Below are 60948 nucleotides of genomic sequence, written 5' to 3'. Positions count from 1 at the left end.
TACCAGTAGCATTGACATGGTGATGAGATTGGGACGAGGTTGGACATGAATCTGCTGGCGATACAAAACTTGCCTTATTTTGCTCAGGAGCTCGACCCGGCGTTTATACTAGTAGTCTGCAGATGAGCTATGCGTGCATGTTTTTGCTAGGCAACACGAGTCTGGTGACTTGTCAAAATCGGCACAAAACATTGATTTATCCTCTGCCAGCCAGGTTTCGTCATAAGCGTGAAAATTATTTTCAGATTTTCTTTCGCCAAATTCAGTCCAACCACACCGCAAGTAGTCTATATGCTCCTTCTAAATCCCATTCCTTCCTATCACATTGAACGAATGCGTAACACTGGTGGACAAATGCCATGGATGGAGCCGCCCTGATGTTCTAGGATTAGAGTTCGGTCCTGATGCATGAGCGGCGATTACTCAGACTGTTAGCCGGCCAATCTTATGCAGGAAAATAAAAACACTCCTAGCCCATGTCGTTTTACTCGCTCCTGGGGGAAAAAAAGAAAGCTTTGGCTGCTGCCTGTTATTTTATCCGTATCCATATTGTCACTAGTAGCACATAGCTTCAAGTGTTGTGAAGGTGCTTTGGTTCCTGAGAGGGTTGGCCTAGAGATTTTTGAAGCCCGTCCTGGTCGCGCACATACATCCTTGAGTGATTTTTGTTGCTTTTATTTCGTGTTGATGGATGAGTGGGTAGGCGGTAGAGAGAAGCATGCCAGGTCTAGAAGCGGGGAGAAACTTGTCAGCTTATCATGTATATGACTCGGTTCTTTTATTCTTTCAAAGTTTTCTCCTTATCATTCATAGGCGATGATGAAACTATCATTATTGTTTGAAGTTACTTCCATGAGTTGTTTCGGTTTTCTCTAAGGTTTCCTTACTGACTTGTTGCATCTACCCGTGGCTGCAGCTTCTCACGCTGCCTATAGAAACCTGGGGTTTCTGGCTGGGCATCGACAATGGCGGCGGATGCACCCCTGGAGTCAGCCTTTTCCACTTGTCTCTCGTGCCCAAGTAGACCTGTGGTGACCTTGCTTGGCAGCGAATGAGGGGCGCTAATGGTGTCGCCTGAGAGGACACCGAATGAGGGGCGCTAATGTCCTGTCCTCCCGTCCTGCTCAGCATCAAATATGGCGATGAGGTAGTCCCACTCTCTTCAACCCTTCAGGTTTCCTATGCATGGTTGCTACAGATGGCGTTCTGGTGTGTATTATTGCAAAATGCAAGAAAGATGCTAGGAGAGAGCAGGATTTCCGTAAGAAAACTTTCTAGGAAAATTATGTGTCTTGAGGCCAGTGTGGATGCATGTAAATGTTCCACAGTGTTCAGGTTCTGCACATGTTTTCTCTAATTTGCAGCAGATGTGTTGACAACTAGGTGGCCTTTGTGGTGTCACATGTGCTAATTCATATTTTATTGTGATGTGATCTTTGTATAAATGTACCTTCATTCATGTAGTCTTGGGTAGAGGCTTAAGCCCCTTCATTGCGGTGCGTGTTTTGCTCTGTTTTGCAAAATGGCGAGCCTCAGCTTCGCTTCTTACTCTTCTTTTCTCGTCTTGCTGGTTCTGCGTGAAGCTGTCTTGTCTTCTTTTCTCGACTCGTTAGGCATAAATCTTTGAACCACTGTTTCTCTTGACTAAACAAAAAGAAAGAAAACGCATCATCTGGGTACATGTCCTTTTACTCCATGCCAAATAAAAAAAGAAAGCTTTGGCTGATTCCTTTTATTTTATCTGTATCCATATTGTTACTAGTAGCATATAGCTTCAAATGTTGTGAAGGTGCTTTGTTTCCCGATGAAGGTAGGCCTCGAGATTTTTGAAGTCCGCCCTGGTCGCGCACATATGTCCTTGATTGATTTTTGTTACTTTTATTTCCTGTTGATGGATGAATGGGTAGGCGGTAGAGAGAAGCATGCATGTCTACATGGGGGGAAATCTGTTTTCACTCGATTAGAAACTTGTCGCCTTACCATGTATACGAGTGGGTTTTTTCATTCTTTCAAAGTTTTCTGCTTATCAGTCATAGGCAGTGATGAATGAAACTGCAATTCTTGTTTGAAGCTACTTCCACGAGTCGTTTCGGTTTTCACTAAGGTTTCCTTACTAACTTATTGCAGCTACTCGTGGCTGCGGCTTCTCGTGCTGCCTATAGAAACCTGGGCTTTCTATCTGGGCATCGACGTTGGCGGCAGATGCACCGCTGGAGCCAGCCTTCCACTTTTCTCTCACGCCGAAGTAGACTGGTGGTGACCTTGCTTGGCAGTGGATGAGGGGCGCTGCGGGTGACGCCAGAGATGACACTGTTGTCCCGTCCTCGCATCCTGCTCAGCATCAACTATGGCGATGAGGTAGTCCATCTCTCTTCAACCCTACAGGTTTCCTATGCGTGGTTGGTGCAGATGGTGATATGCTGTGTTCTTGCCAAATGCAAGGAAGGGTCTAGGAGAGAGCAGGATTTCCGTAAGAAATATTTCTAGAAAAATTCTATGTGTTGAGGCTAGTGTGGGTGTATGTACATGTTTGCACAATGTTCAGGTTCTGCACATGTTTTCTGTAGTTTGCTGCAGCTGTGCAGACAACTAGTGGCCTTTGTGTTGTCATCTGTGCCCCTTCATATTTTATTGTTATGTGATCATCTTACAATTGTACCTTCATACATGTAGTCTTGGGTAGAGGCTTAAGCCCCTTCATTTGGGAACGTGTGGTTGCTCTCTTTTGTACAATGGTGAGCCTCTGCTTCGCTTCTTACTCCTCTTTTCGTGTCGTGGAGGACTCTTGATAGGATTTTCACTGGTTCTGTCTGAAGATTCTTACGACCAAAATCTTCTTTTCTCAACTTCCCAGGCATAAATCTTTGAACCACTTGTTTCCTTGACTAAACAAAAAGAAGGAAACCGTTTCATCTGGGTGCATGTTATGCTCTGTTTTATACAAGGGTGAGTGTATGTTCTGCAAACAGCTACCCCCTCTTCTTTTCGTATTGTGGATGATTCTTGGCAAGGTTTTCTTGGATTCCGTGTGAAGATTTTTTCTAGCAAAATCAGTCTTGTATTCTCTTATGTGGTTCATTGTGAAGATTATGTTTGGTTCAGTGCGAAGATTCTTACTACCAAAGCCTGTCTTTTCTTCTTTATTTGCCTTCTCAGGCATAAATTTGGATCACTGTTATTGTAGGATAAATAAAAATAAGGAAAAATTTTCTGGACCAGATTGTTTTATTTGTTTGTGACCAAGTGAACACCACACCTCTCCGTGTCTGTAATACACAATGCTGCGATTTATGTGCTTCATACTTACAGAGTTACAGTATATCATCGGAAGCACCAATATTAATTTATTTTAATCTGCATACTTTTTAATCAGATATATGAAACATATCTTAGTGTTCTGGTCTAGGGTAGAAGTAAATGTATAACCTTGTTCCAAGCTGGAGTAAATATTCGCATCGACCATTTTTGTATGATCCAAATACAAATATCATCACTACTTCGTACAATATACTAGTACATTGGCATAATGCATACATTATCCTTCATTTTTCTTGTAAACAAAGTTAATATTCTGGTCAAGGATTCTTTTAATATTTTTTCAAGGGAACGATAAATGGATAGCTTCGTTGTGCTCACTTGCTTTTGTATTATTAGTTAAACAAGAGCTCCCTTAATTCATGTAGTGCCTTCATTTGGGTATATGTTGTGCTCTGTTTTTTACAAGGGTGAGCTTTTTGCTTGGGTTCGTGTTGGATTCTTTGTGAAGATTTTCCCTGCTTTAGTGTGAAGACTTTTACGACTAAATTCTGTCTTTTCTTCTTTTGCCTTCCCACACATAAATCTTTGAATCTCTGTTTGTATGGAGCAAATAGGAGTATGGAAAAAATGCTCTAGACTAGGCAGTGTTATTAGTTTGTGACAAAGAGAGCACCCCACCTGCTGTTTGTGCTTTTGTTATGCGTAATGATGCATTTTATTTGTTTCATATTTGCATTATATTATTGGAAGCAACAATATTAATTTATACTAATTTGCACACTTTTTAATCTGATTTATACCAGATATCCTAACATTTTGGTCAAGGGTAAAAAAAGAATGTATAACCTTGTTTCAAGCTAGATTAAGTATTCACATATTTCATTATTATGATCAAAATACAAATATATCATCCTTAGTTGCTAAAGTATACTGCATTTGCGTAGTGCATACATTATCCTCCATCTTTCATTTAAACAAAGTAAATATATGATCCATGACTCTTGTTTGTTATTTTGAAATTAATCTTGCTTTCTGTTTTGTACTAATCTTCTTCTCTTTTACCCCTTGCATTTGCAGAGAGCTCCTTTTGTACTCTCATAATGGAACCCCATGATGGAGAGGCTGAACGGGTAGTTACCAACACGACCTCCTCTACCTCCTAGCGTGGTGCCCATCAAAGCTGTAGATGGTGCTAAGGAATCACCACCAAGCAAAAAAGCATATGAGGCTCCCAATAGCCATGACTGGATTGGGAAAGAAAGGCCAGCCCGTCCAACTCCTTGCCAATCACTTCAAAGTCTCCATGAAAAGTTCAGATGAATTTTTCCACTACTACTATGTAAGTATATGCTACCCCTTGTTCACCGACTAGTATTTAAAGGGACAAGTTCAGATGAGCTATGCTTGGATGTCTTTGCTTGGCAACACAACTATGGTGACTTGTCAAAATTGGCACGAAACACTGCCAGGTTTCGTCATAAGCATGGAAATTATTTTCAGATTTTCTTTCTCCAAATTCAGTGCAACCACACCGCAAGTAGTCTATGCTCCTTCTAAATCCTGTTCCTTCCCATCACGTTGAATGAATGCGTAACACTGGTAGACACATGCCATGGATGGAACCGCCCTGATGTTCTATGATCAGAGTTCAGCCTTGAGGTATGAGCGATCATTACTCGGATTGTTAGCCGGCCAATCTTATGCAGCAAAATAAAAACACTCCTAGCCCATGTCGTTTTACTCACTCCTGGCGAAAAAAAGAAAGCTTTGGCTGCTGCCTTTTATTTTATCTGTATCCATATTGCCACTAGTAGCACATAGCTTCAACTGCTGTGAAGGTGCTTTGGTTCCTGAGGAAGGTTGGCCTAGAGATTTTTGAAGCCCGTCCTGGTCGCGCACATATGTCCTTGATTGATTTTTGTTATTTTTATTTCCTGTTGATGGATGAGTGGGTACGCGGTAGAGAGAAGCATGCCATGTCTAGAAGCGGGGAAATCTATTTTCACTCGATACTCCTTATCATTCGTAGGCGGTAATGAAATTATCATTCTTGTTTGAATAAGATACTTCCACGAGTCGTTTCGGTTTTCTCTAAGGTTTCCTTACCAACTTGTTGTAGGTACCCGTGGCTGCAGCTTCTCATGCTGCCTATAGAAACCTGGGGTTTCTGGCTGGGCATCGACATTGGTGGCGGATGCATCCCTGAAGTCAGGCTTCCACTTGTCTCTCGTGCCGAAGTAGACCTGTGGTGATCTTGCTTGGCAGCGAATGAGGGGCGCTGATAGGCGTCGCCAGAGAGGACACCGCTGTCCTGTCCTCCCGTCCTGCTCAACATCAAATATGGCGATGAGGTAGTCACACTCTCTTCAACCCTTCATGTTTCCTATGCATGGTTGCTGCAGATGGTGATCTTGTGTGTATTCTTCCCAAATGCAAGAAAGATGCACATGTTTTCTCTAATTTGCAGCAGCTGTGTAGACAACTAGTGGCCTTTCTGGTGTCACATGTGCTAATTCATATTTTAATTTATTGTGATGCGATCGTCTTATAAATGTACCTTCATTCATGTAGTCTTGGGTAGAGGCTTAAGCCCCTTCATTCCGGTATGTGTTTTGCTCTGTTTTGTAAAATGGCGAGCCTCAGCTTCGCTTCTTACTCTTCTTTTCTCGTCGTGTTGGTTCTGCGTGAAGCTGTCTTGTCTTCTTTTCTCGACTTTCCAGGCATAAATTTTTGAACCACTGTTTTTCTTGACTAAACAAAAAGAAGGAAAACACTTCATCTCGGTACATGTCCCTTTACTCCCTGCCAAAGAAAAAAAAGAAAGCTTTGGCAGATTCCTTTTATTTTATCGGTATCCATATTGTTACTAGTAGCACATAGCTAAGTGTTTTGAAGGTGCTTTGTTTCCAGAGGAAGGTAGGCCTCGAGATTTTTGAAACCTGCCCTGGTTGAGCACATATGTCCTTGATTGATTTTTGTTACTTTTATTTCCTGTTCATGGCTGAATGGGTAGGCGGTAGAGAGAAGCATGCCATGTCTACAAGCGGGGAAATCTGTTTTCACTCGATTAGAAACTTTTCGCCTTGCCATGTATACAAATGGGTTCTTTTATTCTTTCAAAGTTTTCTGCTTATCAGTCATAGGTGTTTATGAAACTACCATTCTTGTTTGAAGCTACTTCCACGAGTCGTTTTGGATTTCACTAAGTTTCCATACTAACTTACTGCAGCTACCTGTGGCTGCAGCTTCTCGCGCTGCCTATTGAAACCTGGGCTTTCTGGCTGGGCACCGACATTGGCGGCAGATGCACCCCTGGAACCAGCCTTCCACTTATCTCTCGCTCCTAAGTAGACTGGTCGTGACCTTTGCTTGGCAGCGGATGAGAGGCGCTGCGGGTGCCGCCAGAGAGGACACACCACTATCTCGTCATCTTGTCCTGCTCAGCATCAACTATGGCGATGAGGTAGTGCATCTCTCTTCAACCCTACAGGGTTCCTATGCGTGGTTAATATTTTTCTCAAGGATTTTTTAATATTTTCTCAGGGAGAACGATAAATGGATAGTTTTGTTGTGCTCACTTACTTTAGGATTATTAGTTAAACGAGAGCTCCCTTAATTCCTGTAGTCCCTTCATTTGGGTATATGTTTTTCTCTGTTTTCTACAAGGGCGAACTTCTGCTTGGCTTCGTGTTGGATCCTTTGGGAAGATTTTCCCTGCTTTAGTGTGAAGATTTTTACTAACAAATTCTGCCCTGTCTTCTTTCGCCTTCCCACGCATAAATCTTAAAAATCTCTGTTTTTATAGCACAAATAGAAATATGGAAAAAATGCTCTAGACTAGACAGTGTTATTAGTTTGTGACAAAGTGAGCACCACAACTGCTGCCTGTTCTTTTGGTATACATGATGATGCATTTTGTTTGCTTCATACTTGCATTATATTATAGGAACAAACAGTATTAATTTATATACTAATAATTTGCACACTTTTTAATCTAATTTGTGTATTCTGAGACAACATTCTGAAAAACAGTATATATCTTTGTAGATGTCTTACTAAACTTCCAAAGCACTCCCCGTGCTTAGGCTTATATATGACTTCCATGTCACGGCTGTGGTTGATTCTCCTGACTATACACAGGTGCTTCCTTTTGGTTTGTCAGTCATCTTTCCACAACAATCTTGCTAGCTTCGTTGATTGGATGGTGGTGTGATGGGTGCTGAATATTTCACTCAAGTTTCCATGGTACACACAGTGGCCTCTTCCTGAACGTTGGTATGCATCTCACTGTATCGTATGGTATGACGCCATCTTTCAGTTTTGCAATGACTACCATCGGATTTTACATGCTCATGTCTTAACTTCTTTTAACCTGCAGATGTCTCAACTACAATGATTGCTAAACCCGGTCCTTCACCGACTTCTTCTTGCAAACCAGAAAGTTAACCGCCCTGACAGAATTGACTGGCAAAAGGTAAGTTGCATTTGTTCTTGATAATATTGCGTGAAAAGTTACGCAACCATATATTTTCTGGATCGTTCTGATTTGGATGTTTGCGTAACAGGCTAAGTGTGCTCACAAGAACTTGAGGATCAAAGCCGCTCCTGGAAATTCAGAGTTCAAGATTGTTGGTTTTAGTGTCAGAAAATGCAGTGAACAAAAGTAAGAATTCCTCATAACCCTTTTATTCATTTTAACCAGTGCTTATATTGATAATTTGGAAAGGGAGCTTTACTGTTTCTAGCTTGTTCTACAATTTGTTTTTGTTTACAGTTTGTTGCTATTTACTAAGTGCTCTCTCATTGGCATGTTTAACTAGGTTTTCATGGAGGCAGAGGAATGGTATTAACGGAGACACTTATACTGTCGAAATAACAGTCTCTGATTACTTTTTGAGGTACAAAGGCACATAGCTCCGGTATTCTGGTAATTTCACATGTATCCATGCGGGGAGGTCAAAGCGTCCGACATATTTGACTTTGGAGGTTTGTTTCAGCTACATCCTCACAGCCTCCTCTCTTCTGAAATTTCATTCATTATCTTAAGTTCTGATAAGAATTTTTGTATGACCAGCTTTGCACACTTGTTCCTCTGCAAAGATACACCAAAGCTTTGTCAACTCTGCAAATGCCCTCAATCGTCGAGAAATCTAGATTTTAGCTTGCTGCAGCAGTATATAACTTGTTAGCTTTAGTGTTTTTGGCAATTAACTGATGGTTCATGCTACCCTAAATGCATGGCAGTTTAACGTAGAAACTATGACTCGAACCCATGCTGATGGCACATGGCATTTCGATTGCACCAAAGTTTATTCAAATTAAATTGAGGGTCCTGCAAGCACCCAAGGTTAGTGAGAATCCACCAAGCGTAGTTTGGCATTCTCATGCTCGATGTTCTTCTGGATGTATCTAACTAGTAAGCTTTTTATCATGTAGCTGAGGGCCTGTAACAGTCAAGATATTTTGCCACACAATAGACGTTGGAATCTTGTGAACAAGGTTAGCACGTTTTCTCTCCTAACATGTCTTTATTACTTCTTGATCATCAATGGAGCTTCTGTTAATTTGATGATTCTTTCTTTTTTCAGAATTTCTTTCGGACCTGTTCTGTCAAGAGGTGGTCGGTTTCTTTCTGTGCACACTGTGATGTTCGGGGTCTTGTCCGAGACCTCCAAAGGCTTACATTATTTTTGCCCAGAAAAACCATCACACCAGATTCTTTCTGACTGGATCTCCAGAGAATGTTCCTCCAGGTAAACTGTATTTTGGTCCTACTTTCCTTATTGAGTGAAACACCGCCCTTGTCATGTAATTGTTGTGAAATGAGGCAAAAATAAGTGTTAATGTAATTCTGTAGGTACTGTGGTGGATAAGCAAGTCTGCCATCGCAAGAATTTTGACTTCTACATGTGTGAACATGCTGGCATGATTGTAAGCAATCTCTGCTTTCTCCTTTGTTTCTTTTTACCACATAACAATATGTTGGTGGTAGTTTGCAGGTCTCTTAAGTTACCGTGCAATTTATGTGGGGCTAATTGCTTTGTGTTTGTTGTGTGTGCCAAGGAACCTCAGGGCCAACACATTACCATGTTCTTCATGATGAGATCGGCTTCACTGCTGATCCTCTTTAGGAATTCGTGCATTCCCTTACACGTATGTGTTTCTTTTTTACCATTTGCATGATGTGAGGCTGTAGCTTCCATCTCCAACTGTTGTGTCTCTGCTACTCTACACAAGTAGAATTGAAGAAAATTACTCTAGGTGAAAGCTCGTGTCAATCATAAGACTTCAAATTTCATATAGTGGTCAGCAAAAGACCTTCGACCTTGTCCATCATGATTTTTGAGTCGCTGAGTCAAGTCAAGTCGCCATGGCTGCGGCTAGTGACTTGCTGACTTGACTCGGTGACTTGGCGTGATTAGTCGCCCCAAGTCGCCATGGCAGTAAAAAGAGCACTACCCCACATGATTCTCTCCTTTGCATAGCCAGTTGATGCGATGTGAGTAAAATTGGCATGTTAGCCAGGCCGGCCAGGCCCAACAAGGCCTATCTAGCGTCTCCCAGCCTCACCCACTCACTAAACCTAACCCTATCACCAGAATCCTCCCGTACCCAGCCTGTTTATTAAGCTTGTTTTATTTTTGTCCATCTGCTGCATTCCTTAACTGATTTCTGAAAGATCTTATGATAAGTCATTTCTGGCACATGTTGAGGCAGCCTTACCATTCACCTATACAGTAAATCATTTAAATTTCTACTTTCTTAAATCTGAAAGTGATGCTTTGCTAAGGCTGATGATTTTTGTATCAATTAACCTTAGAGTGATTTAGGGCATTTGTGTGTGTATATCTTAGTTTGCCTATTGCCTCTTCTCCCCTTTTCCCGCTTTCAGTTCCTATTAATATGATTAGTTGGCTGTGTATCTGTTTCTCCACTAACCTCATATATGAGAAAGCTAATTCAATGTAGCGAATGCAGGAAATTCAACACTGGCTAGTTGTTGTTTTAACTTTACTATTCTTTTCTCTTTGCCAATGCATTTCAGTAAAATGTAGCAGATTGAACTGTATTTGTAAATTTTGCTACGATGGTCTCATGCTGTAACTTTTTGTATATAGGCTCCAAGTCCATCTTCAAACCAAACTACTAATGCTCAGAGAAGGGTTATAGGCAAGGTAAAATGCTACTACGCATACACGTACAATCAGTTGCATAAGTATTGTATGCGACAGTGTATCATTTACAACTGTATTTGCAGGAGCAACCATGCCAGGACTCAATCACCAGATGTATTTCCACCAAGACAGTCTCAGGACAAAACTGGGAACAGTGGAGCTTTTGTTAAATCAAACGGTGAGTTAGCAAAAACTACACCTGCTGGGGAGCACCTTACGTCCGCGCTGATAAACTTTAATGATAATCACTTTTGAGGGATTTGATGCAGTAGCTGATGGTGTAAATAAGCTTTTGATGCTGGTCAGTAATGCTGATCTGACAAAAAATGTTTGTACTGGACTTAGAAGAGTTCTGCTCTCTTGTTAAGCTTGTTTTGCTTATCCATTTCATTGTTTTTTTATTATAACCACTGCCCTGTACCAAAGCTATGACCTGTAGTGAACGTCCAGCACCTTCAGATGGTATTTGGATTGTTAGGTTATTTATTCAGAGAATTTCCAACACTACTGCTTATCGAACTTGCATTTGTTAATTAGCTGAAGTAGTACAACTGTTTCTTGAACAAAAAGCATAAGTGTCCCTGGTTTTTCTTGTCTTGCATTATTTGTTTATCATGAGCTAGCTAGTTTGTTTATCACTGCAGCTATTTATTTGTTTATCTCTTTGCTTTAAGAAACTTGCTTGTGTATGGCAGGGATAACCAAATCAGTTCTCGTTCTACTATTTGGCACGGTGGATCGGCTGGGGGTGTTGGCGTCTGCCTTTGCCCTTGTCAGCGGAGAAGATGGAGCAAGATGAGGTGATTGAGGATGTGCCGAACAGAGCCACCATGTTTTTGGTGACATAAACATACAGGTCTGTCATCGAACTTTTCGGATTTGCCAGCCTACCTACTTATTTGCACTTGGTTGCATCAGGTGTCACTCCATGAGATTGAGGTTAGAAGAACCCAAATCATCCTATGTCCATTTTGTTTTGGTCACTCAATACATAGGGATATGTGCCCAAGTCAGCAGCCCATCACTGTTCATAATTTGGATCAAATGAATGTCAGGAAGCAGGTTACATTCAAAGTTGGCTTAGACTCATTACTAGCAACCTGGCCAAATCCAGCGCTTGAACTGGTGTGGTCTGGAATTAAACAAGTACTGACACTTTCTTGGTATTGTTACTCTTTTTTGTAAAATTGCAAGGTATTTGCTACTGATGTAACTGGGGATAACTAAACAAACATCTAGATTGCTCTGTTCTATGCTTTGGCTGCACCTAGAACGTCCTTACATTGTCTATATACGGTACTTGAACTGGAAAATGAATAATCTGCTATCCACAAGTGCTAAAATTTATTCCAGGAATGAGTAGTGACCAATACGGGAGATTTGGCTTCTTGGATATTATTTGTATGATACAAGTTATATGCAGTCGTCCCTGAAATTATGGCTAATTGTCAAGAAAGAAATGGGTTTTCCTTTTTTTTGTCTAATATTTTTGAACTGGAACTTAGATTGCGCTCAGTTTGAATGCTTTGTGTTCTCTGATCTGGCACTTGCCCTGTTTAAACACATGCTCTTTTGATTGTGTGGGGGCCTGTAGACGTCCTGGTGCTGCCGTGTGGTTTGGATATAATTTGCAACCGTCCTCTGAATTTGTTGTTGCTGACCTTGCTTTTTAAATCAGAGTTCAGTTAAAATCATATCAGTTCTTCAACTGTGTAATCTATTATCTACTTGTGCAGGAAGGAGTGCAGTTGCATGTTCTGGCTACCGTCTTCGACTACCTCGTTTACTGCCTCTTTGACTCCTGCTGCTACGACCCAACAGGGGCAGCTGTGGCCTTCTTCTCCGCCTCCATGTTTTCGGTGAGTTTCTTGATACTCTCCTTTCTCCTCTTTAGGTAGTAGAGAACCGTGATGGTTACTTTACACATGGGTGCTGTTTTTTGTGAAAACAAATCTGCTAGCCTGTCGTAGATATACGCGGGTGCTGCGGCATCTCATATGGGTCAAGTCTCCTACGAATTTATTCTTGCAATATCTCATCTGGAACTGATATAATATGTGTTATTCTTGTGTATGGATGTCGGGTAGGAGTAGATGATGGCACCTGCAGCTGGATGCATCTCGCAGCCCGATGAGGTCATTGGGTCCGACACCATGCTCAGCTGGACCATGACATCCAGTCTGGACCAGAAGGTACCTTGCCTCCATGTCCACTCCAAGATGGCTTTTTTTTTCTTGTTTCTGGTGTGCTCTAGCCTCTGCAAAGTTGTAAACTAGCTTGTTCCAGTAACAAACTAGCTTGAACCTTTGATTTACTATCTTGCATTAGCATGTTAATGGTCAAATAAAACTTCAAATCAGAGATGCATTTATTTGTGGAACCAGACCATTGTTGATATTGATAATTTATCCAATCTTTTATCCTGTAATTTTTGGTAGCACTGGAAATTAGTGATCTTCCTGTAGCTTTGTGGATTTGTTTTGGGAAGAACATAGGAAGCTTGTAATGTTGAACACATCACATCCTCCTTTTGAGTTACAGTGCTGAGAACATGGTTTCTGTTCAGAACTACAAATTTATTTGCCACACAGCGGCGCAGCCATGCGTGATGCCAGCGGCACTGGTTGCAGCGTTATTGGACTTTGCCACTCCATCTGTCATTCTGTTTCCATTAGAAAGATCATTTTATTTTCTGATTAATTGATATAACAATTTCCCTTTCTATCCCCGTGCTTATTATCTACTGAAGGGATTCCCTTCTGTTCTTCAGCTCGAACTGAACCCACGCAGAGAGAAAATGCCCCGACCACCGCACAGCCCTCCCACTCCCAGCGGCGACCACCGCGTTCCCTAAGCCCCTGTGGAGGATCTCCTCCATGGCACGCCTCCATCCCAACCAAATCTGGTTCCCATGAGCACGGAACGAAGGGGCCCGGCCGCCCGAAACCCCAGAACAAGCGGTCTGTGAGCTCGCTGACGCGTCTGGCCGCCGCCGTCTCACTTCGTCCGGTATTACTGCCGTGGCGTCATCTGTAAAGATTCATATGTCCGTGACACAACCCGATGCCGAGCCCGCGACGCCTGGCCTCCCATGCTCCTTCCCTTGCTCGTCCCCAAAGCACAGAAGCTGCGATTGTTGCGAGGAGTTCCTTATTTCTGTTCTCTGTTCCATTTGTTTGTAGCTGGTACAGGACTGAACCCAAAAGAGAGTTACAGATTCTTGTCAATGCCTAATTCGTGTCATGTTGAGCTGTTGTTGTATGTGATATATGCCTAAGTGATGTCCAATGTTTTCATGAAAAGGGTAACCATATGGTCATCACTAACGGAGACTTCACAGAAGTGGTAAAAATCAAAACACCTACAACCTTTCGATGGTACATACTTAAAGGTGGATCTTTTGATGTTATAAACCTAAAGACTGGATCTTTTAATGGTACAGACCCAATTTTCCCTATTCTAATAGATTTGTAACTTTTTTGTGGATATTAAGTTTGGTAGTTCAACTGTAGCTTTCTTTCTCTGCTACTGTCCGCTTGGAGTTTCTTATTCTGATTGTGTATGTATCTTCCATTTTTATGTATGAGCAAAGACTAGGTCTGTACATTGACACTGGTTCTCCTCTCAGCATGATCTCAATTCTTTTTGTGCTTTCTTGATTTCTTCGTTTCCGTAATCTCAATTTTCTGAACCTTTGACATGCGTTTTTATGTGCCTTATGTTTTATTTTCGGATCGATGTAGAAACTGCATGAGGAGAATGAGAAGCTCCTCGACAGACGTATTCTAATGTTGGCCCTGTTTATTAAGCTTGTGTTTTATTTTTTATTTTTGCCCATCTGCTGCACTCCTTTATTGATTGTGAAAAGATCTTATGACAAGTCATTTCTGGCACATGTTGAAGCAGCCTTACCGTTCACCTATACTAAGTAAAGCATTTAAACTTCTACTTCCTTAAATCTGAAAGTGATGCTTTGCTAAGGCTGATGATTTTTCTATCAATTAACCTATGAGTGATTTAGGTAATTTGTGTGTATATTTTGGTTTACATATTCCCTCTTCTCCCTTCCACCCTTTCAGTTCCAATTATTGACTGTGTATCTGTTTCCCCACTAGGCTCTGTATGAGAAAGCTTGTTCTATGTAGCAAATGAAGAAATTCAACACTGGCAAGATGAGGTGATGACTGCGTTTGCCCTTGTCGGCGGAGAGGATGGAGCAAGATGAGGTGATTAAGGATGTGCCGAGCAGCGGACCATGTTTTCGATGACAAGCATACATGTCTGTCATCAAACTTTGCGATTTACCAGCCTTTGCACTTGGTTGTGTGAGATGTCACTCCATGACATTGAGGTTAGAAGAACCCAAATCATCCAATCTCATATTCTGTTTTGGGCACTCAATATATAGGGATATGTGCCCAAGTTAGCAGCCCATCAATGTCTGGAAGCAAGCAGGTAACATTCAAATTTGGCTTAGACTCATTTACTGGAAACCTAGCCACCGCTGGAACTGGTGTGGTCTGGAATTAAAACAAATACTGGTACTTGCTTGGCGTTCATGCAACCTTTTGTGAAAATGCAAGAAATGTTTGCTACTGAGCTGGGCATACTAAACGAACATCTATAATGCTATGTTCTATACTTTGGTTGCACCTACAACGTCTTTATACATTACTTATATATGGTATTTAACTGGAAACCAGTAATCTGCCTATGTCTAGTATCCATAAGTACTAAACTTTATCCCAGGAATGAGTAGTGACAATACCTGGTATTTGGCTTCTTGGATATTATTTGTACGGTACAAGTTATGCACTTGTCGTACCTGGAAATATGGATAGGTGCCAAGAAAGAAACGGGTTTCCCTTTTTTGTCTACTATTTTTTAACTGGAACTTAGATTGTGGTCAGTTTAACTTGCCTTGTTTAAATGCATGCTCTTTTTGATTGTGTGGTGTGGGTTTAAGTTGAAACCATCCTCTGAATTTATTGTTCCTAAAACTGGTCTGCTGACCATGTTTTTGTTTTTGTCCAGATATTATGGAGGACTAGATGGCTGATACCGGCTATGCATCCGGAAAGGTGTCTTGCTCCTGCGGTGGTGATGCGGCTGCCATGCTGTCAACATGTGGCCCATGCATGATTTTTGTTTTTGAAGTAACATGTGAAACAGCTAAATAACCTTTGGTGTCTCGAAGAATCACAGAAGCTAGGCATTTAGATTTGTAAGCAAGCCTATGTATGCATGCTGATTCGTTGCAGTAGCTGGTGCTGCATGGTCTCTTGTATTTATATCCATGTACTTGCTAGTTGTGTTTGTAAACTCCGATATTAAACCTTAATGTTAAGGTTGTGGTTGAAAGCATTCTATTGCTGATGGAAATATTGTGTCACAATCATCCTGTAACGTACTGGGGAAAAGGGTGGAATGTTGAGAAATGATAAGTGTGAGGAAACGACTCCTCAAGCTGAAGTAAGGGTGGCTGGTTTCCATGCTCTGTTGGATGATTTTCTGTGAACTCACCGTACCTCAAACTGACACAGGTGGGAATTCTAATAAAACATTCTCAATAGACGATGATTGTGAGCGAACGCTAGCCAAACGAATTTATTGGCAGGCAATGTGGGCATTGCTTGCCATACAAGCCATACATGAGCACCGTCCTCACATCTCTCCAACTAAGTAGATAAGACGGGAATTGGTCTCTATTTACTACCATTCCGTGTCTTCGATTTCCACATCAAGTGCTGGTAAAGGAACAACGGAACTGGTATCTTTAGCAAAGCCTTTCTACTTCCAATAGCTCCTCAAGGTTTTGCGCCGTAGCAACTGAAAACTATCAATCGGTATGGTTTGAAACATGGATTCACAAACAAAAAGGGACCGGATCTTATGAAAAACAGGAAAGTTGCCGTCACAATTTTGTAACACTAGGTCGAGTTGATGTGTTTGCAACAAGCTAATAATTGATTGATTTCACTGTAGCTTGTAGGTGTGTGTGGGTTATGTAATTGGCTAATACAAGCGTCCACGGGAGAGGTTAGGGGAGGACGATGTCACATCGCAGATTGGCCGGCGGCCAGAGAGGATGGGAATATTAATTTTCTATAGTGCTCAAGACGTGTCATTTAATTAAGAGTTGGGTCGTTTCTATGGTGTTTAGCTTCACGATATACTTATATAAGACGGCAATTAAGTCAGCGATCCATCCAAAGCAACTACCACCGGCAATAAACTTGGGACTATGGGAGAGATAACTGATGGTTTTGCTGATACCGGAGACCTCAGAATATGTAGAGTTTTCTGAACGAAAAGCAAAGCATTTATGACAGGGAGGAAAATCGAGCATGGCAGCCCCTTGAAATCTGGAGAGATTAGCAAAACAAGGACTACGCCTCGGTCTACGGGGCCATGCAGTTGAAATTTCGGGCGGTGTTTCTGTGGCGTGGGTTCATGCCATGCCATGTCAGCGATCCGCGCGAGTTTCCATCTGAACCACACATTTCCATCATCTCCCGTACAACAACAATTGATTCCGGAGAATTGGATTTTTATGGCCTGTTCTTCTCTATTCCCTCCAGCCATACCATAGCATGCCTTCTCCTCTCTATAAGTACGGGGCCATGGTGAGCCTGCCGCGTGTCGGCTAGCGCGTGACGAGTGTCTTGCTCGGAGAGGAGAGGAGAGGAGAGGAGGCTTCCATGCTCTCAGCTTGATCGGCCATGGCACCATAGAGGAGAGGAGGCGAGACGAGCACCGTCGTCACCGGCCGGATGGAGGCGACTGTCCGTCAGTTACTGGGCTGGCAGGATGGCAGCGATGGAGACAAGGTACCTACTAGTATTGTTTCTGCGTTATTAGGATAATGCGAGCGAAACAATTTAGCCTCCGTCGAGCCGATAATTTCAGCAGATGGAGGGCGTGTGGATTAGTTCTTCTGAGAATTAGGATGCGCTATTGTTTTGTTTTTTTTATTTTTGCAAAGAAAAGGAAGGAAGAAAGGGGTATCGTCCGCGCTCGGCTGGAGTAGTTGAGATGAGGGGTCCTTCTTTTTCGTTTTTGTTTTCCAGAACGAACGAACCAAGTCAAGGCGAGCGAGATGCAACACCACGATTTCCTGCACGCGCGCGCGTGGATCTCAATTGCGTGACTCGGATACTAGCTGCCAAACGGTGGACTTGACTGCTGGTTTCGGTTCTGGCCGGGGCAGGGAGCCAGGGACCAACGATCGACCCAAACCCATGGCCTCCCCTGCAGCGGAGCGGGCGCTCCAATCGCCGGACCAGTTTATTCCGATACTGAAACCCCACCCTCCCGCAGATGCAGTCCTCCGCCGCAGTATCATCTGAACTAATATTTCTTTGTGTTCTTCTCGACCAGCTGTGATTTGAAAAGTTTGCTGTCGCCGTCAGTGATGTGGTTGTTTACTCGTGATTCTCCACACCGCTGGTTTTTCGTTGAGATAAATAGCGGGCAACTGTAGAGTGGACCGAAACGAACTAGCCTACACTGCAGTACATCAGAATGCAATCCTATCCGAACGACTAAACCTATGTTTACATGACCGAAAAGAACATGGTGCCCTGCGTATTTTTTTTTCATCTGCTGAAAATCTAGCCCACGCCGGCGGCCGCGAGAGGGACTTGTCCACATCGGCGGCGGATGTAGGACTGGACACTGGAGCTTCCTTGCTGGAGATGCGGTGGCGCAGCGAGGGCAATGAGGCCGACAACTCGATCTGCAAAGGGTCCACTAATAATACTGCAGCCTAGGTCTCGACCTTCGCATCCGTCCCGTTCCCTAGTTCCCCAGCCCGTCCACGTGACATGAGTGGCGCCGGATCGTCCCACCGCCGCGCCGGTGCCTCGCCGACGGCGTTGGCCTCCCCGCTCGAAGGCGACGATCTGCTCTGGGAGATCCTCCTCCGCCTCCAGCCTCAGCCGTCCTCCCTCCCGCGCGCCTCCGCCGTGTGCAAGCGTTCCTTCGCAGCTTCTCTAACCACCACCGGAATCCGCCCCTACTCGGCATCTTCCACCGGACCTACGGGGAGATCGTGTTCAGCCCCATGGCGGACCCTCCCGACCGCATACCTCCTCAGCGCTTCGACCTTGGACGCTTCTGCAGCAGCTACTGCTGCTATCTGCTCGATTGCCGCCACGGTCTGGCCCTCGTCCAAGATGTCTGGCGGAAAGTGGTAGTTGTGTGCAACCCCATCACCGGCGAGCAGCGCTGCTTGGCTATTCCGTCCGAGTTAAGGAGGGGATACCTCGAAGGGGCGGTACTCTGCGCTTCCCGCGAGCATGGGCATGTGCACGGCGGCTGCCACCTGAGCTCCTACAAGGTGGTCTTGGTGTCCACCGGGAGAAGCGATATTCAATGCAATGCCTTTGTTTACTCCTTGGAGACTGGCGTATGGGGCAATCTCATCTCGACGAAGGCTCCGTATGATCTCTTTTATGCTGATCCAGTTCCTCCAGCCCTTGTTGGTAACTGTCTTTACTGGACCATTGGCACTCGCATACTAGAGTTTGATTTGGATAGAAATAATCTAGGTGCGATCATGGCGCCAGGGCCTCCCACTACAAATGATATATTTGATGGAAACCGTCAGATCATCGAAGCTACGGATGGCGCTGTTGGCTACTCCATATTATCATTTCCTCGCTTCCAAATGTGGCAAAGGAACATCAATGGTCATGGTGTTCCTACATGGGTGCCATGGAAGACCATCGAAATGCACACTATTCTTCGGATCTCCTGTCCTTATGAGCGAAGGTTGGTAAAGCTGCTATGGTATGATGAGGATGTTGCATAATTTATTTCCTATTTTAGAACATAATTGGCCTAGAACATAATTTATTTCCTATTTTAGACCACTTCTAGCTGTTACATTAGACTGTCACCATCGAAGACATTAGTGACCTAGAAGTTGCTACATATTGTATGTGAAAAACATTGAATTCAATGACAATATTGTTGTACATCTTAAGCTGGTAACAAGTCAGAATCTAACAATTTTGATGACGCAGAGGACAACCTTATATTCACTGATACGTTGATAGCTCTACAATTGATGCGCGCACAATTCCCAAAGCTAGAGAAGGTATTGGCATCCCCTCATTATCATTATTTTCAATCTTGTCTGAACTTGGAGAACAAAAGTATCATGTTTCAGTTTGCTGCACTGTGGCAAATATTTTAAAGATAGGCAGCTCACGTTTCCGGGATCCCATCAAACAAAGACTATGCTAATTTGATGGTTGTCTAGGCGGAAATTACTGCCAAGATATCACCGAAAATACCTGCCTCCATAGTTATTCTGCAAATTTGATCTATTGAGAGAAAGGAACAACCAGGTATTCCAGGGAGAGCCAGGACCTTCAGACAATGGCCAACAAATTAAGGCAGAGGTGGAGCCACGAGTCAGGCGTACCATCACTGGTTACAAGAGCCACGATGCGGCTAGGCTTGTTTTGTTTTGTGTTCCATAAGTGTTATCTTTGAGTGTATGTGCAACATGTACTTGTGGGCTGTGGTGCGCGCTTTGCTTAATGGCCACCGCTAAACTCCTGTATTTATGTTAGCACCTCCTTTTAATGGAAAGATATGCAAACCGAATAAATACTCCATGTAATGTTAAAAGAGCCTGTTTTAATATAGTAAGGATGGTTATATAAACTCCATTGTGCTTCTTCTGTGGTTATTTCCTTGTAATGCTGATTCAGTACCATTTCTGAATAAAATTCATCTTTTTTTGTATGTTCTTGTAGGTTGTGACACAGCCATTCATTTTGCAATCCCAATTGTATAGCAGCGTGAAGGACAGGACTCAAGTTGATAGAGATTTGGAGGTTTTGTTTTGAACTTATGCAATTACTCTTTATGGGGAAACAGTGTTGTAGATGTTACCTTTGGATTGTTTTCTAGTGATTCTCATATTAAACTCTTCAAGTCATTATCATTCACTAGTGTGTATTAATCTCCAACTGCATCAGAGATAGTTTTTCATTGGTTGTGATGAAATTTGAACATAGAAATACTTCCTTTTGCAGTCACTGAAGAAAGACAGAGTACTCCGAGTATTCAAACTCAGTACTGGTCAGGATGACCATGCTATCATGTTCATGGATGATTATCTGAGACAGGTATGTGTTGTCCTGGTTTGGCATTAAGTAGGTTCATTCACTAGATCTGGATGATGTTAATGTAAAGGAAGTTAAGAAGTATATATAATTTTGTTATTAGTCTTTTGTGATACTTCTCCCTTAAGGCAAGCATGGAATTTTCTCAGCCCATCCACCCAACCATGCATACAACACCTCATTCAAGCCCATCCGTACCAAGCTGGATAGCCATATGCCCATATACCATCTATCCTTGTCTAACCAACAAGTCCACAGTAATTAGACTGCAAATTTATCGTCATAGACATGTGAACAATACCCTAGAGAGCATTTCTTCATTAATTAGTGAAAGATGTGAACATTCTCTTTGTAGTGTGTATAGCAAGATTTGCTTTTCAGAACCTTTATTTCGAACTCTTACTTGCCTAATAAACCATATTCTTATCTTCCTAACTCTATCTCTTGCCTAACTAAAAAGATATCTTTCATGTCCTTTTCCTTTTCTCTTCGGTGTTCTAGGGGGCTGGATCTCATCTCGTTACATAAAAAAGCAGTCATTATGTAACCAATCTCCTGTTGATTCTGAAGTTTAGTCCTAATATGTTTGTTCATCGCATTAACTTTACCTTTTTGTACTACAAGTTCTAATGGATCTGTTCACGTATGCAGATGGAGTTTGCTATCAGGAGGTCAACGGGTAAAAAACAAGATGGCAGTGAAGTGTTTGAGTGGTTTGAGAAATATGTTCTGCATTCGAAATTGGATGTTAGCATAAATCACCTAGAGCTGGTAAGTTTCAACCAATTACTGACAAGTGTTAGTCCTGTGCAGAATTCTTTCTTGACTTTTTCTGTAGAATAGTGCATTATCAAGCTTTAACTTCCCTGAGGCTTTGCGATGATCTATCATGGAGATTTTGAGCTGACACTTTGTTTTGGAATATTGTTTCTTAAACTATACCTAGTAATAAACCAAGACATGGTGCTGCTCTATAGAACTTTTCATGCATTCTGCTTGTCGTTGCAGTGTTCACTGTTATCATGTGGTGGTGATGCGAAAGATAAACATATCACAGTATTGATGAATGCTGGCCTCCTAGTAAGTAATATTTTTATTACTTTCCATGGGATCATTATCATCGCTGTTTTTGTCTTACTTTAGAATGTTGAACTGAAGAAAGTTATGTTAAACTGAAAGAATACTATATCTCCAATATTTTTTTGTCATGCTTAGCAACCAAGTAATAAACACATCTAATTTGATTACGTGAAGAAAACATGTTTTTGACCAATCATGCCTACTGTTTGTGCCATATTGGTTTTCTGCAGACGCGCCAGCTAATAGATCCAAACATGTACTGGTTTTCTATTCCAAGTATTGGTCCAATCTTGAAAGGCCTATCCCAGGTTTGCACTTCTTGACTTTTCTGTTCCTTGGTTCTAATTTCGCGGTGCCAGTTAAACGAAAGATGGCCTTAACAAATTGATAATGAATTCAAAGCTTATCTGTGAGTGAAATAATGTAGCCTCCGCTTTAGTGATTGACAGGCTATCATGAATCCCTAAGGACTGTTATTAGATTAAATTGCAGTGTACGTCCCTATACCGGCAAGTTGGGTTCAACTTGGTCCATGAAGTCATGAACTTAAAAATTGGACACTTGTGTCCTTAGACCTGCATAAGTTGTGCAAATGGGGCCATAAGTTGTTTTCTTGCTGACATAGCATCCATCTGAGCAGTAGACAGTGCCCTTCCGGTGCCTACTTTGTGGCTCTTTTGTAGCGGCCAAAGGGTTTGTCCATATGATATTTTTCCATGTATGTCACATCCTTTCTAGATTGCAATGAATTATATTATATTGTTCTTGATTGCTGCGCATGCATCTTTTCTTCCTTAATACCCACTAAGATGGAGTACTTGGCCGCTTCATATTATATAAACAGGTTCAATTCATGTATATACTTCGGAACCGCACACGATGTACTTCATGAATGCTAGTTTGTTTCCTCTTGGCCTGGCTTTCCCGTATTCTTCTAGATGGCTACAAACTGACTTTTTACAGTTGCAATTTCTCTGTCAAAAAGACTGACATATGTGGTTATGGTGAGCAGGGGAGGAAGGAAGTTCTTTCATTACTGAACCGTCGGAAGTACAAGGAGATGCTAGTGTCTTCACTGGAGAAGACGAGGTTGAGGTCATCGCCTCTAGACGTGCGGTTCCACCTCCGCGATCTTATCGGGTCTGGTCACATAAAGACGGTTCAGACACCCACCGGCTTACTTGCTCGTGTATCAACAGATTGACAATCAAACAGTTTTGGATCAATTAATCTTAGTTTCTCTTCCTTGCTGGGTACTACCCAGCTTCTGTGCTTCTGATTATGTTTTATGTTATGGCGATTTTTGGCTTCTTTTGGCGTCAGGAGTACTTGGAGATATCTTATTGGTTCCTGCATTCTTTTTTTTCTTTTTCTGTGAGAGGTATTCTTGATCTGATTAATGTGCCTAAATTTGAAATTAAGGAGCTGAAGTTGGTGTGTGTGCACATAAGTATCCTCTTTGCCCTGATTATGTTAAGACTGCTACCTTTTGTAGGAGCAGATCTAAGATCACAAATAAGAACATGGCAATTTATCCAGAATTGATCTGGATTTTGTATAGGAAACAATCATTCACAATTAATAATTCCCAGTTTTATGTCTCACCTCCAATGTTTTCTACTGCCCCCGTTCCCAAATGTAAGTCTTTTTGGTAAGCTGATTTATTAGCTTCCTAATAAAAAGGCTTATATTTCGGAACCCAGGTAAATACTAATACTAGATTTCGTTGCTATAGCATGCTGATCTTGAAAATGAGTTGAAAACTTAGCTGAACTGAGCTGATTTCCATTTCACGGGTGCTTATAATGCAATGGACTTGGACAACTCTGATTTTTTACTTACTAGTCAAGTGATGGTTGTTATGAGCGAAAGTTGGTTACTTTGGATCATTCATGATAATGCTATTTGTGCTGAACCACTGACTCATCTAAGAACTTCTCCCCATTCCTTTGATGCGAGTTTCATCTAACGAAACGAAACATTTCCCTTCATTTTATTTTTGGCGAGAGATCAGAACCTAACATGCAAGTAGATTATCACATTATTTTGCCGCCTGCTCACATGATGAAAATGACATGATAAACACTTAGAATGCCCTGCTCAACACTCGAAGAAAACCGCCAGATCATTCGGGCTGCAGATGACTCTCTCGGCTACGCCATTTTGTCATACCCTAGCTTCCATTTGTTGGCTAAGCCGCATCCCTGCACCCTAGAGATGCTGCCGCACCGCCTTCCGGGGCCGCAAATTTGGCTTACTTGCTCGTGTATCAACAGATTGATAATCAAACAGTTCTGGATCAATTAATCTTAGTTTCTGTTCCTTGCTGGGCATTACCCAGCTTCTGTGTTTCTGACTATGTTTTATGTTATGGCGATTTTGGCTTCTTTTGACTTGGAGCTATCTTATATTACGAGAAAAGTTAATGCCTAAAAAATCTTGTACACAAATTTACACTGTGATTCTAAAAATAATAAATATAGCATATCTATGATAGTACTCCATGGTACCACTCACTATAGAGATAGTATCATACACAAGTATCATATGCATGATACTACTACATGATACACTATGGTCAGCCTAAGGTAGTACTAGTGCTTTGGAAATTTGCAATCGCATTAACTCCAAAGGCCCCCAAGCCATCCACGCCTCTTTGCCCATATCTTTTCTTTCTCTTCCATCGCTAGTGTAGCTAATTCAGTTAATCTTCCAATGAATATTAAGATTTTGTCTCAAGAAATTTTATGAAGAACTAATTGAAGATCCATTTTTGAAAGATGGCACGTTTCGACTAAAAATTAGCACTTTTAAATTCTTAGATTGCTTTTTCACATGATACGCTTCTTTTAATTTATTTTACCACATACTACTTCCATTTCTATAAACAAGAAGCACACACATTTTAATGTGAACCTTGACCAAATAAATAGGACAACAATATCACGGTCATATAATACATAAGCAGCATTGTTAGAATCGTGTTGGAAAATACTTTCTAATGATATCAGTATTATATCAAATATTTTTTATATATTTCATCAAAATATGTTTCAACTTCATCAAAACTTGCATGTATCTACAAACTAAACTCATCTAAATACATGTATATCTAGATAAAATTGAAACATCTTTTTTAAATAGAGAGATATAGATTAATATTTTGTCAAAGATAAAATACGAAAAACAAGGGCGCATTGTTTATTGAAATAGAGTGAGTAGTATATATAAAATCATCTTAGTTGCCAATGAGGGCCTCTATTTCTTGTTTTGCTCAGGGTCTCCGTATTCTCAGGTACGGCACTGCTTATTGGTTCCTGCATTCTTTTTTTTTCTTTTTCTGTGAGAGGTATTCCTGATCTGATTAATGTGCCTAAGTTTGAAATTAAGGAGCTGAAGTTGGTGTGCGTGCACATAAGTATCCTCTTTGCCCTGATGATGTTAAGACTGGTACCTTTTGTAGGAGCAGATCTAAGATCACAAATAAGAACATGACAATTTATCCAGAATTGATGTGGATTTTGTATAGGAAACAATCATTCACAATTAATAATTTCCCAATTTTATGTCTCACCTCCAATGTTTTCTACTGCCCCCGTTCCTAAATGTAAGTCTTTTTGGTAAGCTGATTTATTAGCTTCCTAAAAAGGCTTATATTTCGGAACCCAGGTAAATACCATACTAGATTTCGTTGCTATAGCATGGTGATCTTGAAAATGAGTTCAAAACTTAGCTGAACTGAGCCGATTTCCATTTCACGGGTGCTTATAATGCAATGGACTTGGACAACTCTGTTTTTTTCTTTCTTACTAGTCAAATGATGGTCGGTATGAGCAAAAGTTGGTTACTTTGGATCATTCATGATAATGCTATTTGTGCTGACCACTGACTCATCTAAGAACTTCTCCCCATTCCTTTGATGCGAGTTTCATCTAACGAAATGATACATTTCCCTTCATTTTATTTTTGGCGAGAGATCAGAACCTAACATGCAAGTAGATTATCACATTATTTTGCCGCCCGCTCACACGATGAAAATGACATGATAAACACTTAATGAATGCCCTGCTCAACACATCTCCCATGCTGGCAATATGTTTGTTTCGTAAGAGCTATCAAAGACTAGAGATGTTCAAAGTCTTATATATACCCATGTCCTAGGACCTAAACAAGTGTGATATGGATTCAGAGTCACATATGCTTTTAAAGTTCAGCCTACATAAAGTATCGGAGGAAAACAAAAACATGAAAGTCAAGGAAGTGAGGGAAAAGGAGGTGAGAACCACGAGCCTGGAGCTTGTTGCACGAGCAAGGGGTTCTTTGAGCCGATTTTCATTTCATGCGTGTTTACAATGCAGTGGACTTGGAAAACCAAGTGATGGTAGGTATGACTACACTAGAATTGTAGGTCGTGGTAACCATGTAAATGTGTCTCTCGGGAGAAGGCATACCATACAAATGGCAATCCTGTTACCAACCTAAGTGTTGCTGCGCCAACTGGCATTGTCATTGTGTACAGTTAATACTGCTGGGCATATATGTCACTGAAACAATGCTTCAGATGATAATTTTCTTGGTAAGCCTTAGTGCTACAAGCTTCCAACTACTGTTATTTTTTTTATAATATAGCAATGCTTCAATCAAGCCTGTCCTATCAAAAAAACAAGATAATGAATATAGATTTACCAAGAGAACATTCGATTTCAAGTAAAAAGAATGGCAGGTAATAAACAGTATATTAGTTTCTTAGAAAAGTAGATAGACTCATTCATAGATAGAACATTCAAATACACATAATATGAGAAGCTAGAAAGGAAATTATGTTGGCCGCTCCTGCCATTCAGACATAAATGCAAAATAAGCAATATGTAGAAAGCTATTCATGTAAAACAATAGCAGAATGGCAAGAGCCCAGTTGACAGATAAGAGCTAGGTATTCAATCATCGTATGAAGAGTGAGGAGCAGCAGTACAACCAACATCAAATGGATTTTCCGACCCACAACAATGCCAGTACTGGAGCACTTTGCCTGCACCCGGAGTATCCATGGTCCCACCGACATGGACGCTTTCGAATTTTCTCTTTGTTTCTCCTGGATATTACAAAGAAAACAGCAACTTATTAGTTTTATGAGCAATACTAACAGAACCAGATTGGTACGCGTTTCTAATCAGAATGGTAAGAGCTAGTGGCGAATTCAGTGTACCAGATCAAGAAAGTAATCACACTTGACAGATCACAGGATTTGTAAATGAAAAGTGCTAGACAGGGCATGTTTCTCACCTCCAAAGTGGGCCGTGTGGTGGCGGCAGGATGATGGGTGATTTGCGGCCGGGTCGTACTGCTTCTTGCAATTCTTGCACGTGCGGAGCACCGGCCCGTTCACGCCTCCTGGGACGGCCGCGGTTGTGAAGGACACCGACGGTCGGAGGTGGCGGCGCGGGGTGGTCCGAGTGGTGGGGCATGCCCGGCTGGGTGCCTGGAGCGGCAGCACAGGCACGAGCGGCGCGGCCATGCGCAGCGCCGGCGCAAACGCGTAACCGAAGAGCTTGTACTCGAAATCCAATCAAAGTGCAGCGGATGTGGAGCGGTGGCCTTGTGCTTCCAATTTGCAGATTTGATAGATTCTACAACGAATTGGCGTCCAATTTTAGAATTTGGGGTAGTTTTAGAGACTCGAGAGAAGATTTGGGGAAGGAACAAGATGGGCAGTCCATGGGAACCGAAATAATATAGAGATGGTGGGTCCCATAGAAGTGGGCCCAGTAAAGTGGTGGCCTCAGGGCAATCTCCAACCGGCGACCCAAACGGACGCGCTGGGCCGTCTGTCTTGGGCCGTTTGGGTGGCCGAGCGGACACGCGGACAGCGGCCCGCGTCCGCGTGTCCGTTTGGGTCGCACGCTGCGCTCAACGCGGCGACCCAAAAAGACGCCACGTGGTTCGTCTTCCTTGCGCGGCGCTGCGCCATGGCAGGCCTCGACGGGACAGCAATGGTGGGCGGTGGAACGCGCGGGAAAGTTCCCGCGCGCGGGAAAATGCCATTGGCGCGCGCTCGCGCCCAAGTTTCCCGCCAGGCCGCCGGCTATAAAAGACGACGGCAGTCTCACAAACCGCATCACACCCGCTCCGCCGTCCTCTCCCCCTCCACCTTCTCCGGCGCCCTCTCCATCGCCATGCCGCGCACCCTGCAGGCCACGTGGGCCAAGCTCTCCCTCGCTGCCTGGGCCAGGTTCCCGCGGACGGAGGAGGAGGAGCGCGCGGACTCGCGGTGGGTCGCCGACGACGAGGCGCTCCGCGTCGCTGCCGAGGCAGCGGCGAAGAAGGAAGGGGACGCGGAGATGGTGGAGGCGGCCGCGGACGGCTGGCACGAGACTACGGACGGCTGGTACGAGGCCGCGGAGGAGGGAGCGGCCGCCGTGGAGGAGGAGCCCGTCGACGAGGAGGACCTCGCGCTGGCGAACATCAACGCCGCCATCGAGGAGCGTCTCGCCGACCTCACGCGCGTGACGAAGGAGCACGAGGCCACCTGCCGGGCCGGCCTCCGCCGATTAGGCGACCTCCTCGGCTAGAAGAACGAGCTGCTCGCTATGCAAGCAGCCCGCCACCTCATCCGGATGCCCTCGCCCGAGCGGCGCGCCGGGAGGCCGGCTGCGTCGGCGGAGCGCGGCCGACAAGAACGCATGCGCCGACGGAACGAGAACCACGAGGCCCAGGCCACCGGCCGCGCCCGCCTGGAGGCGCGCACCGCTGTGGAACGCGCCGCCCTTCAGGAGCTGGAGTTATGCGGGAAGCGGATGGTGCCGCCGCAAGAGGCGGAGCGCGAGCGCGCCCGAGGCGCGTGGGCGGAAAGGAAGAGGATGAAGGCCTCCACCGCGCCACCCAGCTCGTAAGCTGGAGTGGAATACTCACGCGTACAGGCCGCCCGCGTCGAGTGAAATCCACGGCCCCGACGGCGAGCCGGCGAGGAGTCGCCGGCGAGGCCGCCGGCCCCGTACGTATTAGGATAGAAGTAGTAGGCTAAAAAAATGTAATGGGTTTGTTTTAATGAAAAAAATTATCTACTTCTATGACACGCGGGCCAGGGGCGGACAAGGGGCGGACGCGAGCGGCCAGCCATTGACGTCCGCGGCCACGCAAACTCATCCCAGATTTGGATCGGGTTTGGGTCTTTCCGGACGCTGCGGCCATCCGTTTTAGGGATGGATCCGCGCGCTGGGCCGCGTTTTTGTCCGGCTGGACCCATCCGGACGCGCGGGCGCGGTTTGGGTCGCCCCGTTGGAGATGCCCTGAGATCTCTTGGCTGAGAAAAACCAAACCGTGTCTACATTAAGCACTAGATTAAACGTTTAGTGGCCGCCGTCACGTGCTTAAAAGTTTTTCATTTAAATTTAATTATATCTTACAAGTTTGAATGAAAACGGCTACGTGGTCGCCCCTAGCCTACTTGCCATCCCTCGGAGCGCTTGACTTCCCCGCCTTGTCATTGCATCCCTCCTCTTCCACTTCTCCGCCGTCGCCCGCCGCTCCTTCCGTTGCGCGGTCGCCGGAGCGCGGTGGACCGCCGCGTCCTCTAGGAGCCACTCGCTGCAGCGCCTTGATGGCATCATCCCCAACCTTCTTCAACGTCTCGAAAGACGCGAGGATGGCCCTCTACGCTGTCGCCTTCTCCTACGAGTCAGGCCCGCTCCAGTCGTCGTCGTCGTCCTCCTCCGCGGCGGCCGCCTCCCGCAGCGCGTCAGCCATGAACTACGTGTCCATCGCCGCAAGCTCCGGGTACTCCTCGATGTCGTCCTCGTTGACAAAAGGGTTAACTTCGTCAATGCCCATGATGATGGACTTAGGTTTTAGGAAGGAGGACACTGGCGAATCAACAAAATTGGTCAGCTAAACTAGGCAACCAACGAGTATCTAGGGCGAATTGCCAAGATTGCAATATGTGGAACCCTCAATGTTGTATAGTTGTGACAACTGGCAATGAGACACATGAAACTTTTATGTACGGAATGGATTGTTTCCTATGTAATGCATAGCAAACAAAAGAGATGAGGTGGCACACTCAGCAGGTGGGAGCCACCCACCCTCTTTTCACCGCCGATCGTCTGATTTACTTGATTCATTCGTAAACTGACTTCTTTTGATCTAAAAACCTCTCTATATATATGATCCCTAAGGGTTCTCTAGAGGAGAGCGCCGCAGAAACACAGAAACACGAAAACGGAGGCTGTATCCACGAAGATTGGAGGGGAAACTCCGCCGGAGCCGCCGCCGGAGGGATCTCCACCTTCTCCAACGTCTCCTCATCAACACCATGATCAAGGGGGAGTAGTCCACCTCTGGACTACGGGTTTGTGGCAATAGCGTGATCTATTTCTCTCATGTTTTTCATAGATCTTAGTACCATATGAGCTGCCTAACATTATTATGGTCATATATGTAATTCCTATATGGTGGATCTTCATTCTATGATGTTGTGCTATGAGATTTTACTCTACTTTGTGTAAGATGTATTGATAGATGCATATTATGTACCTCATTCTTAAGTATTGGTTGATACAACTTGTATGTAAGAGCATGTGTGGAGAGATGTGTCTATTAGATAGAGTAGTATGATTTTAGTGATTGAATAGTGACAACAAATTCATGATCTATTATGGCTTTGCCTTTGAACGGGTCGTAGCGAACAAGGGGGGGTGAATGGACGCTACACAAATTTTAAGTCTTTTTCAGCTTTTAGCAAGCGGAAGGTAAATGTGAATACTTTAGTGGTGGAGATGTTCGTAGTATGATCCTAGACAAGTGCAACAAGTAAAGGAACCAAGCATGATAGTAAGAGTAAGGAGCGGGACAACCGGATGGCGCGGAGACGAGGCGAGGTTTATTTCCCGCAGTTCCTCCCACAAAAGGGAGTACGTCTGCGTTGAGGAGGTGCTAGCCTCACACAAGAGGCTAGGCGGCCACACCACGAAGGAAGGCCTCACCTTCTTCCTCGAGAGAGCTCCACAAAGGGGCTCCCCTTCTCCACTAAGGCACCGATCGAGGCGGTGGTTCCTTCATAAGGTTGGGGCGAGCTCCACAACACTAGGACGCTCCCAACAACCTATGGGGCTAGCACAACACCAAGCTACCTCCATATGTGCACTTCCTCCAAGATCCCACCATAGGAACCCTAACTCCAAGATCCACTAAGGACTAGCACGAATTGGTGAAATCTCTCTTGGTAGAACTATAGATCGGGGCCTCCTCCACCACTCCTCAAAATTTGGGCAAGATTGGTTGGGGAGATCCTCAAAGATTAAGCTCAGCAACAATGGAGGAGAGAGAGAGAAGAGATAAAAATGAGCTGGGGAAGAAGGGCCCTTTAAATAGGCCACCCGAAATCCAACCGTTACCTGCAGTTTTTGCCTAAGCGGTACTACCGCTCTGGATTCAAAATACCCACATAACTTCTCCACGTGGACACATAGCGGTACTACCGCTTGCGGTACCGCTCGAGGTACCGCAATGGCCTCTAGAGCTTACTGGATACCAAGCGGTACCGAAGCGGTACCACAACGGTACTGCCGTAACTTAAGTTACGGTACTTAAGCGGTACCGAGGCGGTACTACCGCTCAAGGTACCGCAAAGGTACCGTACTATTTTCTGTGGGTCATTTTCTCAGTGCAAGTCTCCAAAGCTGTACCGTTAGGCGGTACCAGTAGGGGTAGCGGTACTACCGCTACGCAGTACCGTAGTACCGGTCTGGCAAAAACTGATTTCTCCTCTTTTCCTCTCCAACCATGTCACCTCGCGATACACACACAAAACCAGAAAACCTATAAGCTACACTTTAGTCCTCCGATCTTGACGCGTCCAGCGAGGTCACCGTGCACTTGCAAATCTATCAAAGACACTCTTTGCACACGGTGAGATTATTCAAGTGTTGTCATCAAACACACAAAACACGGGTTTTAGACTTTTCTCTTTCAATCTCCCCCTTTTTGGTGTTTGATGACAACACAAGAATTTGCAATGACATAAGATATTATGATGAAATTTTTAGATTTGCAAAAGCTAGACGGAACTCCCCCTAGACGTGTGCGTAACTAGAATATGCATTTGAATACATATACACACATCCTAGAGGCATAACTCCCCCTAGATTTTACAAACCATGCACATATGCAACAAGGATACTTGACATGTTCATATAGCATATGTACACTATGGAGGCAACACAAGATCATGCAAAGAGATTTGGGTGAAGTTGTCATACCTTTGCCTTGAGAATACCCAAACTCACATAAGGAGCCTCCATAGACGTAACCAACACGTCTCCATGCAAAAACCCGTCCTAGTTAGATGACTTCTCCCCCTTTGGCATCGGAACACCAAAAAGGAGAGAAAGCATACCAACAAGGAAGGTAAGGAAAGACACAACCAAGCTCGCAAAAACCAATAAGGAAGAACAAAGCTTGGGTGAGACTCCCCAAAGACATGGAGAAAAAGAAAAGACAACAATAGAAGAAGGACAAAAGAAAAGTCACAAAGAAACAAGAAGAACCAAAGGCTCCTCAAAGAGGAGGTTGGTGGCCGAAACCACCGTGTAAGAGTTGTTATCACCAGGATTTAACCGCGATCAGGAGGTGGGCCGCGATCAAGATGGGCTTGGAAGATTATATATGGAAGATCGATGAAGCGGCCTTGCACGGAGAATTTGGGCTAGTTAAGCCCGTGTATCTTAGCATAATAGATTGTGTATCGATTTAGAAGTTAGAGTTTGTCTCGTGCACGGTTTGGTGAACGCCGCATTAGAAAGTCCCCTGGACTATAAATATGTACCTAGGGTTTATGGAATAAACAACAACTCACGTTCAACCCCAAAAACAAACCAATCTCGGCGCATCGCCAACTCCTTCATCTCGAGGGTTTCTATCGGGTAAGTGACATGCTGCCTAGATCGCATCTTGCGATCTAGGCAGCACTAAGCCCCACGTTGTTCATGCGTTGCTCGTATCGAAGCGTTTTTGATGGCGAGCAACGTAGTTATCATTAGATGTGTTAGGGTTAGCATTGTTCTTCGTTTAAGCATGCTTACGTAGTGCAACCCTTGCATATCTAGCCGTCCTCACGCCCATCTCAGGTGTGGGGGCGGCACCCCGCTTGATCATTATTTAGTAGATCCGATCCGATTACGATTGCTCCTTGTTCTACAAGGATTAGTTTAATATCTCGCAATAGTTTGGCCTTACAATGGGGGGAGGATCCAGGTGGCACGTAGGGTGGCGTTCGCAAGTCCTAAACGGGATGTTCCTAGGATCAACTTCATGTTGGTTTTTTGGCCTTGTTTAGGATCGGCTTACGAGCACCGTGCGTGGCCGCAAGGCCCAACCTGGAGTAGGATGATCCGGTTATGCGGTGAAAACCCTAAATCGTCGTAGATTTCATTAGCTTCATCTTGATCAAGCAGGACCACCAAGTATTCGTGCACCCCGTACGGATCATGGGTGGATCGGCTCTTTGAGCCGATTCACAGGATAACCTCGAGAGCCGATCGAGGCTCGTATTTAACGTTTACATGTATGCCCTGCAGGAAACTAAGCGAGGCAACCTCATCACCTTCCCGACCGGTATAGGTCGGGTGGCACGCCCTGCACTCGCAACGCCGCGTGTGACCGGAAGAGCATTGCGGGCCGTCGCTCGGAGGGGTCTCAGCCAGCCGCAGCTCTAGGCTCCCCCGGCTCTACGAGTGTTGACAAGGCCGCTGCCCGCCGGTGGGTTTTGGCGATCAACACATTCTCGCACGCCCGGTGGGACAATCGTCTACATCAACCACATCGCCATCTACATCCGAGATGGCGGACGGCACGCCCGGTCACCTACGAGGATCTGCCGATGACCTCAAGAAGCAATACAACGAGATCAAGGCTACCCTCGAAGCCGACCTCATCGGCTCTTTTCGCGAGAACCCGTTCGGTGGCATCGGATGGAAGGGGTTCTCACCGAAGGTGCACTCGATGGGATAGACCTCTCTACCTCGTCGGAGGAACGCACCGGGGTCCGCGGCAGGAGATCAACTACCCGGTGGCTCACTCGCTACACCACCACTCGAGAACTTGGTCAACGTGCTTCGGAGCGTGTCGCTCGCGCGTGATTCGGAGATCATGAGCCACCGGCACTCGCCGTCAGGACCAGCTCTCGGGACGCATCAAGGAGAGTTGCCATTCCAGTCCCGTCCACCGCTGCCATTTGCGTTGGCAGCACCAGCTGAAGTGCCGACTACACCGGCATTCCTCGTCTGCAGAATTGGTGGCGACCCCAGTGACTACCAGTTCTTAATGGAGGCGCCTAAGGAGATCCCTCATGGATACGCATGCATGTATGTGCCGGATTGTGGTGACTGGGCACTCACAAACCAGGCCACGACATCGGGGACTCCGGCGAAGACAGGAGGAACGTCGGCGACAGAGCAGACGTGGCTAACTAAATACGCCACACCGACGAAACTCCCGAGCCCAGCTCCTGCAGCTGGCTCAGAGCTGGAAAAGCAAACGTGGCAGGCCAAGTACGCCACCCCGGTGAATCTTCGAGTGCAACTCCTACGGCCAGCACAGTGGATCGGATCGATACCATACCGAGAGACCGGTTCGGCATGATGCCGAAAAGAAGGGCGATCGGCTATTCCAAGCCGTACCCTGACGATTACGAGATGATCCCGCTGCCACCAAAATATCGGCTCCCTGACTTCTCCAAATTCAGTGGATCAGATGGCTCCAGCTCCATCGAGCACGTCGGCCGATATTTGGCTCAACTAGGACCGGCTTCGGTGTCGGATCAGCTACGCGTGAGGCTCTTTTCACGGTCCCTCACGGGATCGGCTTTTGGGTGGTACACCTCTTTGCCGACAAACTCCATCCAGTCTTGGAAGCAATTGGAAGAACAGTTCCATATGCAATACCATTCGGAGGCTTCCGAGTCTGGCATTGCCGATCTAGCACAGCTACGTCAGAAGCGCGGGGAAACGGTGACAGAATACATCCAGCGCTTCAGGAATCTTAGGAACCGATGTTATTCGGTTCGTATAACTGAAAAGGAAGCAGTCGAGTTGGCAATGAGCAGGCCTTGCAACACAGCTCAAAGACATGGCCTCCCAAGCAGATTATCCCTCGCTGGCGCACATGGTTCATAAACTATCAGCATATGAACAGCGCCACCCCGACCTGTACCAAGACAAGTTCAAGCGTGCAGTAGTCATGGTCGATACGGAGGAGGATGAAGTGCCCGCGGGAGGCCAAGAGATAGCAGTGGCGGAGTGGACTCAGGGAGGAACCCCGTGGCCTCGCAAATGGGTAAAGCCACCGGGGCCGCCCGGGGATTTGATTTTGACGTGACCAAGACCGAACAAATCTTCGACCTCCTGCTCAAGGAGAAACAGGTTGACGGTTCCTGAAGGTCTCAAGTTCCCCACGGCGAAAGAGCTAAACGGAAAGCCGTACTCCAAATTCCACCACTCGCTTTCCCATGCCACCAACGACTGCCGGGTGTGGCGTCAGCACATCCAAGCGGCGATAGAGAAGGGGCGGCTAATTTTCAACAAGTACGCCATGAAGGTCGACACCCAACCCTTCCCCGCCGTTAACATGGTAGAAATCACCTACCCTGAAGGTTGCCGGCCAGGTCCCTCGTTCAGCATCAACATGGTAGGACCTGGAAACCACTCTGGCAAAGATGGAGATGAGGGCAGCTGCTCTCATAGCAAGGACACCGAGGAGGCCGCTCCACGCGATCGGCTCCATCATGATGGCAAGCGCTATGTCACAGAGGGAGAGGTGAAGAATATAAGATATCGGCGACCCCTCTCGATCACCTCCTCAACAAATATGTGAGTCAGTATGACCAACGCCGGCAACCCAATTACGATGATAGAGAAGATCGTTTGGCTAGAGAAGCCAGAAGACATCGTCGGCAGAATCGCGATGAGGAGGAGCACGAGCGCTGTGCCACGGAAGCATCCAGGGAGCAAGATGACAACACCAGACACTGGGACTGCCCCTTCTTCAGACACTGCTGGGATTCAGGAATGAGCCGATTGCCCACAATCGGCAATTGCCCAAATGCAATCAGAAAAAGAAGGAGGCAGACCAACGTGTCTGTGTTCGAGCGCTTAGGGCCTCTCCCGCCACAAAGCAAACGCGCTGAGTCACCTCGTTGGGCAGATCTTGAAGATTCAGAAGACGAGGGAGAAGTGGAAGAAGACAGGTACCACCGGCCAAGGTGGTGCCCTGACGGACTCAGCCGTTCCCGAAGCGCGGGGTTCAGCGATTGCGCGGCCCGGAGGAAGCCGAAAGGTTGTACTGCATACGCTAAGAAAGGCACGGCCTGATCCGGCTGCAAAGGTTCAGCGAACCCTGGATGAAGAGGGTCGTCCACGGAAAATGGAGTGGCGCCCTAAACAGAGGAAAGCCGATGATGAGACATCGGCTGGCACAAACATGGTACTCGTCTTGCCGACAGAGCGTAGCGCTCCACGACTCTACGGAGCACTCAAGGTGGACGACAGCAGGCGCATCTCAAGGTTGTACTTTATAAAAGACATGGTATTGCTGCTTTAAGATCTGTAGCTGATATGTTGACAAAGAGTACACAAGATTCAATCAAGGCGATTGCCAAATGTCAACGTGTTATTGATGATGCTAATAGAAGTCCTCAATGATTCTATGTAATTTTTTTATTTGGGCACATTAATTGCCTTGTAATTTTCCTAGTTATTTTATTTGTGTATGTAATTGTGTGTATCATTGATATCAGATTTTAGGCTCATGAAATTTAATGCAAGTTGACTAGTCAAACAACTAGGGCCCTACAACAGATTGGGCCGGCCCACTTACAGTAGAGTGGGACCCACTTTCATTTTGGGCCGGCCCAATAAGTAAGTGGGCCGGCCCAAAATGAAAGTGGGTCCCACTCTACTGTAAGTGGGCCGGCCCAATCTGTTGTAGGGCTCTAGTTGTTTGGGCCGGCCCACTTACTTATTGGGCCGGCCCGGTTACACGATAGTGGGCCCCACCTGCTTATTGGGCCGACCCACTATCTTGTTGGGCCAGCCCGGCCACTTGCTATATGGTGTACCCCACATACTAAATGGGCCGGCCCTTTAACATGAAAGTGGGACCCACCTGTGTTTTTTTGGCCCGGCCCACTATCTTGTTGGGCCGACCCACTTGCTATATGGTCGACCCCACATACTAAATAGGCCGGCCCTTTAACAGGAATGTGGGACCCACCTGTGTTTTCGGCCGGCCCACTTTCTTGTTGGGCCGGCCCACTTGCTATATGGTGGACCCCACATACTAAATGGGCCGACCCTTTAACAGGAAAGTGGGACCCCCCCGTGTTTTTGGCCCGGCCCACTATCTTGTTGGGTCGGCCCACTTGCTATATGGTGGACCCCACATACTAAATGGGCCGGCCCTTTAACAGGAAAGTGGGACCCACCTGTGTTTTTGGCCCGGCCCACTTTCTTGTTGGGCCAGCCCATTTGATCTATTGTGGACCCCACGTACTAAATGGGCCGGCCCGATAGCAGGAAAGTGGGGCCCACATGCTAATTGGGCCGGCCCACTAAATTCTTGGGCCGGCCCACTTGCTTGAAGGTGGACCCCACTTGTTAAATGGGCCGGCCCAATAACAGGAAAGTGGGCCCCACATGTCTTGTGGGCCGGCCCTTTTGCCTGTTGAACGGTCAAACGAGTGCATTCGGCCCGACCCACATGCTTAGTGGGCCGGCCCATTTAAGCTTTGACCAGTCAACCTTAGAGGTTAGGCCCGGCCCACGTAACTAATGGACCAGCCCAGCTATATAGTTGACCGGTCAAACTAATTCAGCTGGCCTGGCCCGCAAACTTAATGGGCCGGCCCGCTTAAGACGTGGGCGAGGCCTCGTGTGGGCCTACCATCTACCACGGGGTTTCGACCGGTTAACACCGTTAGCGCCGGTTAACGCCGTCCGCCACGTGTCGGTTGCATGACGTCGGCGAGTCAACGGGCTCCCGGAAACACTTACGCAACGGTCCGATTTTCCGTGGCGGAAGGGCGCCCAAGCGCAACGGACCGAAAAAAACATCGTAGGACTTTGCCTGACGCAGTTTCGACAACAGAACCCATATCGTCGGGTTAGGCCCATAGGCGACGAAAAATGGCCCTTAGCGGACGATTTTGGGACGTTGTCTATCAGAACTTTTCTTGTAGTGATACCATGCTATAATTGTATTAACCGAAACATTGATACATGTGTGTTATGTAAACAACAAGGAGTCCCTAGTAAGCCTCTTGTATAACTAGCTTGTTGATTAATAGATGATCATGGTTTCGTGATCATGAACATTGGATGTTATTAATAACAAGGTTATGTCATTAGGTGAATGATATAATGGACACACACCCAAATAAGCGTAGCATAAGATCACGTCATTAAGTTCAGTTTGCTATTCGCTTTCGATACATAGTTACCTAGTCCTTCGACCATGAGATCATGTAAATCACTTATACTCGGAAGGGTACTTTGATTACATCAAATGCCACTGCGTAAATGGGTGGTTATAAAGGTGGGATTAAGTATTCGGAAAGTATGAGTTGAGGCATATGGATCAAGAGTGGAATTTGTCCATCCCGATGACGGATAGATTGAAGGAGATATTCCCTAGAGGCAATAATAAAGTGGTTATTATTTATATCTTTATGTTTATGATAAATGTTTATATATCATGCTATAATTGTATTAACTGAAACATTAGTACATGTGTGATATGTAGACAACAAAGAAGTCCCTAGTATGCCTCTTAAACTAGCTTGTTGATTAATGGATGATTAGTTTCATAATCATGAACATTGGATGTTATTAATAACAAGGTTATATCATTATATGAATGATGTAATGGACACACCCAATTAAGCGTAGCATAAGATCTCGTCATTAAGTTATTTGCTATAAGCTTTCGATACATAGTTACCTAGTCCTTATGACCATGAGATCATGTAAATCACTTATACCGGAAAGGTACTTTGATTACATCAAACGCCACTCGCGTAAATGGGTGGTTATAAAGGTGGGATTAAGTATCCGGAAAGTATGAGTTGAGGCATATGGATCAACGATGGGATTTGTCCATCCCGATGACGGATAGATATACTCAGGGCCCTCTCGGTGGAATGTCGTCTAATGTCTTGCAAGCATATGAATAAGTTCATAAGAGACCACATACCACGGTACGAGTAAAGAGTACTTGTCAGGAGACGAGGTTGAACAAGGTATAGAGTGATACCCAAGATCAAACCTCGGACAAGTAAAATATCGCGTGACAAAGGGAATTGGTATCGTATGTGAATGGTTCATTCGATCACTAAAGTCATCGTTGAATATGTGGGAGCCATTATGGATCTCCGGATCCCGCTATTGGTTATTGGTCGGAGTGAGTACTCAACCATGTCCGCATAGTTCACGAACCGTAGGGTGACACACTTAAAGTTGGATGTTGAAATGGTAGAACTTGAATATGGAATGGAGTTCGAATATTTGTTCGGAGTCCTGGATAAGATCCCGGACATCACGAGGAGTTCCGGAATGGTCCGGAGAATAAGATTCATATATAGGATGTCATTTTATGTGAATTAAAATGATCCGGAAGGTTCTACGGAAGGTTCTAGAAGGTTCTAGAAAAGTCCGGAAGAAATAAGGATGGAAGGTGGAGTCCCAGAGGGACTCCACCCACCTTGGCCGGCCAACCTAAGGGAGGAGGAGTCCCAAGTGGACTCCCCACCATGGTGGCCGGCCACCCCACCAAGGAAAGGGGGGAGTCCCACTCCCCCTAGGTTTGGACACTTGGAAGGTTTTGTTGGGGTCTTATTCGGACTCTTTTGACCTAAACCTTGGGGCCTCCACCTATATAAAGAGGGGAGAGAGGGGCCGGCCGGCCACTCAAGCCACCACCATGGCCGCACCCCTCAAGGGTGCCCTAGCCGGCGCCCTCTCCCCAAACCCTAGCGGTCTCTCTCCTCCACCACATCCCGCACGCTTAAGCGAAGCTCCGCCGGATTTCTCCACCACCACCGACACCACGCCGTCGTGCTGTCGGATTCAAGAGGAGCTACTACTTCCGCTGCCCGCTGGAACGGGAGGTGGACGTCGTCTTCATCAACAACCGAACGTGTGACCGAGTACGGAGGTGCTGCCCGTTCGTGGCGCCGGAACCGATCGTGATCAAGATCTTCTACGCGCTTTTGCAAGCGGCAAGTGAACGTCTACCGCAGCAACAAGAGCCTCATCTTGTAGGATTTGGAATCTCTTCAACGGTGAGACTCGATACCCCCTCGCTGCTACCGTCTTCTAGATTGCATCTTGGCTTGGATTGCGTGTTCGCGGTAGGAAATTTTTTGTTTTCTATGCAACGTTATCCTACAGTGGTATCAGAGTCGTGTCTATGCATAGATGGTTGCACGAGTAGAACACAATGGTTTTGTGGGCGTTGATGCTCTTGTTATCTTTAGTTGAGTACTTTGCATCTTTATGGCATAGTGGGATGAAGCGGCTCGGACTAACTTTACATGACCGCGTTCATGAGACTTGTTCCTCGTTCGACATGCAACTTGTATTGCATAAGAGGCTTTGCGGGTGTCTGTCTCTCCTACTATAGTAAAGATTCAATTTACTCTTCTATTGACAACATTAGTATCAACGTTGTGGTTCATGTTCGTAGGTAGATTAGATCTATATCGAAAACCCTAAACCACGTAAAATATGCAAACCAAATTAGAGAGCGTCTAACTTGTTTTTGCAGGGTTTGGTGATGTGATATGGCCATAATGTGATGATGAATATGTATGAGATGATCATTATTGTATTGTGGCAACCGGCAGGAGCCTTATGGTTGTCTTTAAATTTCATGTTGAGTAGTATTTCAAAGTAGTTGTAATAGTTGCTACATGAGGTGAACAACCATGAAGACGGCGCCATGAACCTTGACGCTACGCCGATGATGATGGAGATCATGCCCGTTGATGATGGAGATCATGTCCGTGCTTTAGAGATGAAGATCGAAGGTGCAAAGACAAAAGGGCCATATCATATCACATATGAACTGCATGTGATGTTAATCCTTTTATGCATCTTATTTTTCTTAGATCGCGACGGTAGCATTATAAGATGATCCCTCACATTAATATCAAGATAATAAAGTGTTCTCCCCTAAGTATGCACCGTTGTACAGTTCGTCGTTTCGAAGCATCTCGTGATGATCGAATGTGATAGACTCAACGTTCACATACAACGGGTGTAAGCCATGTTGCACACGCGGAATACTTGGGTTTGCTTGACGAGCCTAGCATGTACAGACATGGCCTCGGGACAACGGAAACCGAAAGGTTGAACACGAGTCATATGGATGATATGATCAACATGTTGATGTTCACCATTGAAGCTACATCATCTCACGTGATGATCGGTTTTGGCGTAGTGAATTTGGATCGTGTACCACTTAACAACTATGAGGGATGTTGTATTAAGTGGGAGTTCATTAGTAATTAGATTAAAACATGAACTAATTATCATAAACATAGTCTGAGTAGTATTTTGAATTAATTTTGTAGTATTGGCATCCGTTTTCTACTATGCGCTAGTCTTGTTATTGAGATAGAAATACCGTTAAAATCTGACAAGAAACTTTACGGATTGGTACCGTATTGTTAAAGAATCAAGAATTGATTAAGTCCTATTGCAAACTTTTAGTAAACCTCACATTATTAATTCAAAGAGCTAAGGTTTCAATTAGTACCTAAAGTTATCTTGTCTCCGATCAAACTTGAAGTTCAAATTTGTTTGAAAAGTAAGGAGCTGAAAATTTAGTTTTCAGAAATAATCAAGGTATGAGATATATGTGATATCTAAGACCTTATTGCAAGATGATAGAATATATTTTGGTGAGACTACATAAACTCATAAGTTTTATGGGAATGTATGAAGGTTGAAGACGCCAGAGCGTCACAATCCTCCAACTATTGGGGCACTAACGATATTCGCATATCCATGAAGTTATCATCCTTAGTATGCACCGTTGCTAAGACTCGTCGTATCGAAGAATCACGTGATGATCGGGTGTTATAGATTCTACGTGTGCTTACAACGGGTACAAGCCAGATTTGCACATGCGAATACTAAGGTTAAACTTTATGAGCCTAGCATGTACAGACATGGTCTCAGAAAGTTGTCATGAATTAATGGATAAAATTATGAGTGAAATTGTTCATCGTATTACAAAGTTACTAATAAGTGAAATCTAGAACACTTGTCATATGATGATCAACTTCAAAGTAAGAACCTCAAGGTTATTGGTATTTGACCAAGAAACCTAGAAGTTATTGATGTTGAAGTGTTTTTCTGAATAATGAGGAAAGCTAAAAGAGAAACTGCAAAAGATATTCTGGGTAAAAGAAAGAAAAGACTAGAAAGTCTAGCTCAGGTGTATATAAATGATATACATGTTATGGTTGTATTCCTAGTTAAGTCACACTAAGAAATTCTTGGGTATTAGTACTATATTGGTTGGTATGAAGTGTCATACAAAACAACGCAATACAAGAATACAATGGCCTAAGTGACTGACAAGGAATATGATAGGAATGCACGACTGGAACAAAAATAAAGTGTTATTATGTTCGTCGTTAGCATTCTGTCTAGCCCTTAGAATTTATAATAAAGAACTTAATAATTGTTATTTTGCTCTGGTCAAATGAAAACAATGAGTTGTTCAAATTATGACATTACTCCATATACGATGGATAAGTTATTATAAATCTTAACTAGCAAGGTGGCCCTCGCAAATGCGAGAGCATCATTGTGGTGTTTGTTTGGAAAAAAGATTTATGTCATATTGTAAAGTTTTTTTATAGAGAGAAACAATTTTCTAAATAGAATAGCAAAGTAATTTATTCAAGATGCAATTAATAGGAATAACTTATCGTTTCTTGATAGGTAGGAGAACTAACTATTGAGAAGTTTCTTTGTGTGGAATCTTTTTGGTCTCATTGCTATTCCAGTTTAAAATACATGACACTTTTCTAAAATATGGTATATTATAAATATGATCGCATACTCTAACCCTCAATTGGTGCATTTTTACACGTAAATATTTTAACAAAAGTAATAAACACAAATAAATTTACAAAATCGCTTGAGCTTAATTATATATATTTCTTTATATTGATAGTCAAGCAATACATCGATGTTTAAATTTTTCGAAAATTTGGAAGGCCCTCCAAGGTAAAACTCTTCATCCGCAAATCGGAATGTCTTAGTCCGAGTTGAGAACCACCTACGGAAATTGATCCACTTTTGGAAATAAGTTCTAATGGCACCAACTCTTCGATACATGAAGGTGCAACCTTCGCCAAAAATATCTTATAAAATATATTTTTGAAACATTGCTACTTTATCCGGATCAGTTTAGCAAGCGTGCACGTACTTCAATAAATTACTTTGACCATTATATCATTCAATAAAATATGAAAGATATGTCACAAAAGTTAGATCATTGAAAATCTCTTTTAAATACGAATCTAATGGTACAGATTTTGTAGACATATAATTTATGTTTTGTTGACCAAATTAATAGTTAATCTTTTTCTTACACTTCCTGCACGCCTTGTGATCATATTTTATTTACTCGACCATAATATGTATAGGATATATCACTGATCAGTATACTCGACTTCATATGGTTATTCACTATTTATACGTGAAACCTTTAGCATATCTTTTTACGCGTGCGCCTCGTTTGATCCTATAGCGCACAAATTGTTTTTTACGGAGATAGTTAACATAGCCAAATAAATATGGATTACATTAAGCAAACTTTCTAAATAGTAGTGTTCTAGAAAAAAATGTCATATACTCTCTCTGTCCATAAAAAGATATCTTAATTAACATTGTCAAAATTTAAATATAATTAGATACAAAATAGCATCTAAGAATATTCAAATTTAGATAAATATTAGACATCTTTTAATAGACACGGGTAGTAGTACAAATCATAATATGTCAATTAGATGTTTCCGTTTGCTAAACAGTCAAAATGAATAACAACAATTCTTTTACTTCATAACTGCAAAATAAAATTATAACGGATGTTACCTTGCTAACATCAGCATGATGTCATCCATGCAAATCAACTCCCGTGCAAACTGGAAACTCCCCATTTTGTGTCACGGGCGGACCGCCGCATCCTTTTTTTTTATCAGGATCTGATTTCTTCTGCTAACTTGGCCAGCAGACTTTTCTCTTATACGTGCCGATCACATGGAGTTTTGTTTAGGTACGGCATGTACTTTTTTACATTGCATCCGGCAGATTTTTTTTGACGGCAGATATTTATTACCAACTAAGACGGCTAATTGGATTTAAACTGCATCGGACCAGATATTTACGTGCCAAAAGTTAACTTTTGTACACATACATTCTTGTACGTAACATCTTTTATTTTTTAATCTGAAACGTTAAGATTAATATCAACGGCTTATATTTTTATAGCATATGTGGATTAACTTGGTGCCTCGAAAAACACCCTTATTTTGCTTTTAGTATATAATAGATGGTGAAACACACATACATAACACTGACGCTAAAATGCCATAAGACAAATGATTTGAATTCCACTTATTTGTGGAACCGCCATTTAGGTCATGTTAGAAAGGAACGCATGAAGGAACTCCATGCAAATGGATTTTTGGAGTCATTTGATTTTTGAATCATTTGGCGTTTGCAAATCTTTTCTAAAGAGAATGATTAAAATACCGTTCATAGGCCAAAAGTTGAACGGGTAACTAACTTAGTGGAAAAATACATGAAGATGTATGTGGTTCACTGGGCATAGTTGTGTGCGGGAGATTCTTCTACTTCATGAAAACTTTCAACAATGAATTGAGTATATATATGTGGATATATTCAATAAGGAAGAAGTTTGAAACATTTGAATGGATTCAAATAAATTTCAGTATGAAGTGGAAATCATCGTAATAGAAATCAAATATCTATGATTGGATCATGGTGGAAATATTTGAATTACGAGTTTTAGCGAACATCTAAGAGAGTTATGAAATTGTTCTACAACTTACGTTTCTTGGAGTATCATAGTGATGATGAAGTATCCAAGAGATATATCCAAACTTTGTTGGATCAATGATGAGATAAAATATTGATGCCATTATATTTTTGTGGATTATGCTTTAGTGACTACCGCTTTTACACTGAATAGAGCATCATCATGATCCGTTGAAATGACACCATACAAGTTATGGCATGGGTATAAACCCTAATAGTCAACCAAAATCGGATGAATGTCTTTGTTGGTTATCCCAGAGATTTAATTGGGAATTCTTCCCACGAGACAAAGACAAAAGTGTTTGTCAATGTTTCTTATTTCCGAGAAATTGTTTCGAGTAAAGTATTTGAGTGGGAGGACAATATAATTTGATAAGGTTTATGAACCTGAGCATAATGATCAGAGTAGCGCAGCATCGGAATTGGTTTCGGAAGCGGCCACGACGATCATGGCTCTCATGACTACAAAGTGTTTTAGCCATGAAAATCGAAGTACATATTGAACCTTGTAGGTATGGTTTACTTTGTGATCAAATAAATGATTTGTGGACAAAGGATTGATTTTGAACAATGATAAACCAACTACAAAACAAAGAAGTTATGATGGGCCCTGACTCAGTTAAAATGGCCATGCGCCATGAAATCCAAGATAGATGAATACTTTATGAAAGTAAATGGATCTATGAAATTGATAGACTTGGATGAAATATCCTTGAAGAAAGCTTGACTTATCGAAAAATTGTTTACGACAAAGTTCAAAGAGTTGAATACGATAAGATTAGATCTTCCGTAGCAATGCTTATAGTCTATGTGGATTATTCTAGTAATCACTACATATTTCTTTTATGAGATATGCTAGTAGGATGGCAAAATACACTACTTAATAGAAGTATGTATACAAGATACAACCAAGAGTTTTGCTGGTCCGTGGAATACTAGATAGGTATACAAGCTTCAATTGGATGAAGTAAGTATCACGGAGTTGGAATCTTCACCAGATGAAATAGTCAAAGAGTTTTTGATTTCATCGGAGACGATGAAGAGGCTTGCATTTGCAAGAAATTAAGTGGGAGCGCTAAGACACATTTATAATACTTTATGTAGGTGACATATAGTTGGTTATAAATGATGTAATTATATACTTGATTAAAAAGGTTTCATTGAGAATTAACTTCAATGAAAGGATATGGATCGAAACAAATTTAGTGTCAAGATCTATGAAGATAGATTGAAACACATAAATAAGTTTAAGTCAAAGTACATATGATGGATATTGAAGTAGTTCAATATAGAAATATTAAGAAAATGTTCTTGTCATGTGAAGGTTTAACAAGACTTGAGTGTATCTGACACTCAATGAGTAAAAACACATGAGTGATTATAGATCACGAATAATATGTACACAATCAGATATCATGTGCTATATAGTGTTATGAGCATATACCAGAATGATTCATATGATGATCATTGGACAACAGTAAGAATATCCTTGAGTACTTTAGAAGAACTAATGATATATATATATATTTGTATGAAGAAATGACAAACAAATCGCTGTAAGGTGTTACACCGATATTGGTTTTGTCACATATAAAATATAATTTCAATCTCAAATTAGACTAAGTGTTGTTTAAAAGGTAGCACAATGAGCTAGAAGTTGTCTATGCTAGATTTAGAAGAGTTCTAAATATTGTGACGGAATCTACAAAAGAAGGCAGAGTATGTCATTGTTTTGACAATGACAAAGGATGTTAAGTCAAGAGGTTCTTTGAGAACTTGGTGTATTTCCGACAGAGTCAGAACTTTGAAGCTATATTGTGTGTGACAATATTAGTGACATATTTCAGACCGCGGAATTAAGGTTCCACCAGAAGACCAAACATATTTATTGCCGACTCATTTGGAAATGAGTGATGCGTTGAGACGCAAATGAATTACAAAATACATACGGTTCTGAGCATGTCAGATCCGTTGACTAAAAACCTCTCCCGTGAGCAATACATGATAAAGCACCGGAAGGCCAAGGTGTTATATCTTTACAAATGTAAACTAGATTATTGACTCTAGTGCAAGTGGGAGACTCGAAGGAGATATGCCCTAGAGGCAATAATAAAGTGGTTATTATTTATATCTTTATGTTTATGATAAATGTTTATATATCATGCTATAATTGTATTAACCGAAACATTAGTACATGTGTGATATGTAGACAACAAAGAAGTCCCTAGTATGCCTCTTAAACTAGCTTGTTGATTAATGGATGATTAGTTTCATAATCATGAACATTGGATGTTATTAATAACAAGGTTATATCATTATATGAATGATGTAATGGACACACCCAATTAAGCGTAGCATAAGATCTCGTCATTAAGTTATTTGCTATAAGCTTTTGATACATAGTTACCTAGTCCTTATGACCATGAGATCATGTAAATCACTTATACCGGAAAGGTACTTTGATTACATCAAACGCCACTGCGTAAATGGGTGGTTATAAAGGTGGGAGTAAGTATCCGGAAAGTATGAGTTGAGGCATATGGATCAACAGTGGGATTTGTCCATCCCGATGACGGATAGATATACTCTGGGCCCTCTCGGTGGAATGTCGTCTAATGTCTTGCAAGCATATGAATAAGTTCATAAGAGACCACATACCACGGTACGAGTAAAGAGTACTTGTCGGAGACGAGGTTGAACAAGGTATAGAGTGATACCGAAGATCAAACCTCGGACAAGTAAAATATCGCGTGACAAAGGGAATTGGTATCGTATGTGAATGGTTCATTCGATCACTAAAGTCATCGTTGAATATGTGGGAGCCATTATGGATCTCCGGATCCCGCTATTGGTTATTGGTCGGAGTGAGTACTCAACCATGTCCGCATAGTTCACGAACCGTAGGGTGACACACTTAAAGTTGGATGTTGAAATGGTAGAACTTGAATAAGGAATGGAGTTCGAATATTTGTTCGGAGTCCCGGATAAGATCCCGGACATCACGAGGAGTTCCGGAATGGTCCGGAGAATAAGATTCATATATAGGATGTCATTTTATGTGAATTAAAATGATCCGGAAGGTTCTACGGAAGGTTCTAGAAGGTTCTAGAAAAGTCCGGAAGAAATAAGGATGGAAGGTGGAGTCCCAGAGGGACTCCACCCACCTTGGCCGGCCAACCTAAGGGAGGAGGAGTCCCAAGTGGACTCCCCACCATGGTGGCCGGCCACCCCACCAAGGAAAGGGGGGAGTCCCACTCCCCCTAGGTTTGGACACTTGGAAGGTTTTGTTGGGGTCTTATTCAGACTCTTTTGACCTAAACCTTGGGGCCTCCACCTATATAAAGAGGGGGAGAGAGGGGCTGGCCGGCCACTCAAGCCACCACCATGGCCGCACCCCTCAAGGGTGCCCTAGCCGGCGCCCCTCTCCCCAAACCCTAGCGGTCTCTCTCCTCCACCACATCCCGCACGCTTAAGCGAAGCTCCGCCGGATTTCTCCACCACCACCGACACCACGCCGTCGTGCTGTCGGATTCAAGAGGAGCTACTACTTCCGCTGCCCGCTGGAACGGGAGGTGGACGTCGTCTTCATCAACAACCGAACGTGTGACCGAGTACGGAGGTGCTGCCCGTTCGTGGCGCCGGAACCGATCGTGATCAAGATCTTCTACGCGCTTTTGCAAGCGGCAAGTGAACGTCTACCGCAGCAACAAGAGCCTCATCTTGTAGGCTTTGGAATCTATTCAAGGGTGAGACTCGATACCCCCTCGTTGCTACCGTCTTCTAGATTGCATCTTGGCTTGGATTGCGTGTTCGCGGTAGGAAATTTTTTGTTTTCTATGCAACGTTATCCTACATAGATATACTCTGGGCCCTCTCAGTGGAATGTCGTCTGATTAGCTTGCAAGCATGTGAATGGTTCACAAGAGATGATATGCCACGGTACGAGTAAAGAGTACTTGTCGGAGACGAGGTTGAACGAGGTATAGAGATACTGATGATCAAACCTCTGGATAAGTAAAATATCGCGAGACAAAGGGAATCGGTATCGTATGTAAATGGTTCAATCGATCACTAAGTTATCGTTGAATATGTGGGAGCCATTATGGATCTCCGAGATCCCGCTATTGGTTATTGGTCGGAGAGAAGTCTCAACCATGTCTCGCTTAGTTCACGAACCGTAGGGTGACACACTTAAGTTTTGATGTCGTTTAAGTAGATATGGAATATGGAATGGAGTTCGAAGTTTTGTTCGGAGTCTCGGATGGGATCCAGGACATCACGAGGAGGTCCGAAATGGTCCGGAGAATAAGATTCATATATAGGAATTCACTTTCCAAGTTTGGAAATGATCCGGTGCATTTATGGAAGGCGCTAGAATGTTCTAGAACCTTCCGGAAGAAATCACCATGGAAGGTGGAGTCCCGGTTGGACTCCACCAACCCTAACCAGCCAACCAAGTGGGAGGGTGGAGTCCACCATGGACTCCACCTCCTTGGCCGGCCAAGCAAGGGGGGAAGGGGAGAGTCCCTGTCCCTCTAGGTCTCGCCCATATGGCAGTTTTTGAATTAGGGTCTTATTCAGATCTTTTGGCAAACCCTTGGGTGTTCCACCTATATAATGAGGAGGAGAGGGAGGGGGCTGCCTACACCAAACTCTTGGCCGCACCACCAAAGGGGCCCCCTGGCCGGCGCCCCTAGCCACCCCTCTCTCCCAAACCCTAGCCTCTCGATCTCCTCCTCCATCTTCTCCCACGACGCTTAGGCGAAGCCCTGCCGGGAGATCTCCACCACCACCGTCACCACGCCGTCATGCTGGCGGGATTCCGAGGAGGATCTACTACTTCCGCTGCCCACTGGAACGGGGAGAAGGACGTCGTCATCAACACCGAACGTGTGACCGAGTACGGAGGTGCTGCCCGACTGTGGCACCGTCAAGATCTTCTACGCGCTTTCGAAAGCGTCAAGTGATCGACTATAGCAACAACGAGATCTAATCTCGTAGGCTTTGGAAATCTTCGAGGGTTAGTCTCATGATCTTCTCGTTGCTACCATCTTCTAGATTGGATCTTGGCTTGTTATTTGTTCTTGCGGTAGGAAATTTTTGTTTTCTATGCTACAAATCCCATCGATGAATCGGACGGTGGTGAGGGGACTGCTGGTTCAAATGAATAAAGGTTGCGGTCCTAGGATCCCTCTTGTGCGAAGATGAAGATCTTCCTGATGACAACACTTCTTGATCTGACCGGAGTGGAGGTTCCGGAAGGCTCCATCGGTGAATGTAACATCGCATATTCTACCGGAGTTTGCTGGATCGGGAGGTATTCGGTCGTGCGCACCCATGCTTTTATTTCGGCCGTTTGGTTACGGAGGGAGTGGCGCGAAGCTCTATTATTTCTTGCTATATGGAGACATTTTGTTCCATGACGAAGTTAGAAACGAGGAATACCATGATGGCAGGATGGAAGTGCTAGCAATGTAGGTTCAAGTCTTTGTGGTGTTGAGGGATTTTCTTGGTGCTCTGGATTTCGCAGCAGCGATATGCAAGTGGGGGCGGTAACACAGGTGAAGTTCAGAGTCCTATCTCTCAGGGTAAAAATCCAAGGTCTGGCTTTAATTGGTTGTGCCTGGCAATGATCTTGGAGGTATTGTTTTGAGAGTGATGACTATCTTCAGGGTGAAACCTAAGATCTTTGATTGGGCGACGACGGTGCTTGTGCACTGTTTTCTGCCGCTTATAGAGAACCTGGAGTTTAGGTGTTGTCTTGGTTGTGGATTTATTGTTGCTGCTAGGACTGGAATACTATAGCGAGACTTTTCTTTTCTTAGTTTTCTTTTCCTTTTTTGGCTGTATGTATCCGTACTGCCATTAGGGTATTGCGTTGTTGTAGAGACTGGATGTAATTGATACCTTCTGATATGAGTATATTCTCATTATGGAAAAAAATAGCGGGCAACTGTAGAGTGGACCGAAACGAACTAGCCTACACTGCAGTACATCAGAAATTCAGAATGCAATCCTATCCGAACGACTGAACCTATGTTTACATGACCAAAAAGAACATGGTGCCCTGCGTTTTTTTTTTCATATGCTGAAATTCTAGCCCACGCCGGCGGCCGCCACTGTTGGAAAAAGGGGCTTTGGTCGCGGTTGGCAACTGCCATTAGTCGCGGTGGCCCAACCGCGACCAAAGTAGCGCGACTAAAGGCCCCCCCCTTTAGTCGCGGTTCCTCACGAACCGCGACTAAAGGCCCATCCACGTGGGCCTCGGGCGAGCGCCGGGCGGAGGACCTTTAGTCGCGGTTCTTCCGGCCAACCGCGACTAAAGGCCTCCGCAGGGTTTAGGGTTTAGCCCCCCTCCCCCTAAATCTGGTTTCTTTTTAATTTGTATTATTTTATTTCTTTTGGGTTTTAATTTTGAAGGAGTTTCACATATTCTACGGTACTGTATACATACATGCATATGAATGTACAATTTCAAACAAATTTGAAATTAGAACCAAAAAGAATTCAAGAGTAATATACAATATATATTCAATATCGGATGACCATATACAATATATATTCAATATCGGATGACCATATACAATTTTGAACAAGTTAGTTACAAATTCCGGTGCCTATAAAGATCTACGTCATCGTAATAGTGTTCTCCTCTAGGATCGATGACTTCCTCGCCAACCATCCAGCTAGTTCCTCTTGAAGTGGTCGGAAGCGAGCTTCGGACTAAGCGTCTTCCGGAGGTTATTCCTCGGGATGTTGTTCTCACACGTCTGGTCCCGCTCATTGCGGTATCTCCGGATCCTCTCACAAACATAGTATCCACATAGATTGGTCCCCGGTGGCTGAGTATCCCCGGTCGTCGGCACTGCCATTTTAAAATGTAGCTCTTTTTTGAATTCACCGACCTTGGTATCTACGAACCGTCTCCAAACCCTACGAGGCAAAGAAAATTAAATAAACAAGAGAGTTATTAATTAGTTACTTGATATTAGGAAATGATGAACGAAATAGGCCGATCGATATAGAGCGCAAATGAATGAAAATAATTACTTTTGCATCATTTTTCTCATGTCGCCCCAAAGCGCCGGATCCATATTCGAGAGAGTCGTGGACGAGAAGCGAGGAGGTCCGAACTTTAATTACCATAAGAATCCGAGTGGAACCTGCGGACACGATACATGCACGATCATGCATAACTCATCGATTAGCCACATACCATGCATGGAGTAAACAAAAGAGAATGTGCTCAAGACAGAAACACTCACCCAAAATGGTAAGGAAATAGAATATCACTTTTCCATTGCTTTGTTTTCTAATAAACCGCCACGGAGTCTTCCTCCACGTCGGCGGGGTGGTGTTCTAACACATATGAATTAACGATGTGTGGGTCAATGAACCCAACATCATGGATGTTCCTTATTCGCATTTCCCGCTTCTTCATTACGCATAATATATAGCGTACACAACAAGATAGTTAGGACAATATATATATATATATAGTGCGAGGCAATGAACGAGATGGGGTAGAAATTAATAAATCACTTACGAACGTAGCAAGCGATGATAGATTTGTCGAGGTCGCGCAGATTGAACAGGCTGGAACAATTCACTCGGAGGAATTTGTACCCGGTAACGTTTGAAGTGATGCTCATATTTAACTTCCGCATAGATATAGTCTTTGGCGTTTTCATGTTTTATGTAAGCCTTGTACCAATTTAGCGAGACCTTTCATTTGTCGAGGTAGATCCTCTTCTGCGCAGGCTCGATGAGAGGGCCATTCTTCACATATGTAAATACTACGTCCTTCATTGGCGCCTCATCAAGGCCTAACACTTGCACGAAGAGTGATACCTAAGTCGGCCGCTTGTTTTACGGCACTTTCTACGGTCAATCCATGTGCTGCCGCAGCTGCTATGATATCGGGGCATCCGGACCGGCGGCTTGCACTATGAGCGGGGCGATCGATTGTTTACTTTGTTCCCGAGCTGGGCAACTTCTTTCCCCCTTTCTAATTTTGACTCGGCCTCGTCCTTCAAGGCTTTCTTCTCCGCCAACTCTTTCCTGTTCTTGAACGCGAGTGCTTGCCTACGAAGTTCACGTAAATAGTCGTCGGGCGGATTCTTCGTGGCTTGGGACGGTGTGTTCAAAAATGACTTAGCCCATTGCTTTTCCTTGTCGGAATATACTGGCTTGGGCTCGCCCTCTATTTTCTTACGGACGCTTGCCTTCCATTTCTCTAAATCAGCAGCCGCGCCGCCTCGACTTCCTCGGCACTACTTTCCCAAGACCTCCGGGGAGAGGCTTCGGTGATACCTCCGGTACCTTTGTTTTCTTAGGTACGTAAGGGTCCGGGTTAATAACCAAGGACTGCACGCTTCTTCGCCGGACGAGGACTGGGGGCGGTACCGGTGTCCGATCACCCGCCGGACGGGAGGCGGGGCGGCGTCGGGCGACGTGAATGAGGTGTATTAGGTGAAGCACCACCGCCACCGTCACCGCCACCGCCGCCACCGCCACGCGTCACCGCCACCGCCACCACCACCACCGTACGGGGGTGGACTTGTTGGCGCCTCGCCTGGAAACTTGATAAATTTCTTACGCCATAGAATGAGCTGGCGCTTGACATCTCCAAGTCTTTTCACCCCTTCAGGTGTAGCAATGTCAATGTCCGGGTCCTCAAACCCTTGGACTATCTCCTCCACAGTGACACGAGCATAGCCATCTTGAATGGGGTTGTTGTGGTGGAGTGCTCCAGGTGGTAAAGCACTGCCGATGGCTACCTTCATGGACATGTTCCCGATAGGATAATACGGATGACATGCTTTCATCTCCTTTATATCGTCCACGGGGTAGCGAGGAGGCTCCGGTGCGAGTAACTTCGACCACCGGCTGAGGCTCCGGTGCGGTAATTTCGATCGTCGGTGCACCAGCCGGTGAGGCCTCCGTGGAAGCCACGCGCTGCTTCTTCTCCGCTGCTGGCTTCCGAGATCCATTGGATGATCTTCATGCTTGCGCCCGAGCTGCATCTCTTTCGGCGACTAGTACACTCACGGTTTTCTTCATCACATCCATTTCCGTTACCAACTTCGCCACAACATCTGCATCCCGATCCATCTTTCTCTTACGGCTTACGTAACCGTACGGGTCATCTTTACGGGGGAACCCTAGTTTCCACGAAATGTCCCCGGGCATGCCTCGTACACGTCCTCCGTGTTCGGGATTCCGAGGGCTTTTGTCGAGGCGTCGTTCTCTCGTTGAACCTGATCCTCCCCTCTTGAGCATCCCTCATTGCCTCAATAAGGTTTTGGGTGGGTGTAATTATTTTGCCCTGGTAAACACACTCCCTCGTCTCGGGTTCGGCGATCCCCCATGCCCGTACCACCAGCTTTTGGCCCTTGGGTCCCATCCCTCCGTGCACTGGACGGATTCCTCGCGCCCTCGGCTCGTTCTCCATCTTCTCCCACTTAGGCTGCCAAAGCGATACCCTCCTGGCCCCATTTTATGATTGTACTCCTTCTTGGCCGCATTTTCCTTATTTTTTTCGATAGTTCAAGGAGCTCGCTCCGATTTCTTTTGCTTCACAAATTCTGGCCAATCATGTTGCAGTTTCTCATATTGTCCTTTGAAATCCGGAGTCTTGCCCTGGTTGACAAAGTCATGGGCTAGATTTTGCTTGTATTTCCGGAATGCGTTGGCCATCCTAGAAAGAGCGAACTGTTTGACTAGCTTGCGCCTCTTCTTGTTTTCCGCAATCTTGTTACCCTCCTCATCGTATTTGCGGTATTCCGGAGGTAGAACGAAATGTTCCATAAGCTTGTTGAAGCAATCTTTTTTTCTCTCTGTTCGACAAAAGTGAAACCAACACGTGCCTTCTTTGGCTCATTCCACTCCTGGCGGGTGATCGAGACGTTGTCTCTAACAACGGCTCCGCATTGGCGACAAACTTGGTGGCGTTCTTGCTTCGGGCTCCGGCGGCCTGCCGGTTTCTTCGTCGACAACATCGATGGTGCATGTTTCTCCTGGTTTCATCGTCTTGGTTGCGCCACGCTTTGACGACGACGTACTCGATTTTTTCGACGATCCGGTCGAGGGCTAAAATAAGAAAGAGAGTCGCGCGCGTTAGTACACACACATTTATTCAAATCAGTTAGTTGTATCACCAGACGCTCAATATGTATATATATATACCTCGGCGCCGGAGGTGGTTGCTACTTCCAAGCGAAGATCGTCGTTTATCGACGTTTCTTCGGCATCATCTTGCCGACGGCGCCCTTCATCTTCACCCTCAAGGTTCAGATAAGAAGAGATATCATCTTCTTCTTCTCCGGTCGGCACATATATAACATCGCCTTTTATGATGCCGAAGATATGTTCTTCAGCGTCCGGATCATAGTTGTCCAGAATCGGGTCACCTCTATCGTCCGCCATATGTCGATCCCGAAAACATGTAGTCAAAACAAATTAATTGTGTATATGCCGACATTATCATATCTCTTCTACATATAAAGAGGGAGGGCGACGAGCGGGAGGCGAGAGGGGGACGCGGTGACCACGTGACCAGAGACCGGTGGCGGTGGCGAAAGGGGGACGCGGTGACCGCGTGACCGAGAGACCGGTGGCGGTGGCGAAAGGGGGACGCGGTGAACGCGTGACCGAGAGACCGGTGTGGCGGTGACCGAGAGACCGGTGGCGGTGACCGAGAGACCGGTGTGGCGGTGACCGAGAGGGCGGTGGCGGTGCCGAGGACACATAACCCTCGCCGCCCCCTCTCGATCCCAAATAAAATTTTGTTAAGTTAAAATTTTAGTTACATTAAGTCTAAATTTTGTTAAGTAAAATTTTAGTTACTATTACATGTGTGAATTTTTGTTAACCTAACACATTTTTGTTAAGTAAATTTTTGTTATGTCAAAATTTCGAGGGAGTACAAAATTATATACATTATACTATATATTACATATTTGTTAAATTTTATTAAGTCAAAATTTTGTTAGTATACAAATTTTTAGTTAAGTTAAAAAAACAAAAAAAAACAAAAAAACGAGAGAGGCAGGGGCGCCGGCCGTGTGCGCGCTCCGCGCCCTCTCTCTCTCTCCCGCAGCGCGCGGTACGGTGGGCGGCGGCGGCGGTCGTCTTCGGCGGGCAAGCGGCGGCGCTGCGAGTGGGGGCGCGCGGTGGCGCCGGCAAGCACAGCGCGCGGCTCTGCGCGGGGAACGGCGGCGAGCGGCGCGGGATCGGGCGGCGTTGGCGTCGGGGAACGGCGAGACGTACGGCGGCGCGGTCGAAGAACGGGGCGGCGCGCGTTCGGCGGCTCGCAGGCGCGGCGGCGGCGGCGTGAGGGAGCGACGGCGACGGCGGCGTGAGGAACGGGCGGCGGCGGCGCGGTCGATCGGCGGGGCGGGCAGGGCTTCGCTGCAGAGTCGTCGTTCGCGCGGAGAAGAAGAGGAACTGGCCGCTCAGGCGCCGCGCCCGTATTTATAACCCCCCCCTTTAGTCGCGGTTGGGGAGGCGACCCGCGACTAAAGGGTACCTGCTAGTCGCGGTTGGCCACACCAACCGCGACTAAAGGGTATTTTCGCCGGGTTTTCGTTTCCGCGGAAAAATACCCTTTAGTCGCGGTTGGCGAGGCCAACCGCGACTAAAGGTATTTTTTGAAATTACTTTTCTTTTTCAAATTACTTTTCTTTTTCGAATTACTTTTCTTTTTCAAATTACAAATAATATATCAAAAAGTAAAGAAAAATAAAACTAATTCATTTCAAAATCTGAAAAATACATATAATATATGAAAAAAATTCAGAAAAATAAAACTAATTCATTTCTAAATCTTAAAAATACAAATAATATATCAAAAAAATCAGAAAAATAAAACTAATTCATTTCAATATGTTAAAAATACAAATAATATATCAAAAAATTAAGAAAAATAAATCAAATTCATTTCAAAATCTGAAAAATACATATAATATATCAATAAATTCAGAAAAATAAAACTAATTCAATTCAAAATCTTAAAAATACAAATATTATATCAAAAAATTCAGAAAATTAAAACTAATTCATTTCTAAATGCTAAAAATATAAATAATGTATGAAAAAATTCAGGAAAATAAAACTAATTCATTTCAATATGTTAAAAATACAAATAATATATCAAAAAATTAAGAAAAATAAAACTAATTCAATTCAAAATGTTTAAAATACATATAATATATCAAAAAATTCATAAAAATAAAACTAATTCAATTCAAAATTTTAAAAATACAAATTATCAAAAATTCATAAAAATAAAACTAATTCAATTCAAAAGTTCGTTGGCCCCCTCTTCCCGCCTCTTTCCGTCGACCCCCTCTTCCCTCCTCGTCTTCCCGCCATTTCTTCCCTGTCTTCCCGCCTCTTTCTTCCCGCCAATTGTTTCCCGCCAATTTCTTCCGGCCTCTTTCTTCCCGCCAATTTTTTCCCGCCAATTTCTTCCCGCCACTTTCTCCCCGCCTCTTTCTTCCCGCCTCCTGTCTTCCCGCTCCCATTTTTCCCGCCATTTGTCACTACATATAGGTAGCCCGGCTTGGCCAACATTATCACATCTCTACAATCTCTCATCACTCTCTCATGGCTTCCACCGCACCCACTCTAACCTACCAGCAGGTGGAGGAGCTTTGCGCCTCGAACTACCCTTGCCCTCCAGGGCTACTCGCGTCCCTGCGGGCTGGAGCCTAAGCGCCGGCGGCGTGCCGGTCCCCCCGTCCCTCGAGGTGCTGCGCGCGGGCGGCCATCACGAACCACTACTACCTCGACCTCACGCCAGAGCAGCGGATGAATCCCCGCTGGCATCCCGATAACTCGAGCATACTTGGGACGCCTTCTTCATCAATCGGCGTGAGAGGGCGCTCGCCGAGGTATGAGGAGGACGGTGCGCCTCCTGGAAACTTCCACGAGGCCGGCCGTCGGCTATGGTGGTACGGCCGGACTCTGCAGAGCGTCATGGACTACATCACGGCCGGCGATATCCCCGCCTGCGCTACCCTCGGTTTGAGCCACGAGCGCCGCCCGACGGCAGCGACGACGACGGCGGCGACGACGCCGGCAACTTAGAAGGCGACGACTACCGGTACAACGGCGGCGGCTATGAAGACTACGAGTATGCATATTATACGCCTAGGCAGGAGTATGACTAAATCACTCCAAATTTCATGTATGCAGGAGTATGACTTAGTCACTCCAAATTTCCTATATGCAGGAGTATGACTTAGTCACTCCAAATTTCATGTATGCGGGAGTATGACTTAGTCACTCCAAATTTCATGTATCATCAGTGCTATCTCGAGTCAATTGAATCATTCGAAAATGGACACCAAACACATCACGGGTAATATAATTCACATGATTCATTCAACAAAGTTTGGTACAATAAATTATTACACATCATTTCTTCCCTTGTGTCCCGCTTGCTTACGATTGTGCCGTATCCATGGAGCATCCTCATCATTTAACTTAATGCTTGGGTCGGTGTTCACTTTGAAGGGCGGAATTTCAGCAAACATATTATAATCTTCTGACATGTCTGTCTTGTCCTCCACTCCCACGATGTTTCTTTTCCCTGAAAGAACAATGTGCCGCTTTGGATCATCGCATGATGTACTGATCGTTTTCTTATCTTTCCGTTTCCTCGGTTTGCTACTCATGTCCTTCACATAGAAAACCTGAGCGACATCTTTCGCTAGGACGAATGGTTCGTCAAGGTAACCAAGATTGTTGAAATCCACCATTGTCATTCCGTATTGTCTGGTCCACCTTTACCCCACCTCCTGTTAGCTTGAACCATTTGCACCGGAACAAAGGGACCCTAAAGGAGGGTTCATAGTCAAGTTCCCATATCTCCTCTATGTAACCATAATATGTGACCTTTTGCCCATTCTCGGTTCTTGCATCAAAGCGGACACCCTTGTTTTGGTTGGTGCTCTTTTTATCTTGGGCGATCGTGTAAAATGTATTCCCATTTATCTCGTACCCTTGGAAAGTCGTTATAGTCGAAGATGGTGTCTTGGCCAACATGTACGGCTGATCTACAACCTTATTGTCACTCATTAAATGTTTTCTCAACCAACTGCCGAAAGTCTCCATGTGGGCCTTCCTAATCCAGGATTCGGGCTTCCCGGGGTTGTCCGAGCGTAAAATATTCTTGTGTTTCTCAAAGTACGGAGCCACCAAGGCTGGAATTGGTCGAAGCTGTGTGGTGTGCTTCGATCGAGAGAATGGCCGTCCATACATATCATTGATTTCCTTCCGATCGTGCCTTTTCCACTTAGTCTCCCCTCGTGCCGCGATTGAGGAAGACCAATCGGCTTAAGGTCGGGAACAAAGTCAACACAAAACTCAATTACCTCCTCATTTCCATAGCCCTTGGCGATGCTTCCTTACGGCCTAGCACGGTTACGAACATATTTCTTTAATACTCCCATGAACCTCTCGAAGGGAACATATTGTGTAGAAATACGGGACCGAGAATGGAAATCTCATCGACTAGGTGAACCGGGAGGTGCGTCATAATATTGAAGAAGGATGGCGGGAACACCAACTCGAAGCTGACAAGACATTGGATCACATCGTTACTGTAACCGTGGTAGAACTTCGGATTGATTACCTTCGAGAGATTGCATTGAGGAATGCACATAGCTTCACAATGGCTACTCGAACATTTTCCGAGCGAGAGCCCCTCAAAGCAATCGGAAGCAATTGCGTCATAATCACGTGGCGGTCGTGAGACTTCAGGTTTTGGAACTTTTTCTCCGCCATGTTTATTATTCCCTTTATATTGGACGAGAATCCTGACGGGACCTTCATACTTGCTCGGGCATTCAAAAAAGATGACCTTCTCTTCTTTGGTCGGAGCGTAGGCGGCACGACCTTGAAACCGTTCCGGATGCGGGTCATCGGGGTCTTTCAAACTTTCTTTGGTCTGCCGTGCTTCCTTTGTATCATTTGACTTCCCATACACGCCCAAGAAGCTTAGGATGTTCACGCAAATATTCTTCGTAACGTGCATCACGTCGATTGCGGAGCGGACTTCTAGGACTTTCCAATATTCTAGCTCCCCGAATATAGATTTCTTCTTCCACATGACTACGTGCCCGTCGGCTCCCTTCGGAACTGATTGTCCGCCGGGACCCTTTCCAAAGATGACTTTCAAACCCTTGACCATATCAAATACCTCAGCACCAGTGTGTTCCGCGAGCTTCGGCCGGTGATCTGCCTTGCCGTTGTAATGCTTGCCTTTCTTTCTTCTTGGATGACCTTTCGGAAGAAATCGACGATGCCCAAGGTACACGTTCTTCTTACAATTTGGCAAATGTACACTTTCGAGTCTCATGTAAGCGGTGCGTGCATGCATTGTATCCCTTATTTGACGAGTCCCGAAAGGTTACTAAGAGCGAGGCCAATCGTTGATGGTTACGAAAAGCAACGCTCGTAGGTCAAATTCCTCTTCTTTGTGCTCATCCCACACACGGACACCAGGTCTGCCCCACAGCTGTAAAAGCTCATCAACTAATGGCCTTAGGTACACATCGATGTCGTTGCTGGGTTGCTTCGGACCTTGGATGAGCAACGGCATCATAATGAACTTCCGCTTCATGCACAACCAAGGAGGAAGGTTGTAGATGCATAGAGTCACGGGCCAGGTGCTATGGCTGGAGCTGCGCTCGCCAAAGGATTCATGCCATCCGTACTTAGACCAAATCTTATGTTCCTTGCGTCGGCTGCAAAATCTTTGAACTCTCTGTCGATCTTTCTCCATTGCGTTCCATCTGCGGGGTGTCTCAACTCCCCGTCCAGACTTACGGTCCTCTTTGTGCCATCGCAACAACTTGGCATGCTCTTTGTTCCTGAACAGACGTTTCAACCGTGGTATTATAGGAGCATACCACATCACCTTGGCGGGAACCCTCTTCCCGGGTTTCGGCCCTCAACATCGTCACCGGGGTCATCGCCTCGATCTTATAACGCAATGCGGTGCATACCGGGCATTCATTCAAATTCTCGTATTCACCGCGGTAGAGGATGCGATCGTTGATGCATGCATGTATCTTCGAGAACCTCTAAACCTAGAGGGCGGACAACCTTCTTTGCTTCGTACGTAGTGGCGGGCAACTCGTTATTCTTTGGAAACATATT

General features: G+C 44.6%; 2 protein-coding genes and 2 long non-coding RNA genes across 10 annotated transcripts; 3 read left to right on the top strand and 1 right to left on the bottom strand.

The window, feature by feature from the left end:
• The first annotated feature begins 922 nt into the window (after nt 1-922).
• LOC124667425 lies at nt 923-8885 on the top strand. 5 transcript variants are annotated; one of them, XR_006991282.1, is made up of 12 exons: nt 923-1147; nt 2128-2358; nt 4336-4597; nt 5378-5609; nt 6504-6721; nt 7399-7533; nt 7637-7732; nt 7824-7921; nt 8079-8244; nt 8333-8605; nt 8695-8757; nt 8847-8885. It is a non-coding gene; the product is annotated as an uncharacterized LOC124667425 (long non-coding RNA). The 5 variants fall into 5 exon arrangements; XR_006991281.1 differs by having other exon boundaries at nt 7399-7557; XR_006991283.1 differs by having other exon boundaries at nt 6488-6721; nt 7399-7557.
• Nucleotides 8886-8892: 7 nt separating this feature from the next.
• On the top strand, nt 8893-14667 carry LOC124667424. 3 transcript variants are annotated; one of them, XR_006991278.1, is made up of 6 exons: nt 8893-9011; nt 9116-9189; nt 9322-9411; nt 10377-10433; nt 10517-10611; nt 11129-11284. It is a non-coding gene; the product is annotated as an uncharacterized LOC124667424 (long non-coding RNA). The 3 variants fall into 3 exon arrangements; XR_006991280.1 differs by lacking the exon at nt 10377-10433; XR_006991279.1 differs by lacking the exons at nt 9322-9411; nt 10377-10433; nt 10517-10611; nt 11129-11284 and adding an exon at nt 14549-14667.
• Nucleotides 14668-19338: 4671 nt separating this feature from the next.
• Nucleotides 19339-22900, top strand: LOC124665278 (serine/threonine-protein kinase 19-like). The gene is made up of 7 exons (XM_047202698.1): nt 19339-19536; nt 20204-20284; nt 20486-20578; nt 21227-21346; nt 21584-21655; nt 21886-21963; nt 22668-22900. The coding sequence occupies exons 1-7, from the start codon at nt 19507-19509 to the stop codon at nt 22857-22859; spliced, it is 666 nt and encodes a 221-aa protein (XP_047058654.1). The 5' UTR covers nt 19339-19506; the 3' UTR covers nt 22860-22900.
• Nucleotides 22901-26462: 3562 nt separating this feature from the next.
• On the bottom strand, nt 26463-27170 carry LOC124668646. The gene is made up of 2 exons (XM_047205749.1): nt 26939-27170; nt 26463-26747 (listed from the first exon to the last, which is right to left on the bottom strand). The coding sequence occupies exons 1-2, from the start codon at nt 27168-27170 to the stop codon at nt 26593-26595; spliced, it is 387 nt and encodes a 128-aa protein (XP_047061705.1). The 3' UTR covers nt 26463-26592.
• Between the last annotated feature and the right edge of the window lie 33778 nt (nt 27171-60948).

Source organism: Lolium rigidum, chromosome 6 (genome assembly GCF_022539505.1).
Source record: "Lolium rigidum isolate FL_2022 chromosome 6, APGP_CSIRO_Lrig_0.1, whole genome shotgun sequence".
NCBI classification, from domain to species: Eukaryota; Viridiplantae; Streptophyta; class Magnoliopsida; order Poales; family Poaceae; genus Lolium; species Lolium rigidum.
Note: the sequence above shows the minus strand (reverse complement) of the source record. Positions and strands in the feature narration are given on the sequence as shown.

What these genes read in the sequence shown, in the direction of transcription:
- LOC124665278 (XM_047202698.1), top strand. Translation starts at nt 19,507, where the DNA reads ATGCGCGCACAATTCCCAAAGCTAGAGAAG. An exon ending in TGGATGATTATCTGAGACAG is followed by an intron (nt 20,579 to 21,226) that starts GTATGTGTTGTC and finishes TCACGTATGCAG; the next exon opens with ATGGAGTTTGCTATCAGGAG. An exon ending in TCTTGAAAGGCCTATCCCAG is followed by an intron (nt 21,964 to 22,667) that starts GTTTGCACTTCT and finishes TATGGTGAGCAG; the next exon opens with GGGAGGAAGGAAGTTCTTTC.
- LOC124668646 (XM_047205749.1), bottom strand. Translation starts at nt 27,170, where the DNA reads ATGGCCGCGCCGCTCGTGCCTGTGCTGCCGCTCCAGGCACCCAGCCGG. An exon ending in CCACACGGCCCACTTTGGAG is followed by an intron (nt 26,748 to 26,938) that starts GTGAGAAACATG and finishes TGTAATATCCAG; the next exon opens with GAGAAACAAAGAGAAAATTC.